The 65,996-nt window shown below is 33.9% G+C and overlaps 2 protein-coding genes across 3 annotated transcripts; both read left to right on the top strand.

Annotated features, from left to right (window-relative positions):
* Positions 1 to 13,198: 13,198 nt before the first annotated feature.
* On the top strand, positions 13,199 to 19,311 carry LOC143053599 (uncharacterized). Of its 2 annotated transcripts, none has more exons than XM_076226392.1 (3): positions 13,199 to 13,312; positions 14,124 to 15,428; positions 18,324 to 19,311. In XM_076226392.1, the coding sequence occupies exons 2-3, from the start codon at positions 14,129 to 14,131 to the stop codon at positions 18,791 to 18,793; spliced, it is 1,770 nt and encodes a 589-aa protein (XP_076082507.1). In that variant the 5' UTR covers positions 13,199 to 13,312; positions 14,124 to 14,128; the 3' UTR covers positions 18,794 to 19,311. The 2 variants fall into 2 exon arrangements, with proteins under 2 accessions (XP_076082507.1, XP_076082506.1); XM_076226391.1 differs by lacking the exon at positions 13,199 to 13,312 and adding an exon at positions 13,320 to 13,457.
* A 3,624-nt stretch (positions 19,312 to 22,935) lies between these two features.
* LOC143053665 (uncharacterized) lies at positions 22,936 to 25,414 on the top strand. Its single transcript, XM_076226454.1, has 3 exons — positions 22,936 to 23,264; positions 24,949 to 25,116; positions 25,220 to 25,414. Exons 1-3 carry the CDS (start codon positions 22,936 to 22,938, stop codon positions 25,398 to 25,400), a joined length of 678 nt encoding a protein of 225 aa, XP_076082569.1. The 3' UTR covers positions 25,401 to 25,414.
* Positions 25,415 to 65,996: the final 40,582 nt, after the last annotated feature.

Below are 65,996 nucleotides of genomic sequence, written 5' to 3'. Positions count from 1 at the left end.
TTCTCCTCTGAAACTATTGGACCAATTTAAAAAAAAAAACTTGGCCACAATCATCATTGGGTTATCTAGTTTGAAAAATGTGTCCGGTCCCCAGGCCAACCGACCAAGATGGCCGCCATGGCTAAAAATAGAACATAGGGGTAAATTGTAGATTTTGGCTTATATCTCTGAAACCAAAGCATTTAGAACAAATCTAACATGGGATCAAATTACCTATCAGGACAAGATCTATCTGCCCTAAAATTTTCAGATGAATCAGAGAACCCGTTGTTGTTTACAAAAATCTTCTTCTCTAAACCTCTAAACTACGAAGACAAATTAAACCAAACTTCAGCCACAATCATAATTGGGGTATCTAGTTTAAAATATGTGTCAGATGACCCTGCCGCGAACCAAGATGGCGGACAAGACTAAAAATAGTACAAAGGGTAAAATGCATTTTTTGCTCATATCTCTGAAAGCATTTAGAGCAACTCTGCTGTGGATTAAATATTTAATTAGGTCAAGATATATCTGCCCTGAAATTTAAGACCAATCGGAGAACCCGTTGTTGGGTTGCTGCCCCTGAATTGGTAATTTTAAGAAAATTTTGCGGCTTTTGGTTATTATCTTGAATATTGTTATAGAGATAAACTGTAAACAGGAATAATGTTCAGCAAAGTACTGTAAGAGCTACAAATATGTCAACATGACCAAAGTGGTCAATTGACCCCTTAAGCAGTTATTACCCTTTATAGTCAATTTTTAACAATTTTCATAAATTTGTAAATTTTTGTAAATTTTTACAACATATTTTCAACTGTCACTTCTGAGCCAAGTTCATTATAGATAGAGATAATTGTAAGCAGCAAGATTGTTCAGTAAAGTAAGATCTACAAACACATCACCAGCACCAAAACACCATTTTGTCATGAATCCATCTGTGTCCTTTGTTTAATATGCACATAGACCAAGGTGAGAGACACAGGCTCTTTAGAGCCTCTAGTTTGTAATATTGATTTGACGTGGCTCGGTACATTTTGTGTACTTATTCATCCCGTCATTGTGTTGGTATGCTATGGTAAATTTTTGTATTCTTGTCTTTCGTTTTTCCTAATGTGCTTTATCTATATCCTTTGTGGACATATTTGTTTGTTTTTATAGTGATTTTGTTTATAACATAATGTTGACTGCTGTATCCCGATTTTTGACATTTTAACATATTATGTCTATTTGTTTTGTTCCCACTTTGTTGTCAATATAATGGAATTTGATGCGACTTTAATACAAGCAAGAGGTTTATATATAGGTAGCTATAAAACTAGGTTCAATCCTCCCTTTTCTACATATTAAGGTGGTACCCAACACTTTCACTAAAATTAATTTGGCTCACGTTAAATTTTCATAAAATTTTGACAAAGTATTTACTCTTTGACCCTTTAACAGAAATATAAAAATTTCAAAAATTTTGAACCAACAGTTTGTAAGAAAAATTACACTGGTTATATAGAAGTTTGACAAACACCAATTTTGATCATTGAGAAGCTTAATATTCCCTTTACAACACAACGTAATTAAAACGTTAAGCTGACTTTACAGAGTTATCTCCCTGTAGTGTTAGGTACCACCTTAAGATAAAGTCGGTACCATTAAGTCAGGAATATGACAGTTGTTATCCATTCGTTTGTGATGTGTCTGAAGTTTTGATTTTTCCGTTTGATAAGGGACTTTCCGTGTTGAATTTTCCAAGGAATTCAGTATTTTTGTGATTTTACTTTTTGCATGTTTATAAAAAATATAATCAAAAAATGTTATTTTATGATACCAGTGGATACATCCTCGTACGCAAGTCATCTCTGACATGAATACTATTGACGACTATGAATATCATTGAAGGCTAGCCTTATAAATATTAACCCCGACATCTTGATTCACACTAGTAAGGAAACAATATATTTTACAAAATAATATAATACTTGAATAGTCAGCTTAACGGTGTCGTTCTTTAACGGTTAACGGAGTTCAAAGTTGAAGTCCGAGAATATGAATAATTTATAATTCTTAAATCAAGGTCATTTGCATTACGACATGGATGTCTGGAGAATTCATTGTTCTATTTTATATTATAAAAATATTCTAAGAATCAATGAGGTTTTTGATGGGGGCTACAGAAGAGAGAACAACGGGCTTAAAATATAACGAAATTAAAAGACAACAAAAGGACCAGAAGCACAAAGAATAAAGAAAAATGGGATGCGGAAATATACAGAATAGAGAATAACGGGCAAAAATATAAAGAATAGAGAAAAATGATCTAAAAATTAAGAATTCAAAAATGACGGCCCCCTTCTTTTCCAATCCATATACTCGTCAATGGGTTAAATATTAACAATTGTTTCCGAATAATTCACAGCTATGAAGTGTTCATGACAGTAACTTTGTTTAATAGCATATCCTTAATGTCGGTGGTCTTTATTGTCCGGATGTTTAAATAATCCATTTTGAACACAAATGCGAAAGAAAAAGCTCAGAGATACCAAAAAGAAAAAAAAACAAAATTCTCAAGTCGAATAGAAACCAAAAAACCATACGAAAAAATATAATCGAGATTTTGTATATAATATATTAAACATTTGTACCCTTTTCCTTTGAAAAATTATAAAAATGAAAAGTAATTTTATTGAATTGAAACTATATTAAAACAAGAATGTGTCCAAAGAACACGGATGCCCCACTCGCACTATCATTTTCCATGTTCAATGGACCGTGAAATTGGGTAAAAAATCTAATTTGGCATTAAAATTAGAAAAATCATACCATATGGAACATGACTTTTGTGTATTAAGTTTCAAGTTGATTGGACTTTAACTTCATCAAAAACTACCTTGACCAAAAACTTTAACCTAACACTCGCACTATCATTTTCCATGTTCAATGGACCGTGAAATTGGGTAAAAAATCTAATTTGGCATTAAAATTAGAAAAATCATACCATATGGAACATGACTTTTGTGTATTAAGTTTCAAGTTGATTGGACTTTAACTTCATCAAAAACTACCTTGACCAAAAACTTTAACCTAAAACTCGCACTTTCATTTTCTATGTTTATTGGACCGTGAAATCGGGGTCAAAAGTCTAATTTGGCTTTAAAGTCAGAAAGTTCATATCATAAGGAACATGCGTACTAAGTTTCAATTTGATTGGACTTCAGCTTTATCAAAAACTACCTTGACTAAAAACTTTAACCTGAAGCGGGACGAACCAACGAACGGACGCACAGACCAGAAAACATAATGCCCCTCTACTATCGTAGGTGGTGCATAAAAAAAATGTAAAATGAAAAGACGGGGTTAGCGTGCAAAAGTTTTCATGGTACTACATAGAAAAAACTAGAGGATTTCAAATATCTGACAAAAGGAGAAAAACTAGAGAAGCAAACAATCGTCCGTAACCATACAGCTAGTCATTTTTTTTTAAATTGGAAATCTTACATGTTTGCAAAATTTTGTCTGTGTTGTAAAATTTCACGTGACGCCACAATTTAAACTTAAGATTGAAAGAACAAATAACCCGGGATTCTCTTATATTCCTGGTTTTTTTAAACCTGTATTATATGCATGTATATTCATTATGGAAAGACGTGTAATTTAAAGTAAAATACAAATATTATACTCAGTCTGTTAAATATGTGCCCAGAAATTCAACTATCACGTTTATGCCGCATAATGGATGAACAATTTTGTCGTGCATTTTTTTTTAGCTGTAATCTCTGCTCAGCCTTTTTATTTTTCACTCTGTTCGGTCCTGCCTTTTTTTTTTTTTAGTTTATCCTGACTTTTGTTTTGCAAGTGTCGCATCCTGTCCACAGGCGGCGACATTTCCCCCAACGGTCAAGAATTGTTATTAATTTCTCATCACAAAATGTTCTATTGGAACATTCCGAACGGTGATGTGCTTACCGCACTGCAATCCGATCCTATAGAAGTACCATACATTGACGAACCTCAAGGAGAGGCTGTATGCTGGGATGCTAAAGGTCAAGGTTATTTCACCCTTAGTGAGGGAAAAAATCAACCTTTATATTATTATGGTAGATCCTAATTATTGCATATATATATGATAGTTATATATGAAATTTTGGGCACAGTGAACAAATGGCATCTGTATATGACTGTACTTTTCATTAAATAAACGTTTCACATGAATTAGATGTGTTTATTTGCTAGATTTATTGCAGGCAATCGTTTCCGCACTTATTGTTAAGCTCACCTGGACCGCAGGACCTGTGGGAGCATTTGACGTTCGTTGTCGTCCGTTTACCTTTACAAGGATATTTTATGAAACAATTTAGTCAAATTAAACTTAAAAGTAAAATCACAAAAATACTGATTCCAAGGAAAATTCAAAACGGAAAGTCCTTAATCAAATCGCAAAATCAAATTATAAAACACATCAAACGAATAGACAACAATTATATTTTTCGGTCTGTATGTCTGTTCGTTCATCCATCTGTCGTCTGTCTGTCAGTTCGCCCCTTATTAGAGTTATTGCTTTTTACTGACGATTTTATCATTATTTTGTTTGGCGTTTTTATGCCCATTCTAGAGTCATTATGTTTTTATTGGTCTGTGTGTCCGTTCGTTCATCCATTCGTCCGTCTGTCTGTCCCGCTTCATGTTTAAGTGTTGGTCAAGGTAGTTTTTGATTTACTTAGTACCCGTGTTCCCTATGATATGATCTTTCTAATTTTAATGCCAAATCAGAGTTTTGATCCCAATGTCACGGTATACTGAACATATAAGGTAAATTTTGCTAACATCGATTGTAGGTCATTTCTTGTATTTGACATTGTAAATTATTACATTTATACTGTTTTGTCTATTTTTAGCTCACCTGGCCCGAAGGTCCAAGTGAGCTTTTCTCGTCACTTAATTGGCATCCGTCGTCGTCGTTAACTTTAACAAAAAACTTCACCTCTGAAACTATTAGACCAATTTAAAAAAAAACTTGGCCACAATCATCATTGGGTTATCTAGTTTGAAAAATGTGTCCGGTGACCAGGCCAATCAACCAAGATGGCCGCCATGGCTAAAAATAGAACATAGGTGTAAAATAAAGATTTTGGCTTATATATCTCTGAAACCAAAGCATTTAGAGCAAATCTGATAAAATTGCCTATCAGGCCAAGATCTATCCGCCCTGAAATTTTCAGATGAATCAGAGAACCCGTTGTTGTTTACAAAAATCTTCTCCTCTATACTACTACGACAAATTAAACCAAACTTGACCACAATCACCATTGGGGTATCTAGTTTAAAATATGTGTCCGATGACCCTGCCCGCGAACCAAGATGGTGGACATGACTAAAAATAGTACAAAGGGTAAAATGCATTTCTGGTTCATATCTCTGAAAGCATTTAGAGCAACTCTGCTGTGGATTAAATATTTAATTAGGTCAAGATATATCTGCCCTGAAATTTAAGACCAATCGGAGAACCCGTTGTTGGGTTGCTGCCCCTGAATTGGTAATTTTAAGAAAATTTTGCGGCTTTTGGTTATTATCTTGAATATTGTTATAGAGATAAACTGTAAACAGGAATAATGTTCAGCAAAGTACTGTAAGAGCTACAAATATGTCAACATGACCAAAGTGGTCAATTGACCCCTTAAGCAGTTATTACCCTTTATAGTCAATTTTTAACAATTTTCATAAATTTGTAAATTTTTGTAAATTTTTACAAAATATTTTCAACTGTCACTTCTGAGCCAAGTTCATTATAGATAGAGATAATTGTAAGCAGCAAGATTGTTCAGTAAAGTAAGATCTACAAACACATCACCAGCACCAAAACACCATTTTGTCATGAATTCATCTGTGTCCTTTGTTTAATATGCACATAGACCAAGATGAGAGACACAGGCTCTTTAGAGCCTCTAGTTTGTAATATTGATTTGACGTGGCTCGGTACATTTTGTGTACTTATTCATCCCGTCATTGTGTTGGTATGCTATGGTAAATTTTTGTATTCTTGTCTTTCGTTTTTCCTAATGTGCTTTATCTATATCCTTTTTTGTGGACATATTTGTTTGTTTTTATAGTGATTTTGTTTATAACACAATGTTGACTGCTGTATCCCGATTTTTGACATTTTATAATAACATATTATGTCTGTTTGTTTTGTTCCCACTTTGTTGTCAATATAATGGAATTTGATGCGACTTTAATACAAGCAAGAGGTTTATATATAGGTAGCTATAAAACTAGGTTCAATCCTCCCTTTTCTACATATTAAGGTGGTACCCAACACTTTCACTAAAATTAATTTGGCTCGCGTTTAATTTTCATAAAATTTTGACAAAGTATTTACTCTTTGACCCTTTAACAAAAATATAAAAATTTCAAAAATTTTGAACCAACCGTTTGTCAGAAAAATTACACAGGTTATATAGAAGTTTGACAAACACCAATTTTGATCATTGAGAAGCTTAATATTCCCTTTACAACATAACGTAATTAAAACGTTAAGCTGACTTTACAGAGTTATCTCCCTGTAGTGTTAGGTACCATTAGGTCAGGAATATGACAGTTGTTATCCATTCGTTTGTGATGTGTCTGAAGTTTTGATTTTTCCGTTTGATAAGGGACTTTCCGTTTTGAATTTTCCAAGGAATTCAGTATTTTTGTGATTTTACTTTTTGCATGTTTGAAAAAATATCAAATATAAACAAAAAAAAGTTATTTTATGATACTAATCGATACCTCATCGAACGCATGTCATCTCTGACACGAATACTATAATTGACGACTCATGAATATCATTGAAGGCTAATCTTATAAATATTAACCCCGGATTCTTGATTCACACTAGTAAGAAAACAATATATTTTACCAAATAAGTCAGCTTAACGTTACGGTGTCGTTCTTTAACGGTTAACGGAGTTCAAAGTTGAAGTCCGTGAATATGAATAATTTATAATTCTTAAATCAAGGTCATTTGCATTACGACATGGATGTCTGGAGAGTTCATTGTTCTATTTTATATTATAAAAATATTCTAAGAATCAATGAGGTTTTTGATGGGGGCTACAGAATAGAGAACAACGGGCTTAAAATATAACGAAATTAAAAGACAACAAAAGGACCAGAAGCACAAAGAATAAAGAAAAATGGGATGCGGAAATAAACAGAATAGAGAATAACGGGCAAAAATATAAAGAATAGAGAAAAATGATATAAAAATTAAGAATTCAAAAATGACGGCCCCCTTCTTTTCCAATCCATATACTCGTCAATGGGTTAAATATTAACAATTGTTTCCGAATAATTCACAGCTGTGAAGTGTTCATGACAGTAACTTTGTTTAATAGCATATCCTTAATGTCGGTGGTCTTTATTGTCCGGATGTTTAAATAATCCATTTTGAACACAAATGCGAAAGAAAAAGCTCAGAGATACCAAAAAGAAAAAAACAAAATTCTCAAGTCGAATAGAAACCAAAAAACCATACGAAAAAATATAATCGAGATTTTGTATATAATATATTAAACATTTGTACCCTTTTCCTTTGAAAAATTATAAAAATGAAAAGTAATTTTATTGAATTGAAACTATATTAAAACAAGAATGTGTCCAAAGAACACGGATGCCCCACTCGCACTATCATTTTCCATGTTCAATGGACCGTGAAATTGGGTAAAAAATCTAATTTGGCATTAAAATTAGAAAAATCATACCATATGGAACATGACTTTTGTGTACTAAGTTTCAAGTTGATTGGACTTTAACTTCATCAAAAACTACCTTGACCAAAAACTTTAACCTAAAACTCGCACTTTCATTTTCTATGTTTAGTGGACCGTGAAATCGGGGTCAAAAGTCTAATTTGGCTTTAAAGTCAGAAAGTTCATATCATAAGGAACATGCGTACTAAGTTTCAATTTGATTGGACTTCAGCTTTATCAAAAACTACCTTGACCAAAAACTTTAACCTGAAGCGGGACGAACCAACGAACGGACGCACAGACCAGAAAACATAATGCCCTCTACTATCGTAGGTGGTGCATAAAAAAATGTAAAATGAAAAGACGGGGTTAGCGTGCAAAAGTTTTCATGGTACTACATAGAAAAAACTAGAGGATTTCAAATATCTGACAAAAGGAGAAAAACTAGAGAAGCAAACAATCGTCCGTAACTATACAGCTAGTCATTTTTTTTAAAATTGGAAATCTTACATGTTTGCAAAATATTGTCTGTGTTGTAAAATTTCACGTGACGCCACAATTTAAACTTAAGATTGAAAGAACAAATAACCCGGGATTCTCTTATATTCCTGGTTTTTTTTAAACCTGTATTATATGCATGTATATTCATTATGGAAAGACGTGTAATTTAAAGTAAAATACAAATATTATACTCAGTCTGTTAAATATGTGCCCAGAAATTCAACTATCACGTTTATGCCGCATAATGGATGAACAATTTTGTCGTGCATTTTTTTTAGCTGTAATCTCTGCTCTGCCTTTTTATTTTTCACTCTGTTCGGTCCTGCCTTTTTTTTTTTTAGTTTATCCTGACTTTTTTTTTTTGCAAGTGTCGCATCCTGTCTTTTTTTTTACTCTAAACTCCTGTCCTGCTTTTTTTTTCAAATTTCATCCTAGTCCCCCATAAAAATCAAATGGTAGCGATAAAGTGGGTCATTGATTTACATCATATAGTTTGTTACGGAAGCCGATAAGGGCCATTAAAAAAAAAAAATTTATGTCGTAATTACGACATAGCATGTCGTAATTTCGACATAACATGTCGTTATAACGAAATCGCTATGTCGTAATAACGACATCGCTATATATATATACATGTATATAAAAGAATATATGTATTATGATTGCCAAGAGACTAAATGACACAGAAAATTAACAAATATACGTCATCATAATGCACCGGTTCATAATGACCCCAATAATTATAAAAGCCCCCGCATAGTCAGCTATAAAAGAGGGGCGAAAGATACCAGAGGGAGAGTCCCCGAAATGCTGTGTGGCAGACAGTGTTATTAATTAATTATTAGCTCCCTTGGTAAAACTCCTAATTTCATATTTAATGTATTTCATTGTTAAATAATTAACATGAATCTTAATAAGTATATATTTGTTAATTGCATAGCTTTTGCTATTTGAATTCATTGGTTAAAGATATTTATTTATATTGTAAAGTTTAATATTTGCATCGTCGCAAAATCTTTGGTTACCTTCTTTGAATACCTTCTGTGAGAAACTTATATATTTTATAGATCTTAATAAGTTCAAATTACTACTGCCGGTGCCAGGGTTGTATAGCCAGATAAGATAAAAAAAAAAAAAAAAAAAGTATAGCCAGATAAGAATAATTTAAACTCCTGTTTGTTGGAAAATATATAAGTGAATTTAATATGGACTGACATTCAGTCCTACCAAGGCAAACAAAGCTTTCCACCTCCCTATATATAAGCGCAAACTACATGCCTCCTTGTAACAAGGGCGAATACTGATTGCTCTATTTCTACTTTCAAACGTTGGGCACGATATTCCTACAACCCCTAGGATTTAAAACAGAATCTTCGAAATTTCATCCGCAAAACAAAATAAAAATGTTAGAAACACGAACCAATATTAAAACAAATTCAATATATGTTTTAAATTATGTTTTTACAGCTCTTGATCATATACTAAGTAATATCTAGTATATTTGAGGATTAAAATAACAAAGCTATGTGGAAAAAACGGATGTCCAACGTTACATTTATGAAAAACTGTTTTAACTCTTATGTACAGTGATCCTATTTCTTATTCTCTGATCTTCCTGAAACTTGGCAGGAACAACGACATGTGTCGGTTCTTTGTGGCGTTAAAGCCGTTATTTTGCCAAATTTCATTTGACTCGGTGGCTGCATATTAAGCTGGAATAAGAAAAATGTCCAACGACATTTTTCATTAACTCAACGACTGAAAGTTAATTTTATAAGTAGATATAGCAGAAAATGAATAAAAAGAGTGAGACAATAATAATATCTACCAAAAGTACAAATATTTGCCTCATTGTTCGTGAGTTCAAATATTGCTGATTCAATAAAATCTTCTCTACACAGTCGTTTTTTAAACGGTAGCCATTTTGTCCAAGTTGATATTTTATTTTCAAAGCAGTTAACCAGTTAACGCGTATTTTTTATAATTGATCAAAACAAAAGTTAGATACACGAAGAGTAAAAAATGCCAAGATTCTTTCCTTATCAATAGACATAGGAAGATGTGGTATGAGTGCCAATGAGACAACTCTCCATCCAAATAACAATTTATAAAAGTAAACCATTATAGGTCAATGTACGGCCTTCAACACGGAGCCTTGACTCACACCGAACAACAAGCTATAAAGGGCCCCAAAATTACTAGTGTAAAACCATTCAAACGGGAAAACCAACGTACTAATCTATATAAAAAAAAAATGGTATATATTTACTTTGAATGTGTCAAGCATCTATAAACATATTAGACTTAGTTTCATATACAGCGATGCTTTTAATTTTTATTTTAAAATATTGATATACGTGTATATCGATTCTGATGAATTTATATTAGCATATAAGAGTTGACACTTATGATAATTTTTGTGCAATAGCTATATGTGTATAGATTTGCCATTTTTACATTTTTTTGTAAATGTTGCTTGCAAAGTAAAAACAATATTGCATCGACTCTGATCCAAATCAAAAGCATACCTATTTTCAAATTATAATTTTATATCATATACAAAATGTTTAGACTTTAAAAATCGATAAGATTATTTAAAAGACGGTTAAAACCAATACATTTTTCGGTATCCAAAGAAAAACGTGATAACACGCATTGACTAAACACGCATTCTCAATAAGGGTCTTATCTGACCTTGCTTTATCTTAAGTATTGAAACAGTTTATCTGACCTTGTTTAATTCAACATATTTGGGTCTTAAAGGAATAAAATGCTTCCACACATTACAAAACGGTAGCCAATTTGTCCAAACGTCTGAAAACGTCTAAAATCCGAAAGACGCTAATTTCCGACGTTACATGTGCTAAATTTTCAATTAAATGTTCATGATAATTAAAACAAATCGTGTTATGAAATTTGGAAAAAGAGGTTCATGATTGCTGCCGAAATAAAAGAATAGTGCATGTTGCTATAGACTCCGCCCGGGGATATAGGTTCGACACAGGTTAAATTTTGCAATTTTTATTAATCGTTAATAGCTTTTAACGATTTATTTAAAAGAATGATGAAATTGGGGGGGGGGGGGGGGGGGGGGGGGGGACCTCATTACATGAACTTCGTCCAACTTTTGTAAAGACAAATTGGAGACACCAAGACAGTCCTCTAAATGTAAAATGCGAATTGAAATTTATGTTGCGGAAGTACTCCGAAATAGATCATTTAAAGTCGTCACTTCAGTAAGGTGCAATCACCAATATTAAAAGACTTAATACCAGTTCACGGAATGTTTTACTTTGCGATTTGTCCTGCTATTCATGTTATAACTGTCGTGATGAAAGTTATTCCTGTACTAGCGAAGCCGGAACTTTTCGTCAATATTAACTTGTGCATGAAATGTAGGTAATTGAAAGACAAATCTCAAACAGCGACGAAAACCGTTTCATCGAATAAATAAAAACCCCGGATTATATTAGCCGTTTTCGCGGACGATTCAGTAGTAGATTACTATATTTTAAAATGTATATCAGAAGTTAAACACTATAGATGACTTGGGAAATATTTCTCAAGCCAAGGTTCAAGTAATTGAAGGGTTGTATTTCAACAACTTATGTGCCAGGGAAAATACAATTCTATTCAAATTAAACCAAGGGTAAAAATGTTCGATTTACTTGCAGAGTGTCAGATATATTTGTATTGGGGTTGAATTAAGATATAGAAATTTTACAATGACAGATGATATGCACCTTGAAAGTTAAACATCCTATGATTAAAGTTTTGTACATCTAATAATATTTTTTTTTAATGGAAAACCGTATACATGTACTTCCGTCCCATCCTTCCTTCATATATTACTTGCGACAGTACTGCATTTTTAGTTGAAATAACTTAAAGGGTAAACATTATTAAATCGATTTCCACAACTTGAGGTAATTTATGATAAAATGACATCTCAAAACGAACAGAACCAGAATCAACCAACATATAAAAAAACGAATAAAACTTGCAAAAATTAATCGAAGTCAAAAACCCTCTTCGACGCCGCATTTAAAAGTGTAACGTCGTGTTGTAGGAACATCGTGCCAAACGTTTGAAAGTAGAAATAGAGCAATCAATACTTCAATTAACCCTTATTACAAGAAGGCATGTAGTTTGCGATTATTTAAAGGGAGGTGGAAAGCTTGGCTTGCCTTGGTAGGACTGAATGCCAGTCCTCATACAATTCTACATTTTATTCTTACAACAAATAGAAGTTTATTTTGTCTTGAATGGCTTTACTGCCCTGCCACGTTTGGTAACACTTCCAAATTTAAATTGGGATCTATAAAATATATAAGTTTCTCACAGAAGGTAACCAAAGAAGGTAACCAAAGATTTTGCGACGATGCAAATATTAAACTTTACAATATAAATAAATATCTTTAACCAATGAATTCAAATAGCAAAAGCTATGCAATTAACAAATATATACTTATTAAGATTCATGTTAATTATTTAACAATGAAATACATTAAATATGAAATTTGGAGTTTTACCAAGGGAGCTAACAATTAATTAATAACATTGTCTGCCACACAGCATTTCGGGGACTCTCCCTCTGGTATCTTTCGTTCCTCTTTTATAGCTGACTATGCGGGTTTTTTTTCTAATTATTGGGGGCATTATGATGACCTATATTTATATTATTGTGTCATTTAGTCTCTTGGCAATCATAATACATATTCTTTTATATATATAAATTGTCGTTATTACGACATAGCTATGTCGTTAAAATGACATAGTGATGTCGTTATTACGACATGTTATGTCGAAATTACGACATAGCGATGTCGTTATAACGACATGTTATGTCGTAATTACGACATCGCGATGTCGTAATAACGACATGTTATGTCGAAATTACGACATGCTATGTCGTAATTACGACATAATTTTTTTTTTGAATGGCCCTTATCGGCTTCCGTAGTTTGTTTATAGAAACAGCTTTCACTTCGATAATGAATCATAGTGATCAGTTTATCTTCGTGTACGTGCACATGCATAAATTACAAATATGCATCAATGAAAATGATGATAGTTTTATTTCATATATTAGTGGACAAAAATACTAGGTAAAAATGCGAAAAAAATTGAGTAAGGTTTTGGTTATTTTCCTAGTTTTAAACCTATTTTTTATATTAGGAAATATACTAATTGGATATGATTATAGAATATGTAATGCGTGTGCAAAACAGTCGATGATTGTTGACAATAGGGGTAAGTTCCAATTTTTCCCAAAAAGGGATCGGATTCTCCAAGACTAAATAAACGAAATATATAAGACTGAGTCGGAAAATTCTAAATAATAATAATTAATATTGATCATGTAATATTGTCATGGGCCTGAAATTTTGGACTAAATACTAGTAAATGATGGGTAAAATGATTAATATTATACTAGTAATCTAAATGTGAAAATTTTGGAAAATAGCTTTACTGTCTAATGATTTTTTAATACAAGAAGCAATTCAATTGAGATGAAAAATATTTATTTGTTGAGCTCTTTAATAATGAAGATAAATATGCTTTATATCATGTTTGTACTTTGCAACACAGGGACTCGGTTAGCAGATTAAAATTGTCTTTTAATATCCATGTTATTAAAAACTTTTTCGTCTTTCCTGTCTATTTGTATTACATTTTTAACGTTATTAACTTTGGAATGATTGGTATCAACGTAGTAATATGCAGTTAACTACATGTATCCATATCCTGAAAAAAAAGATTTAGATTTTTTTCTTTTCTACGTTTTCACTTTTTCCTAACTACTTGAAAGAATCACCCTTTTTGAGTTTACCATTGAGTTCGGTATTTTTTATACTGTTTTCTCGTATGTAATTTCTCTTTTCTTTTATATCTCAGATATTTCATTTCAAATTTTAGATCAAATGAAAGCTTCCAGTCCTATACATACATCTCAAGCCAATGCATCGTTAAGTGACAAGACAAATTCAACAAGGGAAACAACTTTAACCAATGCTGTTCCCGTAAGCACATCCCACAATTATGCTTCAAGTGCCAAGACAACAAGGCAAACAACTTTAAACAATGCGGTTCCCGTAAGCACATCCCACAATTATGCTTCAAGTGCCAAGACAACAAGGCAAACAACTTTAACCAATGCTGTTCCCGTAAGCACATCCATCAATTATGCTTTAAGTGCCAAAACAACAAGGCAAACAACTTTAACCAATGCTGTTCCCGTAAGCACATCCCACAATTATGCTTTAAGTGCCAAGACAACAAGGCAAACAACTGTAACCAATGCTGTTCCCGTAAGCACATCCCACAATTATGCTTCAAGTGCAAAGACAACAAGGCAAACAACTTTAACCAATGATGTTCCCGTAAGCACATCCCACAATTATGCTTTAAGTGCCAAGACAACAAGGCAAACAACTTTAACCAATGCTGTTCCCGTAAGCACATTCCACACTAATGCTTTTTATGACAAGACATATTCAACAAGGGGAACAACTTTAACCAATGATGTGACCGGAAGCACATCCAACAATTATGCTGCAAGTGAAAAGACATATTCAACAAGGGGATCAACTTTGACCAATGATGTGGCCGGAAGCACATCCCCAACTAATACTTTAAGTGATAAGACATATTCGACAAGGGGAATAGCTTTAACCAATGATGTTCATGAAGAAAAAACAAAAATTAAAACTTCGTTTAGATGTCCGGTAGATAATTCAAATAACTGGAATTTCAATTGTACAGTACCATGCGCAGATATGCCTGATAAAACTAATATGTCGGATCGCGTGCAAGCTCATGTAAATTGCAAGACTTTAAAACCTAGTATGGAACTTATAAATGTTAAGCGAATGGACACTATTCAGGTTTTTCCAGAAGATTCAGAATGCCTCCAGACGTTTGTAATGGAGAATTGTCACGATGTCAAACCGGTCCCGAACTTAGTTCATTACATGTGGTTTTCTAAACGAGAAATGAATTTTTACCATTTTGTTAGTTTTCTTAGTGCCAGTAGATTTTTAAAACCATGTCTTATTTTGATACATGGCGACATTCTTCCATTCGGAACATATTGGGATTATCTATTGACATTAGTTTCTAATATATTGCATGTTCAAAGAAGTCCACCAGAGGAGGTATTCGGAAGAAACCTTACTTTTATTGAGCATAAATCTGATATTGCAAGAATACAGGCTTTACAGAGTAAGTACATACTCGCACATACATATTTGCCTCATAATAGAATGAGTACATGGTCGTATACACATTTTTGCCGCATAACATTTTTCTTTTTATCTTTGCTGGATAGAGTGAGTACATGCTCGCATACACCTATTTGGCGCATAACATTTTCCTTTGATCTTTGGTGGATAGAATGAGTACATGCTCGCACATATTTGCTGCATAACAGTTTCCTTTTTACTTTGGTGGATAGAGTAAGTACAGTCATGCTCGCACACACATATTTGTCGCGTACCCTTTTCCTTTGGTCTGGTGGATAGTGATCATTCTAGCATACACATATTTGCCTCATAAGCTTTTCTATTTATCTTTGGTGGATAGAGTGATTACATGCTCGCATAATCATATTTGCTGCATAACATTTTCCTTTGGTCTTTGGTGGATAGAGTGATTACATGCTCGCATACACATATTTGACGCGTAAGCTTTTACTTTGATCTTTGGTGGATAGAGTGATTACATGCTAGCATACACATATTTGCAAACCATTTTCGTTTGGACTTTGGTGGATAGAGTGAGTACATGCTCACATACACATATTTGAAAACCATTTTCCTTTGGACTTTGGTGGATAGCACTTGATCACACGTTAGCATACACCTATTTGAGTCATACCCTTTTCCTTTGAACTTTGGTGGAAAGAGTGATTAAATGCTCGCATACACATATTTGTCGCATACCCTTTACCTTTGATCTATGGTGGATAGAGTGATTACATGCTCGTATAATCATATTTGCTGCATAACATTTTCCTTTGATCTTTGGTGGATAGAGAGAGTACATGCTCGCATACACCTGTTTGCCGCTTAACATTTTCCTTTGATCTTTGGTGGATAGAGTGAGTACATGCTAGCATACACCTATTTGACTCGTATCCTTTTCCTTTGATCTTTAATGAATAGAGTGAGTACATGATCGCATACACATATTGTCTTTGGTGGATAGTGATCACATGCTAGCATACACCTATTTCATGTATTTGAATCATACTTTTTTCCTTTGGTCTTTTGTGGATAGAGTGAGTTCATGCTAGCATATTCATATTTGACTCATACCTTTTTCCTTTGGTCTTTTGTGGATAGAGTGAGTTCATGCTAGCATATTCATATTTGACTCATACCTTTTTACTTTGGTCTTTTGTGGATAGAGTGAGTTCATGCTAGCATATTCATATTTGACTCATACCTTTTTACTTTGGTCTTTTGTGGATAGAATGAGTACATGCTCGCATACACATGTTTACCGCATACCCTTTACCTTTGGGCTTCGGAGGATAGAGTGAGTATATGCTAGCTTACATCTATTTTGCATTCTTATACCCTTTTCCTTTAGTCTTTGGGGGATGGATAGAGTGAGTATATGTTCGAACACAACTATTTGTCTCATACCCTTTTCCTTTGGTCTTTAGTAGATAAAGTGAAGACAGTCATGCTTAGATTGGCTTTGCTCATTATATATTGAAGGTCGTACGGTGACCTATAATTGTTTGAAAAATGTTGGTCTCTTGTGAAGAGTTGTCTCATTGGCAATTATACAACATCTTCATTTTTAGCTCACCTGGCCCTTTTCCCATCACTTTACGTCCGTCGTCCGTCGTCGTTAACTTTTACAAAAATCTTCTCCTCTGAAACTACTGGGCCAAATTAAACCAAACTTGGCCAAAATCATCATTGGGGTATCTAGTTTAAAAATGTGTCCGGTGACCCGGCCAACCAACACCGATGGCCGCCATGGCTAAAAATAAAACATAGGTGTAAAATGCAGTTTTTGGCTTATAACTCAAAAACCGAAGCATTTAGAGCAAATCTTACGGGGTAAAATTGTTTATCAGGTCAATATCTATCTGCCCTGAAATTTTCAGATGAATCTGACAACCCGTTGTTTGGTTGCTGCCCCTGAATCGGTAATTTTAAGGAAATTTTGCTGTTTTTGGTTATTATCTTGATTATTATTATAGATAGAGATAAACTGTAAACAGCAATAATGTTCAGCAAAGTAAGATTTACAAATTAGTCAAGTGACCGAAATGGTCAGTTGACCCCTTTAGGAGTTATTGTCCTTTATAGTCAATTTTTAACCATTTTTCGTAAATCTTAGTTATCTTTTACAAAAATCTTCTCCTCTGAAACTACTGGGCCAAATTAATCCAAACTTGGCCACAATCATCTTTGGGGTATCTAGTTTACAAAATGTGTCCGGTGAACCGGCCATCAAATCAAGATGGCCGCCACGGCTAAAAATAGAACATAAGGGTAAAATGCAGTTTTTGGCTTATAACTCAAAAACAAAAGCATTTAGAGCAAATCTAACAGGTGTAAAATTGTTTATCAGGTCAAGATCTATCTGCCCTGAAATTTTCAGATGAATCATACAACCCGTTGTTTGGTTGCTGCCCCTGAATCGGTAATTTTAAGGAAATTTTGCTGTTTTTGGTTATAATCTTGAATATTGTTATAGATAGAGATAAACTGTAAACGGCAATAATGTTTAGCAAACTAAGATTTACAAATAAGTCAACCGGACCGAAATGATCAGTTATTGTCCTTTATAGTCAATTTTTAACAATTTTCATAAAATTTGTAAATTTTTATTAACATTTTCCACTGAAACTACTGGGCCAAGTTCATTATAGATAGAGATAATTGTAAGAAGCAAGACTGTTTAGTAAAGTAAGATGTACAAACACATCACCATCACAAAAACACAATTTTGCTATGAATCCATCTGCTTCCTTTGTTTAATATTCACATAGACCAAGGTGAGCGACACAGGCTCTAAACTAGTTTATATTTGTACTATTATAATAAGAATTAAATGGTATATCCCTTACACTCATTTTTTGATTCTCTGTTGCAGGGTTTGGAGGAATTTACGTTGACACAGATGAGATAATACTTCGATCTCTGGATCCGCTACGGAAGTACCCATTTACGCTGAGTCATGAAACTGACTGGAACTTAAGTAATGGTCTTATTCTTGCGGAGAAAAACGCAACTTTCTTGAACATTTGGTATTCCGAATATAAAAGTTATAATGGTAGCAAGACACATTGGGGAGTTCATTCAACGCAGGTGCCATACTGGTTATCTCAAAAGTACCCGGATTTAATTCATGTTGAAAATAAAACATTTGTCAGACCAAGTTGGGAAAATCTATATGTGATCTTTGATCACAATTTTGATTGGTCAAAAAACTATGGTTTACATTATTATATTCGTTTTTATAAACATACACATGATTTCAACGATATCAAATATTTAAATACCACGATTGGATCGACAGCCAGACACGTTTTGTATGGATCCAAAGATCTATGTGAAAAATAAATTTCTACCTTGATGTTGATCTTGAAGAAGTACTACTATGTAGTATGATATATAATTATATATTGCAGTTGTTACCTCTAAAGACCAAAAACATATATGTGTGGTTCCAGCTACCCTACATTTTAATCTTACTAATACAATGTAATAGCCTACCCTAAAGATTTTTTTGTCATTTTCCATTAAGCACTGTTAAAGTCAGAATGTTGCTCCCATAGACTCAATGTAAAGAAAAACGAATAATAAAAAATCCCTATCTACCTACCCTTACTATTTAGATGTAACTGGAACCACACATACTTCTTTAGTTGGCCTAACCTATTTTGCAATCTATATACTGAGACTACTATAAAACAATGGCATTTTTGTGAAACACTTAATCCAAAACAATCACTGAGTTGGGAAGCTCTAAGGGAAAAGACGGCAACTTTCTATGTTTGGCGTTGCTTTTTTATAGTCTTCATATATTGAACATAAATGTAATAAAACAGTGAAGACTGGCAATAAATTTGATTAAAGTCTCTGGTTTTTATGTCTAATATCTCAATATTTCCAGAGAGAAAAATGCAAATACAGTTAAGCTAGCCACTGTAAATATTCTTAATTTTGATATGGTAGACAAGGTCAGACTTCTATAGTATCAGAGATCTTTTGGGTAAATTGATGTAAACTCACAAATAACTAACTTAATAAAATGTAACTAAAATGTAAAGAGTGCACATGCTGAAATGTATCGCCTGCTTTACTTGACTAAATTAAATTTTCCACCAAACATCAAATAAAGTTGGCAAAGATACATTTGTACTGTAAGCCAAAGGGCCAGAGAAACATACCTGATTGCAAAAAATGGAACATTGGCTAAATTATTATGAACCATGGAAATTAGGTCGAGGTCTGATAAATTTTACCAGACAGACATGTAGACCATAGTTCCATTTAATTACAGTATATTTTTTCTTTATTTTTTTTTCTATCCCTTTCAAATAAATTTCTTAGTTTTTTTTGGAGGTGGAAATGAAAGAAGAGAGCTAAAATAAACTTTTGGATGCTTTATTATCGACTCGACTAGGAGTCGAGATTAAAAATTGAACGATGGACAGTCAGTGTGTGAATTTTTCTTGCTACCTGATTGGAAGATATTACGAGACGTGATTAATCAAAGTTTATTGATTGGTTAGGGCAATCCAAACCTAGTAAATGTCCTTCAATCCCGTAGAGTATCGGATTTGTCCTCTCTATTTTAGCAATTAGATTTTGCCTGGTCATTAATCATGCATATTCATGATATTGGTACACAGAGGTAACTTTTATCTATAAATAGTCGAATCTTCTGGAGTTTCGTAAACAACAACGTTCAACGATATATACTACTTCATAACGTGTGACCTAACGTGTGTGGTAAAATTTGTTGATTGATGCACATGGATATTTTAGTAAATGAATTAATCTACAAAGCGAGAGCACTTTCCATTTTCATCAGCTAAGAGTCGACTAGCCCTTTTTGAAAGGCTAATGCTTGTTTTAACTGATTTTGATATGGAAAGAGTGATTATGCCAGGTGCAATAAGCTAATATTTTCGGAACATCTCTTGATTTGCATATAGGGGTATGGATGTGTATTGGCCAAATTTGTATGATGTAAACATGCAATTTTTCCGAAAAATGGATATATTTTTAGACTTGTACTGTACATTACACACACAAAAAATAAGACAAAAAAATAGGGAGAGTTTTAATTAATGCGGCAAACGTTTTAAAAACTGATAGAGTAATTAATTGTTGTCTCGGGCCTGTACACCTCACAATCATTCCTTACAACAAATATAGAGCAATGGCTTACAGTAAATGGTAAATGGACAAAACAATAAAAACTTGCCAGAAAGACATGTCTATTTAACAATTATTATACTTCCATGATATCTACAAAATATAGTGGCTCTATCGCTTTAAGTATCATACATGTACAATGTACAAATAGCAAAAAACAGGAAAATTAAAAACTTGTCCAATGAATCCTAAAACCAAATGCTCCGCAGGGCGCAGCTTTATACGACAGCATAGGTCGAACCCTGGACAGTTGGGGCAAGTATGGACACAACATTCAAGCTGGATACAACTCTGAATTTGAATTGTGATTAAATAGTTCGCACAGCATACTATGTTTCAGACACAGAATGAATGTGGTCTAATGAACTCGAAAATTTGTTTTTGCTATTGAGGAATTCACTATGCTGTTGAATATTTATCCACTCAAACAGAAAATATTTGAAGAAATTCTTTTCAATTTCTGAAATCTGAAATGAGAAAAATTGTACCCCCCCCCCCCACACACACACAAAATTTGTATGGATTATACATGGAAAAGCATCATTATGTGATTAGAAGCTAAACTAAATGATAGAACTGTGAAATAACAAAATACGAGAAGATAGCTTTTATTAAATGCTTTGAGAATATCAAAAGAAAAGATAGGGTCACCGTTCTTTTTCTCCAGCTAAAATACAAAATAGCAAAATTCCAAGTAGATTCCTTCAGAAAATGCACTATATCAGAGCTACCTCCCCTTAGAATGCCAATTTTAAAAATATTAAATATAAAGCAGAAATAATCAACACTTGTAAAATTGTTAATATTTCTAAGTTATAATCTTATAAATTTGTTCTTTTAAATGCATTCCTGCATTAAATTTTACGAACTTGATTGAAAATCCGGACCTTAGATTCTCTGTTTTTACAATCCAACATGGCGAAAGACACCCATACAACCTTAATTCTTAGACTTTTTGCCCCTTAACCCTAAAAATAAATTCCAACCTTCTACTTATGATATTTAACATTTTCAGAGAAATCTAAATACTTATACACAACTTATTGTCCTGAAACTAAAACTGAAACAACTTTTACCAGTTTACTATCGTTTTGTCTTAGACTAGTTTTATGCAATAAAATGTCAATACTATAAATCTTATTTTCTTTGTCCAAAGTGGTTCTCCAATTCGAACGCTAAATAACTTTAGCACACGATTTATATATAAAACGATTTTGCCAAACGTCATACGAAATTTTCTCAATTCGAATAAAGCTGTATGTCTTGGTTTAATATGTTCATTGTCATTTAAGAAATAATTGATGCACGCTATACTTTATTGCCGTTTTAACATGGGTATATAGGCATTATATTCGTGATTATTTTTGCTTGAGCGTTAGTGAGAGCTAAAATAACACGAATATAAAGCCTACTCATGTTAAAACTACAATAACGTATAGCTTGCATCACTTATTTTGAATATGATTAGGACAATTAAGGTAATTTCTGTGTCCGATGTCTATAGGTGTAGCGCGTTTGTGTAAGCTGTTCCATGAACCTCCCGTTTTTGTTTGTAAACAAGCAAACGACTGGCAATGTGGTTTTTCAGATGGAGGAGTTTTTAACAGCCAGCATGAACAGTTGTCGTATCTACATGTAGGTCAAATATGTTAATTTCGAATTGCAACACATATTAAATTACAGTCATAATAAATGAATAAGTAGCAACATGTGCATCATTTAAGAGTTTGGAAGTGTTTTAAGTTAATGAAATATATTAATATGCATGACATTTTGATAAAATTCGTTTTTCTGCAGTAGTCAATAGTATACGCATGTGCAAACACATTTTATTGGATATAGAGCATGGGTTTATTCACAAAGCGAAAGAAGCACGTCATTTTAGAATCTTATACTTAAACCTATTCCATGCTTATCTATATTATTCTACAGACACCTTAGAAAGCTTATAATTATATCATGAGGTCAATAATGAGTAACAGACTTTCTCGGTCAATAAATTATTGAAAGTTCCGTTTATAGTATAGTGAATGGAAAACATGGAGCACCTTACCAGATAATCTTCTGCTCGTTATAGGTGTATGTCATTGTACGCAAGGTAATTGAAAAAGTAAACAATAATATATTTATCATCTACTTAATATTCTTTTTAATTTTTTCGAGAAAACAGTTTAAAATGCTAAAAAGTGCAAAGTTGAATGAATCTAAAAATGGACACAACATTCTAGAAAAAATATCATAATTTGTATCGAAAAAGGATAAAATAGTATAAGCCGTTCTTATAAAACATTTATTTTCAATAATGTTTAAAGATCAATATGTACGATCTATACTTGTTTCTAGGTTTTGGTGTTTTCAGAAATGGTACTGCCGTAGCTGTTGTAAATTCGAATCAAATTGATCAAACATCTGGAATGTGTGCCAGCCGTTCTCATCCGGGATATTTATACACCCACAACGATCATGGGGATGGTAGCCATATCTACGTTCTGGACTCGAAGACCGGACACAGAATATCAACCATTACAATTAGAGGGGCCCATAATGCAGACTGGGAGGACATTGCATGTGGACCTTGTCCCGGAGGAGAAAATTGTATCTATATTGGTAATTTACACCAGTTTTCTATTGCTAAAAAACAAACTATGTAAGTTAGAAGATGCTCTAAAGAGGGGGAAGGGGGCATACCTTTTTATGTTAACCTGTTTTGCCCTTTTCTAAGGTGCTGTTAACTGTTATCTGAGATCAATTTAAACTGTCAACTGTTTTCATCACAAGTTGTGTTAACTGTTATCAGCATTTTTGCATTTGTTGTTAACTGTTTTTGCCAAAATCGAGGTGTTGTTAACATGTTAACGGACCCTCTATTGGGCCCCCTCTATAGAGCAAGTGCTTGTCGCTCACCTGGAGCATTGTGTATGTTTAACAATGACCACTCTTAAACTGTATTTAACTTGTGTAAGGAGTCGACTGACAATTTAGACTCATGTTGATCTATTTGGTCTTTTCTTTCTTCATCTGCAATAGATTCGATAACATACAAACACCAATAAACATCATCATAAAACAACAATTACTCATGTAAAGAGTCAACCTGGGACTATTCTATGGAACGCCGGAACTGTCTTCTATTTTACTGTAAATATCTTATGTCCCATAGTCGATAGACAATATAGGGTGTTTGGTCACAGGTATAATTATTATTAAGATAAACAGAAAACAAAATTCTGAGACAAGTGCCTGACTGTGTGTTTCATCTATTTCTTGCTATCATAGTTTTTTTTATAGTTTGTAGCTATCTTCTATCTATATAAGTGATTTTTTTCTATATCAAATCGCAAAAATGGGTAGAATTGTCATTTAAGAGGAATATTTAACTCAATAGTTGTGACGATGTTAAGGGGAGGAGTCATGGATGTTGCAATTAACTAGGAAATTAAATAAAATATACCTGCCAATAAAAACTACGGGTATTAATTAAGGCATTAATAAAACATACACATATATAGTTTAGACCATTGGTTTTCCCGTTTGAATGATATATACTAGTACTTTTGGGGCCCTTTATAGCTTGCTGTTCCATGTGAGCCTAGGCTCCGTCTTGTAGACCGTACCTTGACATATAATGGTTAAGATAAGATAAGATAAGATAAGAAAATTGATTTTAAGTAGGGTTGCATGAAATACTACAAACATAAGCTCTGTAGAGCTTTTTGCCAACATCATGGTTTACTTTTATAAATTGTGACTTGGATGGAGAGTTGCCTCATTGGGACTTAAAAGGAAAAAGTGTGACAGTATAATTGTTATTTTCAATATTTTTCAAAGTTTTAAACCCTTAATTTTGACAAAAATCAGCGAAGCAGAACTCAACTTAAACTTGACCTGTAACTCTTCATGGTTAACTGACATACCACAAAAATCAGCCCAATTTCTATAGGCGTTTAGGAAAAAGTCTGTATAACTGTGATTTTCACAATTTATCAAAGTCAAAAGCCTGTAAGTGCGACACAATTTAGCGGGGAAGAATGTAACTTAAACTGACTCATCATGGTTAACACACATATCAAAATTCAGCCCAATATCTGAAGGCGTTAAGAAAAAATACTCGGCATAATGGTTTGTTGCGGAATAAAGGAATGACAGAATGACAGAATGACGGAATGACAGACAAGAGTAAAACTATATGGCACCGACAACTTTGTTGTGGGGTCATAAAAATGAACTATAAAGCATATGCAAAGCAAAGCTAGATATCATATCTTTTAGAAAAATATTTTTTCTTACATCAACATTTTTAATCATTTAACTTTTTCTACTAAATTTTTCAGATGGAACGAGTCAAACTGTGAAACTCTCTTGGTAGATCCTAAAGGGGAAGTATACCTTATATCAAGAGCCTCGGGAATGGAAGTGAACCCAAAAATTGCACATGAGCCATTAACTGGATGGAATAGCCATGCAAATGTAGTTCTAAAAGACCTTGTTAACCTCAATATGTACCACTAACTGGCATGGATCCGACTGGTGGGGATATATCACCCAATGGCAAAGAAGCATTAATAATTACCCATAATGCCATGTACCATTTTGAGATACCAGACGGCATGCATTGGTTGTCTTAGCTCTTTCTGCATCCAATCCAATAACTGTTCCATATATCCAGGAAACAAAAGGTGAAGCTGTTTCTTGGGATAACCATGGCAACGGTTACTTCACTCTAGGTGAAGGTCATGATCAAACATTATATTACTACGGACGCAACACTGACATTGTTGGTTAAACATTTTCAATGTCTTTTTTAATAAGCTTGACAATGTATTTCAAACTGCTTTATTTTCGTATTTTATGTAGCTAGTACAACTATTGTTTAATAGATTTCATTCTACTCTTCTTTATATTAGCTGCCACTCGTTATGTTGGGTTACGCTACAAAAAGAATATCACTATTGCATTACCAAGAATCGATAATCATAACACATTTTGTTTCAAATGAAATGAATGTTTACTTGTATAGTTTCCTATTGCTAGCTTTTGTCCTGCTTCCGGTAGATCATTTATAGTATTGACAAATTTTATAGATTGACCTTTTGCACCTTATCATTATTATATCAATGGTGACACATGCCTTAACACATTAAACGGTTTTAACACAATATGAAGGTTTGTGATACCACCACCTAAAATATGTTTTAGCTACATGTATTAGAAAAACACAGGTTGTGTAAAGGCAGACAGTGAATTTTAACAATGTTGATATTTGGGAAATCATATAAGGACTGAAACTCAGTTATAGTTAGTTATAATTAGAAAAGAACGGCTTCATTCTTCGCTCAATTATTGCAGACCTATTGGATTTATAATCCAGTCGTATTGCCCCACATGCGCCTTTTGACTATTAACGTCAATGCAGTGGTGCTCGAGGCTAAAATATTTGAAATTTAAAACCAAATACTAACATTAAAGAGCTGATAAAAGAAAAAAGAACATACGGTATAGCCAAATTCGGACAAGGGTTCAGAGCTTAAGATGAGAGAGATATTTTTCTTAATTTTAAAGATTTCCAGTTTTATAGCAGAAAATTGGCGTAATGACAAACAAAAATAATCCGTATTTTCATGCCAGAATCGAATTACTAGCTACTGGGCTGGGGGCTAACAGTCCAACAACAGAGCTACCAACCCAGTGGTAATAATAGAATCTTAGTTTCCCATTGTTATATTGTACGTTTAGCTACAAAAGATTATTATTGAACACATTTTAATGGCATCTTCGAATATTATCACGATGTTTTATAGTAAGACAATCATTTAGCATATCGTTATTGTAGTGATTTTCCTGGTACTGATATTTTTTACATGTTCATTTATGTCCGTACGTATAATTTGCTGTTCCACTAATCCATATTAAAAGGAAGAGGGTTACTAAAATGTAGAAAAATCAGTTTACCAACACATTCTTAAGTTCGCTTGTCTGTCAGGAGAATGTAGGACAGAAAGTCACAGGACAAAAAGTCACAGACAAAAAGTCTTCATAATGCCAAGAAATCTTTCTTTTGCATGATTAAAATTAAATAAATCTTCATTTTTCAAGTAAAATGACACATTTCCTAAACCTTAATATGTATATATGTATTGAAAAGTAAATATTTCAAGATATTTCTCTTATATATTCAAACAATTGTCAACATATTATTTGTGACTTTTTGTCCTGCGACTTTCTGTCCTACCAAATTTGTGACTTTATGTCCTGTGACTTTTTGTCCTGTGACTTTCTGTCCGTTTACCTGTCAGGATACTCGTAAGCGGTTTTATTTTGTCCTTTGCGGATCACCTGAGATCACTCCCGGTTTTTGGTGAGCTTCATGTTGCTCAATTTTTATTTTCTATATTGTGTTTTGTGTATTGTTGTTTGTCATTTGGTCTCTTTTTTTATTGACATGGGTTGTTCGATAATTTCGACTTATGAGTTTGAATGTCCCTTTGGTATCTTTCGCCTCTCTTTTATATATTTTGAGATTTTTGGGGGATATGGTTCTAATGGCAGATCGTTGATGGTCCAGGTTAATCTCCTGTAAGCTTCTAGACACGGGACGAATAAGAACTTGACACACTATATACATTTCGGCAGTTTGACGACACATTAGCTGCATGAACATGCAAGAGAAACTATTTTAACTCTGATTCAATGCGTTCAAAAGAGTGAAATGATATTGAATATATCATATTACCTTTAGCAAATAAATTGCAGCTGTGAGATCACTATGACATCATAAAACATGACATAAATGGTTAATTATATATTTTTTGTGTAATGTAAAATATGGACACCTACAGGCAGTCTTACTCAAAAAGACAATAAATCAAAAGACTAAGTATGACTGTTGTAATTCACAAATTCAACCGAACATAAAGCTTTTTTTTCTGTACAGAGATCAATGACACAGAAAACAAATAGTTTGTGGAATGAAAGTTTGCACCATTCAGTCGTTTATTACAGCAATATGAACAAATTTACAATTGTGAAAAGACACTCAGAATGGCAAAATAAAGAGTCTGAACAATATTCAAAATAAAATTACAAACTATTACAATAAATTCACTACTTTATGAATTAGGATAAAAAAAAGCACTGTAAATTAAGCTCTGTAGATGTACATCATTCTATAATTTTTTTACAATTCAATAAAGCTGGTTGTGTTGTGTGATAGACAGTAGAAATGAAACATGTTTTATTTACAAAAAGACAAACAGTCCTCATTTTTATATTAAACAACTGTTTCATGTTAGGGAGAAGGATAGGCCCTGTTAAAACGTTCAAACCTGTTGCATTTGTATGCACCTGACCTAAGTCAGGAGCCTGTTGTTCAGTGACTGTAGTTTTTTGGTGTGGTTCATAAGTGTTTCTCATGTCTCGTTTTTTATATAATTAGACCGTTGGTTTTCCTGTTTGAATTGTTTTACACTCGTCTCTTTGTGACCCTTTATAGCTTGTTGTTCGGTGTGAGCCAAGGCTCCGTGTTGAAGGCCGTAGTTTGATCTATAATTGTTTACTTTTTATACATTGTGACTTGGATGGATAGTTATCTCATTAGCACTCATACCACATCTTCTTATTTATATTCCACATTAGCTGTTTGTTGACGTTAAGGCTTGTTGAAAGGAAACCGATTTATTAAAGGTCCTGCTCATAATACACGGAATAGAAGTTCCTTCATTATATAAGTTCCAAATGGAAACAATATTCTGAAATATTATTTCCACTGGAATAACTATGACAGTAAATGTTCCTAACGGAATAAATGGTATAGTATATTTGTTCCAACAGGAACAGGTATAATGACATTGTTTATAACAAAGTTTCCATTGGAACTTCTGTTAGGTGGAACAAATATATGTTGACAGATCCACTCTTGCAAACTAATACGCATAACGGGACTCATTTGGCCTCGAAATGAAAATAAATGTAATTTTAAATAAAAACTTATGAAATTATTAGTCAGAGTTCGTATATATCATATATAAACATACATCAAGAAAAGATATTGATTTTTAAGGACTACTAGTATATATATATATATATATATATATATATACTAACTAATTGCTACCAAAGTCCCGATGCGTTAAAACAGCTACTAAAGTAAGCATGATTCAGCATTTTCAAAGAATTTAAGAAATCGGTTATTATCGAAAATCTTGATGTTATATTAATATTGTTTGGACGTACAATATGTTTTTTATAACAATTTAAGATAAATATGTTACTTTAAACTCAATAAAAAATCGGGAAATGTGTAAACTCGGCCTCCAAAATGTATACGTGCCTACTTTAAATTTTGTGCCTTCTTATACAATTTAAAAAAAAAAATATTGTTAAATTACTACTTAAGTCGCAATCACCGGAACATCTCTTGATTTTGTATTTAAACAAGTATAAGGTCGTTAAAGTCAGCGTATATATTAAGGATAAGAATAACATTTCTTTTCGGAAGTCTTTGTTAATAAACAAACAAAACGGCAGTTCTGTTGGCAAGGAAGTTATATTAAAATTTTGTAGAAAAAAATGAAATGTAATTAAAAACTTTCAAGAAATTACGAGTAGTTTGTCTGAAATTGAATTAATACATAAGGAATATCAAAATAATATGTTAAATTCGAATTGATACGTGCTGCAAAAAAAAGTGCACTGGTATATAAAAGAAAAACTTGATCCAACTTTTTGTTTTGTCTTATTAGCATAGAAATATAGTTTTAAGAAATGAATGCTTCTTTATGTATATTTTTTTGACGGGAAAAGAGAAGGGGGATTTTATATTGTTGATCGTGTGAATATTTTTCGAACGAACCGCTTCGTACAAGTTATGCTCCAGTCAACACTTTTACAACTCAATCAAATTATTAAAATAAGCATTAATTTCTTAATCATACAATCTTGTTCTACATATGATACGCGTTTTAAAAACCTAGACGGCTATATTATAAAAATATTTGCATTGTAACAAACGTTATACATAATGTACATTTATATATTATAACTGACTAAGCGGTTCATATGGGCTTTGCTCATTGTTAAATGCTGCTCGGGGTGACCTTTAGTTGTTTATTTCTAGGTCATCTGGTCTCTTGTGGAGAATTGTCTCATTTCTACATAATGTAGATGTAATTTAAACCCGTCCCCTTACATCTATAGTCTTCTATTTTCTAAAGCATGCATATATTCTGGGTTTCTTTTATACAATTGAATGTTATTAATTGACAGGTAGTGTTGAAGAGTTTTAAATTCTTCCCCACATGTGATCATATCAATGTTTTCGTACTTTATATATGCATGCTTGCGTGCGTGCACTCTTAAGTTATATGTTTGAAGCAAGCGCATAGGTCATCATATATATATATACATCTTCAAATTTCGAAGTGTCGGCATTTCACTAAAATAAACGCAATTGAGATAATTTTGGTGCATCTGAAAGATAACGTAAAAGCCTTTTAGAATAATACCATAATTTAATGAACAAATAAGTTTTTCATAGAAAAATACATCGTTAAAGTTTATGTATGCAGGGAAATGCACACTTAAACCCCGTGCCTACTTTGGTGAAATGCTGACTTGTACGGAATTTATAAATAGTGCTCTTCTGTGTATTGGTTGTTCTAAAAATAGAATAATCTAAAAATACGCAACTCTACTTTCTATTTACAAAGAATATAAGTATAAAGATTGGTCAATTTTTTCTTTTTTAAAAGGTGAAATCAGTAAATATAGAATCTGTACTTTGGCAACTTCCCTGAATGATTTGACGGTGTCAATTTGTCAAATAGAAAGAAACTAAAGGATTTAAACTTTCACTTATTAGAAATTCTGCACAAATTACCAATTTTGGAATTATATGGTCAAAATAAGCATTACAGACCTTTTTTTCAATTTTGATGACTAAGTGGCATTCTGACTTTCTATCTGACAGGATTTCATGTGGACATATTACTGTTTCTATGTGTTAATCCAGTTGTTTGACTCATATGTGAACCAATTTTAATATCAAGACGCAAATATTGACCATACTTACCCTGGATCTTTTCACCCTAAGGACAAAACTGAGCATATTTTTGGTCTATACAATGTGTCATTTTCATCGTAAAGGCCTTGGCTAACTTTAACATGTGTTTTTCAATATAAATAGGTGCTTCATTAAGCGGATAACACGATAAACCGTCATAAAAGCCTGTAAAACCAAAATAAAGGCAACTACCCATAAGAGTGAAAATCTTCCCCCAGCACCGCCTAGGCATTCCATTGGGCTATATTCTAGCTCAAACTAATGCTTAGGGTGTCTACTTCATGCCTGCATCTTTATATATACTAAAATATGTGGCCGTAGGCCAACAAAATCTTTAATCGACCCTTACCCCCAAATTCGATAGCCTGACGCCATTATTGATCATACTTACCCTGGACCTTTTCATCCTAGGGACGAAACTGAGCATATTATTGGAATATACAAGGTGTCATTTTCATCGTAAAGGCCTTGACTAACTTTAACATGTGTTTTTCAATAAAAATAGGTGCTTCATTAAGCGGAAAACTCGATAAACCATCAAAAAAAGCCTAGAAAACCAAAAGAAAGGCAACTACACATAAGAATTCAAATCTTCCCCCAGCACCGCCCAGGCATGCCATTAGGGTATTTTCTAGCTCAAACTAATGCTTAGGGTGTCTACTACATGCCTGAATCTTTATTTATACGAAAATGTGTGGACGTAGGCCAACAAAATGTTTATTCGACCCTTACCCCCAATTTGGATAGCCTGGCGCAATTATTGACCATACCAATCCCGGATCTTTTCACCCTAGGGAACAAACTGAACATATTATTGGTCTATACAAGGTGTTATTTTCATCGTAAAGGCCTTGGCTAACTTTAACATGTGTTTTTCAATAAAAATAGGTGCTTCATTAAGCGGAAAACACGATAAACCATCAAAAAAGCCTAGAAAACCGAGAGAAAGGCAACTACACATAAGAATTCAAATCTTCCCCCAGCACCCCCCAGGCATGCCATTGGGGTATATTCTAGCTCAAACTAATATTTAGGGTGTCTACTACATGCCTGAGTCTTTATTTTTACTTAAATATGTGGACGTAGGCCAACAAAATGTTTATTTGACCCTTACCCCCAATTTGGATAGCCTGACGCCATTATTGACCATACCAACCCCGGATCTTTTCACCCTTTGGGACCAAACTGATCATATTATTTGTCTGTACAAGATGTCATTTTCATCGTAAAGGCCTTCGACAACTCTAAGATGTGTTTCCAACATAAATAGGTGCTTCATTTAGCGGAAAACACATTAAACCATCATAAAAGCCTGGAAAACCAACATAAAGGCAACTTCCCATAGAGTGAAAACTTTCCCCTAGCACCGCCCAGGCATGCCATTTGGGATTTTTTGGCGTAAAACTAAGGTTAAGGGTGTCCACTACATGCCTGAATCTGTATTTATACGAAAATATGTGAACGTAAGCCAACAAAATGTTTATTCGACCCTTACCCCCAATTTGAATAGCCTGACACCAATATTGACCATACGAAACCTGGATTTTTTCACCCTAGGGACCAAACTGAGAATATAATTGGTCTATACAAGGTGTCATTTTCATCGTAAAGGCCTTGGCTGATTTCAACATGTGTTTTTCAATATAAATAGGTGCTTCATTTAGCGGAAAACACGATAAACCATAAAAAAAAGCCTAGAAAACCAAAAGAAAGGCAACTACACATAAGAATTCAAATCTTCCCCCAGCACCGCCCAGGCATGCCATTGGGGTATTTTCTAGCTCAAACTAATGCTTAGGGTGTCTACTACATGCCTGAATCTTTATTTATACTAAAATGTGTGGACGTAGGCCAACAAAATGTTTATTCGACCCTTACCCCCAATTTGGATAGCCTGGCGCAATTATTGACCATACCAACCCCGGATCTTTTCACCCTAGGGAACAAACTGAACATATTATTGGTCTATACAAGGTGTTATTTTCATCTTAAAGGCCTTGGCTAACTTTAACATGTGTTTTTCAATAAAAATAGGTGCTTCATTAAGCGGAAAACACGATAAACCATCAAAAAGCCTAGAAAACCGAAAGAAAGGCAACTACACATAAGAATTCAAATCTTCCCCCAGCACCGCCCAGGCATGCCATTGGGGTATATTCTAGCTCAAACTAATATTTAGGGTGTCTACTACATGCCTGAGTCTTTATTTTTACTAAAATATGTGGACGTAGGCCAACAAAATGTTTATTCGACCCTTACCCCCAATTTGGATAGCCTGACGCCATTATTGACCATACCAACCCCGGATCTTTTCACCCTAGGGACCAAACTGATCATATTATTGGTCTGTACAAGATGTCATTTTCATCGTAAAGGCCTTCGCCAACTCTAAGATGTGTTTCCAACATAAATAGGTGCTTCATTTAGCGGAACACACATTAAACCATCATAAAAGCCTGGAAAACCAACATTAAGGCAACTACCCATAGAGTGAAAACTTTCCCCTAGCACCGCCCAGGCATGCCATTTGGGATTATTTCAGCGTAAAACTAAGGTTTAGGGTGTCTACTACATGCCTGAGTCTTTATTTTTACTAAAATATGTGGACGTAGGCCAACAAAATGTTTATTCGACCCTTACCCCCAATTTGGATAGCCTGACGCCATTATTGACCATACCAACCCCGGATCTTTTCACCCTAGGGACCAAACTGATCATATTATTGGTCTGTACAAGATGTCATTTTCATCGTAAAGGCCTTCGCCAACTCTAAGATGTGTTTCCAACATAAATAGGTGCTTCATTTAGCGGAACACACATTAAACCATCATAAAAGCCTTGAAAACCAACATTAAGGCAACTACCCATAGAGTGAAAACTTTCCCCTAGCACCGCCCAGGCATGCCATTTGGGATTATTTCAGCGTAAAACTAAGGTTTAGGGTGTCTACTACATGCCTGAATCTGTATTTATACGAAAATATGTGAACGTAAGCCAACAAAATGTTTATTCGACCCTTACCCCCAATTTGAATAGCCTGACACCAATATTGACCATACGAAACCTGGATTTTTTCACCCTAGGGACCAAACTGAGAATATAATTGGTCTATACAAGGTGTCATTTTCATCGTAAAGGCCTTGGCTGATTTTAACATGTGTTTTTCAATATAAATAGGTGCTTCATTTAGCGGAAAACACGATAAACCATCTTAAAAGCCTGGAAAACCAACATAAAGGCAACTACCCATAAGAGTGAAAATCTTCCCCCAGCACCGCCCAGGCATGCCATTTGGGTATATTCTTGCTCAAACTACTGCTCAGGGTGTCTACTTCATGCCTGAATCTTTATATATACTAAGATATGTGGCCGTAGGCTAACAAAATGTTAAATCGACCCTTACCCCCAATTTGGACAGCCTGATGCCATTATTGACAATATTGACCCTGGATCTTTTCACCCTAGGAACCAAACTGAGCATATCATTGGTATATACAAGGTGTCATTTTCATTGTAAAGGTCCTGGGTAACTTTGACATGTGTTTTTTTTTATTTAAATAGGTGCTTCATTAAGCCAAAAAGACGATAAACCATTGTAAAAGCCTAGAAAACCAAGAGAAAGGCAACTACCCATAAGAGTGAAAATCTCCCCCAAGCACCGCCCAGGCATGTCATTTGGGTATATTATAGCTCAAACTAATGCTAAGGGTGTCTACTACATGCTCGAATCTTTACTTATAACAAAATATGTAAACGTAAGCCTAAAAATTATTTAATCGACCCCTACCCCAAATTTGGATAGCCAGACGCCAATATTGACTATATCAATCCCGGATCGTTTCACCCTAGGGACCAAACTGAGGATATTATTGGTCTATACAAGGTGTTGTTTTCATTGCGAAGGCCTTGGCTAACTTTAACATGTGTATTTCAATATAAATAGGTGCTTCATTAAGCGGAAATCACGATAAAGCATCATAAAAGTCTAGAAAACCAACACAAAGGCAACTATCCATAAGAGTGAAAATCTTCCCCAGCGCCGCCCAGGCATGCCATAGGGTTATATTCTAGCTCAAACTAATGCTTAGGGTGTCTACTTCATGCCTGAATCTGTATTTATACTAAAATATCGGAACATAGGCCAAACAAATATTTAATCGACCCCTTACCCCCAATTTGGATAGCCAGACGCCAATATTGACCATATCAACCCCGGAACTTTTCACCCTAGGGACCAAACTGATCATATTATTGGTTTATACAAGGTGTCATTTTCATCATAAAGGCCTTGGCTAACTTTAAGATGTGTTTCCCAACATAAATAGGTGCTTCATTAAGCAAAAAACACGATAAATCATCATAAAAGCCAAGAAAACCAACATAAGGCAACTACCCATCAGAGTAAAAATCTCTCCCCCCAGGCACCACACAGGCATGCCATTGGGGTATATTATAGCTCAAACTAATGCTTAGGGTGTCTACTACATGCCTGAATCTTTATTTATACTGAAATGTGTGGACGTAGGCCAACAAAATGTTTATTCGACCCTTACCCCCAATTTGGATAGCCTGGCGCAATTATTGACCATACCAACCCCGGATCTTTTCACGCTAGGGACCAAACTGAACATATTATTGGTCTATACAAGGTGTTATTTTCATCGTAAAGGCCTTGGCTAACTTTAACATGTGTTTTTCAATATAAATAGGTGCTTCATTAAGCGGATAACACGATAAACCGTCATAAAAGCCTGTAAAACCAAAATAAAGGCAACTACCCATAAGAGTGAAAATCTTCCCCCAGCACCGCCTAGGCATTCCATTGGGCTATATTCTAGCTCAAACTAATGCTTAGGGTGTCTACTTCATGCCTGCATCTTTATATATACTAAAATATGTGGCCGTAGGCCAACAAAATCTTTAATCGACCCTTACCCCCAAATTCGATAGCCTGACGCCATTATTGATCATACTTACCCTGGATCTTTTCACCCTAGGGACGAAACTGAGCATATTATTGGAATATACAAGGTGTCATTTTCATCGTAAAGGCCTTGACTAACTTTAACATGTGTTTTTCAATAAAAATAGGTGCTTCATTAAGCGGAAAACACGATAAACCATCAAAAAAGCCAAGAAAACCAACATAAAGGCAACTACCCATCAGAGTAAAAATCTCTCCCCCCAGGCACCACACAGGCATGCCATTGGGGTATATTATAGCTCAAACGAATGCTAAGAGTGTCTACTACATGCCTGAACCTTTACTTATAATAAAATATCACTACAAACTGCTCAGAGTCTGAATTGACCAGTTTTTGTGCTCGACCAGTAAAATCGAGCACACATTTTACTTGACTAGTCTCGACATCGTCTCTACTGTACTTAACTGTACTTAAGTGTACTCGACTAGGTCTCGACTTTACTTAATTAGTCTGATTCAGTACTTGATGATCTTTGTGTAGTCTGAAATGGTCTTGACCAAGGCTCAACCTGTCTCGACCTATCTCGACAAGTCTTGACCTTCAAATTTAGTTTTGACTGGTGTAAATCAGCCCATCTAACTAAATTAAATATTGATCTTACAAAATTCAAGCTTATAAGGTAGTTTGATTTATTGCTGTCAAATAAAAGAATTTAATTTTACAATAGGTAAAAATTAAAATTATTATATAAATTCAGATAGGCATCTTTAATTTTTTTTATAACTTTTTCAAATCAACTTGGATTTTCATCAAACTATGCAGCTATTTCAGATATATATCAAGCTTACTGAATCCCATGTAATTTAGTTTTTTGTTGTATTGCTATAAAATTTAAAAATTTAATTAATCCAGGTAAAAAAAATAGAACACTTTAATTTTTTTCACAACTTTTTCAATTCAACTTGGATGTTCATCAAACTCTACAACTATCTTTGCCATATATTGATCTTACTGATTCATAGGTTTTTATTTAGTTTTGTGTACTTCTGTCAAATTTAAGAATTTAATTGATCTAGGTCAAAAAGCTACGGTATTAGAAATATATCTTTCCTGATATATTAAATGATATTAAATTTTTGTTTTAACAACAAAAAAAAAGTGTCTTTTTTAAGACTTCATAATTTTTTTCAAATCAGCTTAAACCAAATAAACACCTTTTTTTTGTTAAAACAAAAATTTAATATCATGAACTTTCATAACAATCTTTGATAACCTTTTAAAAAAAGAAATGTGTTTCAAAGTTACAGTAAAACTTTATTTAAATCAAATCTTAAAATATTATTTTGGTCAAATTTAATGACATGGCACTATACATGGTTTAATTACATCAGTACATGTGAGTTTTACAGGTAAAAAGAAAGCCCTTCTTTTCTTAAACTCGTGTATTACTTATCTAGTAAATTAAAAAAGCCTTGCGATTTAGATTTAACAGGATGTTGCAACTTTGATTAATGTTATTTAGAATTTAAAACACTGGTAGATGTGATCTTTTTAATAAGTTTGCCCCAAGCAAAAGGTATTGCTTTTTAAATCACCACAAATCAGAAAAACTATTTTAATAATTTCTTTAATGTTTCATCACTATTTGATATATTTATATAATATATATTAAAAGGAATAAATTATTAAATAATTATATATACTTTTTCCCAAATAATGAGGAAAGATGTATTTCTAATATCGCAGGTTTTTTACCTAGATTAATTAAATTTGACAGAAATACACAAAACTGAATAACAACCTATGATTCAGTAAGATCAATATATTGCAAAGATAGTTGTAGAGTTTGATGAAAATCCAAGTTGATTTGAAAAAGTTATTAAAAAAATTAAAGTGTACTATCTCTATTTTGACCGAATTGCAAATCCTAGCTTTTTTTTTACCAAGATAACTTTAATTCTTAAATTTTACAGCAATACAACCAATAACTAATTGATACAGGATTCAGTAAGCTTAATATATATGTAAGATAGCTGCATAGTTTGATGAACATCCAAGTTGATTTGAAAAAGTTATTAAAAAAATTAAAGTGTATTATCTCTATTTTGTCCGAACTGCAAATTCTATTTTTTTTTACCTAGATTAATATAATTCTTGATTTTGACAGCAAGACAAAAACAAAATGACCAGGGATTTAGTAAGCTTAATATATATCTAAGATAGCTACATAATTTGATGAAAATCCAAGTTGATTTGAAAAAGTTATTAAAAAAATTAAAGTGTACTATCTCTATTTTGACCGAATTGCAAATCCTAGCTTTTTTTTTACCAAGATAACTTTAATTCTTGAATTTGACAGCAATACAACAAAAAATAAAATGACCTGGGAATCAGTAAGCTTAATATATATCTAAATTAGCTACATGGTTTGATGAAAATCCAAGTTGATTTGAAAAAGTTATTAAAAAAATTAAAGTGTATTATCTCTATTTTGTCCGAACTGCAAATTCTATTTTTTTTTTACCTAGATTAATTTAATTCTTGATTTTGACAGCAATACAAAAAAAAAATGACCAGGGATTTAGTAAGCTTAATATATATCTAAGATAGTTACATAATTTGATGAAAATCCAAGTTGATTTGAAAAAGTTATTAAAAAAATTAAAGTGTACTATCTCTATTTTGACCGAATTGCAAATCCTAGCTTTTTTTTACCAAGATAACTTTAATTGTTAAATTTTACAGCAATACAACAAATAACTAATTGATACAGGATTCAGTAAGCTTAATATATATGTAAGACAGCTGTATAGTTTGATGAACATCCAAGTTGATTTGAAAAAGTTATTAAAAAAATTAAAGTGTACGATCTCTATTTCATCCGAACTGCAAATTCTAGCTATTTTTACCTAGATTAATTTAATTCTTGAATTTGACAGCAATACAACAAAAAATAAAATGACCTGGGATTCAGTAAGCTTAATATATATGTAAGATAGCTGCATAGTTTGATGAACATCAAAGTTGATTTGAAAAAGTTATTAAAAAAATTAAAGTGTATTATCTCTATTTTGTCCGAACTGCAAATTCTATTTTTTTTTACCTAGATTAATATAATTCTTGATTTTGACAGCAAGACAAAAACAAAATGACCAGGGATTTAGTAAGCTTAATATATATCTAAGATAGCTACATAATTTGATGAAAATCCAAGTTGATTTGAAAAAGTTATTAAAAAAATTAAAGTGTACTATCTCTATTTTGACCGAATTGCAAATCCTAGCTTTTTTTTTACCAAGATAACTTTAATTCTTGAATTTGACAGCAATACAACAAAAAATAAAATGACCTGGGAATCAGTAAGCTTAATATATATCTAAATTAGCTACATGGTTTGATAAAAATCCAAGTTGATTTGAAAAAGGTATTAAAAAAATTAAAGTGTATTATCTCTATTTTGTCCGAACTGCAAATTCTATTTTTTTTACCTAGATTAATATAATTCTTGATTTTGACAGCAAGACAAAAACAAAATGACCAGGGATTTAGTAAGCTTAATATATATCTAAGATAGCTACATAATTTGATGAAAATCCAAGTTGATTTGAAAAAGTTATTAAAAAAATTAAAGTGTATTATCTCTATTTTGTCCGAACTGCAAATTCTATTTTTTTTTACCTAGATTAATATAATTCTTGATTTTGACAGCAAGACAAAAACAAAATGACCAGGGATTTAGTAAGCTTAATATATATCTAAGATAGCTACATAGTTTGATAAAAATCCAAGTTGATTTGAAAAAGTTATTAAAAAAATTAAAGTGTATTATCTCTATTTTGTCCGAACTGCAAATTCTATTTTTTTTTACCTAGATTAATATAATTTTTGATTTTGACAGCAAGACAAAAACAAAATGACCAGGGATTTAGTAAGCTTAATATATATCTAAGATAGCTACATAATTTGATGAAAATCCAAGTTGATTTGAAAAAGTTATTAAAAAAATTAAAGTGTACTATCTCTATTTTGACCGAATTGCAAATCCTAGCTTTTTTTTTACCAAGATAACTTTAATTCTTGAATTTGACAGCAATACAACAAATAACTAATTGATACAGGATTCAGTAAGCTTAATATATATGTAAGACAGCTGTATAGTTTGATGAACATCCAAGTTAATTTGAAAAAGTTATTAAAAAAATTAAAGTGTACGATCTCTATTTCATCCGAACTGCAAATTCTAGCTATTTTTACCTAGATTAATTTAACAGCAATACAACAAAAAATAAAATGACCAGGGATTTAGTAAGCTTAATATATATCTAAGATAGCTACATAGTTTGATGAAAATCCAAGTTGATTTGAAAAAAGTTATTAAAAAAATTAAAGTGTACTATCTCTATTTTGTCCGAATTGCAAATCCTAGCTTTTTTTTACCAAGATTACTTTAATTCTTAAATTTTACAGCAATACAACAAAAAAGTAAATGACATGGGATTCAGTAAGCTTAATATATCTCTGAAATAGCTGCATAGTTTGATGAAAATCCAAGATGATTTGAAAAAGCTAAAAAAAAAAATAAAGATGCCTATCTGAATTTATATAATAATTTTTATTTTTACCTATTGTAAAATTAAATTCTTTCATTTGACAGCAATAAATCAAACTACCTAATAAGCTTGAATTTTGTAAGATCAATATTAAATTTAGTTAGATGGGCTGATTTTCACCAGTCAAAACTAAATTTGAAGGTCAAGACTAGTCGAGACAGGTCGAGACTAGTCAAGACAGGTCGAGACAGGTCGAGCCTTGGTCAAGACCATTTCAGACTACACAAAGATCATCAAGTACTGAATCAGACTAATTAAGTAAAGTCGAGACCTAGTCGAGTACACTTAAGTACAGTTAAGTACAGTCGAGACAATGTCAAGACTAGTCAAGTAAAATGTGTTCTCGATTTTACTGGTCGAGTACAAAAACTGGTCAATTCAGACTCTGAGCAGTTTGTAGTGTATGTCAATGTAAGCCAACAAAAATATTTAATCGAACCCTACCAACCAATTTTAATATTAAGACGCCAATATTGACCATACTTACCGCGGATCGTTTCACCCTAGGGACCAAACTGAGCATATTATTGGTCTATACAAGGTGTTGTTTTCATTGCAAAGGCCTTGGCTAACCTTAACATGTGTTTTTCAATATAAATCGGTGCTTCATTAAGCGGAAATCACGATAAAGCATCATAAAAGCCTAGAAAACCAAAATAAAGGCAACTACCCATAAGAGTGAAAATCTTCCCCCAGCACCGCCCAGGCATTCCATTGGAGTATATTCTAGCTCAAACTAATGCTTAGGGTGTCTACTACATGCCAGAATCTGTATTTATACTAAGATATGTGGACAGAGGCCAACAAAATGTTTAATCGACCCTTACCCCCAATTTGGACAGCCTGACGCCATTATTGGCAATATTTACCCTGGATCTTTTCACCCTAGGGACCAAACTGAGCATATTTTTGATCTATTCAAGGTGTCATTTTCATTTTAAAAGCCTTTGCTAACTTTAACATGTGTTTTTCAATATAAGTAGGTGCTTCATTAAGCGGAAAACACGATAAACCATCATAAAAGCTTAGAAAACCAACATAAAGGCAACTACCCATAAGAGTGAAAATCTTCCACAAGCACCGCCCAGGCATGCTGTTGGGTATATATTATAGCTCAAACTAATGCTAAGGGAGTCTTCTACATGCCAGAATCTTTATTTACACTAAAATATGTGGACGGAGGCCAACAAAATGTTTAATCGACCCTTGCCCTTATTTGGAAGGCCAGACGCCATTATTGACCATACTAACCCGGATCTTTTAACCCTAGGGACCAAACTGATCATATTATTGGTTTATACAAGGTGTCATTTTCATCAAAAAGTTCTTGGCTAACTTTAAGATGTGTTTTCCAACATAAATAGGTGCTTCATTAAGCGAAAAACACGATAAATCATCATAAAAGCCAAGAAAAGCAACATAAAGGCAACTACCCATCAGAGTAAAAATCTCCCCCAGCACCGCACAGGCATGCCATTGGGGTATATTATAGCTCAAACGAATGCTAAGAGTGTTTACTAAATTCCTGAACCTTTACTTATGAGAAAATATGTCAATGTAAGCCAACAAAAATATTTAATCGAACCCTACCAACCAATTTTAATATTAAGACGCCAATATTGACCATGCTTACCGCGGATTGTTTCACCCTAGGGACCAAATTGAGCATATTATTGGTCGTTTCAAAGTGTCATTTCCATTGTAAAGGCCTTGTCTAACTTTCACATGTGTTTTCCAACATAAACAGGTGTTTCATTAAGCGGAAATGACGATAAAGCATCATAAAAGTCTAGAAAACCAACATAAAGGCAACTATCCATCAGAGTGAAAATCTCCCCCCAGCGCCGCCCAGGCATGCCATAGGGTTATATTCTAGCTCAAACTAATGCTTAGGGTGTCTACTACATGCCTGAATCTGTATTTATACTAAAATATCGGAACATAGGCCAACAAAATATTTAATCGACCCCTACCCCCAATTTTAATATCCAGACGCCAGTATTGACCATACCAACCCCATATCTTTTCGCCCTAGGGACCAAATTGAACATATTATTGGTCTATTCTAGGTGTCATTTTCATCGTCAAGGCCTTGGCTAACTTTAAGATGTGTTTCCAACAGAAATAGGTTCTTCCTTCACCAGAATACACATGAAACCATCATAAAAGCCTGGAAAAACCAACAAAAAGGCAACTACACCTAGAGTGTAAACCTTCCCTTAGCACCGCCCAGGCATGCCATTTGGGAATATTTTAGCTCAAACTAATGCTTAGGGTGTCTACTACATGCCCGAATCTGTATTTATACTAAAATATGTGGACATAGGCCAAAAAAATATTTAATCGGCCCCTACCCCCAATTTTAATATCCAGACGCCAATATTGACCATACCAACCAAGGATTTTTTCACCCTAGGGACTAAACTGAGCATATTATTGGTCTATACAAGGTGTCATTTTTATCGTTAAAGCCTTTGCTAATTATAACATGTGTTTCCAACATAAATAGGTGCTTCGTTTAGCCAAAAACATATTAAACCATCATAAAAGCCTAAAAAACAACATAAAGGCAACTACCCACAAGAGTTAAAATCTCCCCCCAGCACCGCTTAGGCAAGGCATAGGGGTATAGTATAGCTCAGACTAAAGCTTAGGGTGTCTACTACATACTCGAATCTTTATCTATACTCAAATATGTGACCGTAAGCCAAAAAAATATTTAATCGACCCTTACGCCAAATTTTGATAGCCAGACGCCAATATTGACCGTACCAACCCCGGAACTTTTCACCCTAGGGACCAAACTGAGCATATTATTGGTCTATTCAAGGTGTCATTTTCATTGTAAAGGCCTTGGCTAGCTTCATCATGTTTTTTTCAATATAAATAGGTGCTTCATTAAGCGGAAAACCCGATAAACCATCATAAAATCCTAGAAAACCAACAAAGCGGCAACCACCCATAAGAGTTAAAATTTTCCTCCAGCACCGCCCAGGTGTGCCATTGGGGTATATTCTAGTTCAAACTAATGTTCAGGGTGTCTACTACATGCCTGAATCTTTCTTTATACTAAAAATTGTGGACATAGGCCAACAAAATGTTTAATCGACCCTTACCCCCAATTTTAAAATCCAGACGCAAATATTGACCATACCAACCCCGGAACTTTTCACCCTAGGGACCAAAGTGAGCATATTATTGGTCTATACAAGGTGTCATTTCCATCGTAAAGACCTTGGCTAAATTTAACATGTGTTTTTCAATATTAATACGTGCTTCATTCGGCGGAAAACACGATAAACCATCATAAAAGCCTAGAAGACCAACGTAAAGGCAACTACCCATAAGAGTGAAAATCTTCCCCCAGCACCACCCAGGCATGCCATTGGGGTATATTATAGCTCAAACTAATGCTAAGGGTGTCTACTACATGCCTAAATCTCTATTTATACTTAAATATGTGGACGTAGGCCAACAAAATATTTATTCGACCTTTACCCCCAATTTGGATAGCTTGACGCCAATATTGATCATACCAACCCAGGAATTTTTCACCCTAGGGACCAAACTGAGCATATTATTGGTCTATACAAGGTGTCATTTTCATCGTAAAGGCCTTGACTATCTATAACATGTGTTTCCAAAATAAATAGGTGCTTCATTTAGCCGAAAACACATTAAACCATCATAAAAGCTTAGAAAACCAACATAAAGGCAACTACCGACAAGAGTTAAAATCTCCCTCCAGCACCGCTTAGGTAAGGCATAGGGGAATAGTATAGTTCAGACTAAAGCTTAGGGTGTCTACTACATGGTTGAATCTTTACCTATACTCAAATATGTGACCGTAAGCCAAAAAAATATTTAATCGACCCTTACCCCCCATTTTGATAGCCAGACGCCAATATTGACCGTACCAACCCCGGATCTTTTCACCCTAGGGACCAAACAGAACATATTATTGGTCTATTCAAGGTGTCACTTTCATCGCAAAGGCCTTGGCTAACTTTCACATGTTTTTTTTTCAATATAAATAGGTGCTTCATTAAGCGGAAAACACGGTAAACCATCATAAAGGTCTAGAAAACCAACATAAAGGCAACTACCCATAAGAGTGAAAATCTTCCCCCAGCGCAGCCCAGGCATGCCATTGGAGTATATTCTAGCTCAAACTAATGCTTAGGGTGTCTACTACATGCCTGAATCTGTATTTATACTAAAATATGGGAACATAGGCCAACCAAATGTTTAATCGACCCGTATCCCCAATTTTAAAATCCAGACTCCAGTATTGACCATACCAACCCCGGATCTTTTCACCCTAGGGACCAAACTGACTATATTATTGGTCTTTACAAGGTGTCATTTCCATCGTAAAGGCCTTGGCTAACTTTAACATGTGTTTTTCAATATAAATACGTGCTTTATTAAGCGGAAAACACGATAAACCATCATAAAAGCCTAGAAGACCAACATAAAGGCAACTACCCATAAAGTTAGCCAAGGCCTTTACGATGAAAATGACACCTTGTATAGACCAATAATATGCTCAGTTTGGTCCCTAGGGCGAAAAGATGTTGGATTATCATCGTCTTACACAGATACTATATTGTAAGTAGAAAGTAGAATTGCATATTTTTAGATTATTCTATTTTTAGAACAACCGATACATTTCTTAATTACGTATAAGTCAGCATACCACCAAAGTAGGCACGGGGTTTAAGTATGCATTTCCCTGCATACATAAACTTTAATGATATATTTTTCTATGAAAAAAACTGATTTGTTCATTGAATTATGGTATTATCCTTAAAGGCTTTTACATTATCTTTCAGATGCACCAAAAATTAGCTCAATTGCGTTAATTTTTGTGAAATGCCGACACTTTGAAATTTTAAGACCTATATATGATGACCTATGCTTGCTTCAAACATCTAGATTAAGAGTGCACGGTCTTTAATCATTTATATTATATCTCAATTAAACTTTTTTTTTAAATCTGGCATCAAGAGGGTTAACATTATAGTAAAGTTCCATCATAATTGGTCCATACAATTCCGAGAAATAGTCTGGACAAAAACGTGTTCAATAATAAAAATTAAAAAAAGAATCGTACAATAACAATTTTTTCCGTCAGGGTGACATAAAAAAATAAAAAGAAACGTTGAATAACAATACGTCACCTGTTGGGGTGCAATAATAAAGGTTATTATATCTTTATTTAATTTCAATTTTTAAAACAATTAAATCGGCAAAGGGTTTGCAAATATGTCCCAATTTATGTGGATTTACATGGGAAGTATATTGTTACAGCCATTATTATGTATATCATAAGTATAGATTGTTTGTATACAAAGTGAAAGAAACACGTCTTATTAGAATTAGTAATATATTTTTGTACATATCGATTTTAGTAAAATGGTAGAACAGTTTTGGAATGAGAACTCACTTTTGTCCTATGAGTGTACAAAATTAAAAATCATTTTACAGCGTAATAAGCGAGAAAAAGGGACAAGCTTTTTGAGAAAAGCTATTACTTGTACCGAAATTTTGCAGTTTTTAGCTATTATCTTAGATATTATTATATCTAATACTATAAACTATGATTTTAACCTTATTTTACATGATTTCCAAAGCATCAGTCAATACAGGTGAGAGACACAGGCTCTTTAGAGCTTCTAGCTGTTTATGTTGTACAAAACTAAGCTTATACTGTTATTGACCAACCGACAGACACTATAACTATTAATTGAAAATAAATATAATAACTTAAATGATATAGATAAATTAAAACATATCCTCAATCCTGAAACAAAACAGGACACTTGCAAATTAGGCTCCTTCTTAAAAAAGTCACTAAGACCGAGGACAGGGAGTCCTTGATATAATTTGAATCTCTTATATATATATATATTGATTTAAAGAAAGACAAGGAGTATAGTTCAAAGTGTCTACATTGTTTATTTTCATTGTTTTATATATGTAAATTGTATATTATGTATCATGTTTTAAGCCATTGGTCCATATGGGTGTAAAGTGCTTTTCAATAAAGAATTAAAAAAATAACAAAAGTATGCTCTCCAAAAAAAGAGAAAATAACCCCCACCCCAAAAAAATAAAATAAACAGCTATAGGGTATCTTTTGATTGTAAGAAGTTTGGTAAAAATTCAGGATAGATTTTGAATCAAATAAATGTTTTAAAAACTTTTAACTGAAGACTGTATGTAATGCTAACTGGAAGAAAAACTAAGTCAATTTATAAGTAAAATACAGCAAACCAGGAACAAAAATGTTCTGCTAGGTAATAGCTACGGATCATAAACAAGCTTTTGGCCAAGTCCGGTATAATTACAAGATAGTTTTAGAAAATTATTAAAAGTTTAAAGACTTCAAACGCAGAGTGAATGTTATGTTTCCTAGGAGAAAAACTAAGTCGATTTATAAGGAAAAAAATACGGAAAAAATGAAAAAATTTTACAAAATTTTATTCTTGATATTTTTATGATCCTAAACAGGTGAGTGAATGAAATGCTTCGTGGCAGAAAAATATATGTTCACTTTAGTTAAATATGAAAAAAAAACAGGATATTTTTTTTTCAAATTTACTCCTAGATACTATCTTATGGTCATTAACAAGTTTCTGTCCCAGTTTGGCAGAAATTCAGGACAGTTTAAGAAAGTCATTATAATTTAAAAAAACCTTAACCACATGGTCAGTAGTTGTGGATGACAACGTCAGAATGTAGGATCCCTATGTCTCTTTTTTAGCTCACCTAAAGGGCCAAGTGAGCTTTTCCCATCACTTGGCGTCCGTCGTCCGTCGTTGTCGTCGTCCGTCGTCGTTAACTTTTACAAAAATCTTCTCCTCTGAAACTACTGGGCCGAATTAAACCAAACTTGACCACAATCATCATTGGGGTATCTAGTTTAAAATATGATAAAACACCCTAGTCTGGCATTTGTGACATCCTAGTCATACACAATCAACTTGATAATCCATAAAGACATCATATCTTTGTAATAACTGTTCTATTGTATCTATCACACCTTCATTTATAATGTCTTCATCTAACACCCCAGTCATGCCCTCATAGCACCCTAGTAAGGCATTTGGGACATCCCAGTCATATACAATCAACCATTTAATACATACAGACATCATATCTTTGTAATAATTGTTCTATTGTATCTATCACACCTTCATTTATGATGTCTTCATCTAACACCCCAGTCATCCCTTACAACACCCTAATCAGGCATTTGGGACATCCCAGTCGTACACAATCAACCATATAAAACATTCAGACAATCATATCTTTGTAATAATTGTTCTATTGTATCTATCACACCTTCATTTATAATGTCTTCATCTAACACCCCAGTCATACCCTTGTAACACCCTAATCAGGCATTTGGGACATCCAAGTCATAGACAATCAACTATATAATACATACAGACATCATATCGTTGTAATAATTGTTCTATTATATCTATCACACATTTTTTTTATAATGTCCTATCTAACACCCCACTCATGCCCTTTTTACACCCTAGTCAGGCATTTGTGACTTCTAGTCGTACACAATCAACTATATAATACATACAGACATCATATCTTTGTAATAATTGTTCTATTGTATCTATCACACCTTCATTTATAATGTCTTCATCTAACACCCCAGTCATGCCCTTGTTACACCCTAATCAGGCATTTGGGACATCCCAGTCATACACAATTAACTATATAATACATAGAGACATCATATCTTTGTAATAATTGTTCTATTGTATCTATCACACCTTCATTTATAATGTCTTCATCTAACACCCCAGTCATGCCCTTGTAACACCCTAATCAGGCATTTGGGATATCCCAGTCATACACAATCAACTATATAATACATACAGACATCATATCTTTGTAAAATTGTTCTATTGTATCGATCACACCTTCATTGATAATGTCTTCAACTAACACCCCAGTCATGCCCTCATAGCACCCTAGTCAGGCATTTGGGACATCCCAGTCATACACAATCAACTATATAATACATACAGACATCATATCTTTGTAATAATTGTTCTATTGTATCTATCACACAGTTTTTTTATAATGTCCTATCTAACACCCCACTCATGCCCTTTTAACACCCTAGTCAGGCATTTGTGACTCCTAGTCGTACACATTCAACTATATAATACATACAGACATCATATCTTTGTATTGATTGTTCTGTTGTATCGATCACACCTTCATTTATAATGTCTTCATCTAACACCCCAGTCATGCCCTCATAGCACCCTAGTCAGGCATTTAGGACATCCCAGTCATACACAATCAACTATATAATACATATAGACATCATATCTTTGTAATAATTGTTCTATTGTGTCTATCAAACATTTTTTTTATAATGTCCTATCTAACACCCCACTCATGCCCTTTTAACACCCTAGTCAGGCATTTGTGAATCCTAGTCGTACACAATCAACTATATAATACTTACAGACATCGTATCTTTGTAATAATTGTTCTATTGTATCTATCACACCTTCATTTATAATGTCTTCATCTAACACCCCAGTCATGCCCTTGTTACACCCTAATCAGGCATTTGGGACATCCCAGTCATACACAATCAACTATATAAGACATACAGACATCATATCTTTGTAATAATTGTTCTATTGTATCTATCACACCTTCATTTATAATGTCTTCATCTAACACCCCAGTCATGCCCTTGTAACACCCTAATCAGGCATTTGGGATATCCCAGTCATACACAATCAACTATATAATACATACAGACATCATATCTTTGTAAAATTGTTCTATTGTATCGATCACACCTTCATTGATAATGTCTTCAACTAACACCCCAGTCATGCCCTCATAGCACCCTAGTCAGGCATTTGGGACATCCCAGTCATACACAATCAACTATATAATACATACAGACATCATATCTTTGTAATAATTGTTCTATTGTATCTATCACACAGTTTTTTTATAATGTCCTATCTAACACCCCACTCATGCCCTTTTAACACCCTAGTCAGGCATTTGTGACTCATAGTCGTACACATTCAACTATATAATACATACAGACATCATATCTTTGTATTAATTGTTCTATTGTATCGATCACACCTTCATTTATAATGTCTTCATCTAACACCCCAGTCATGCCCTCATAGCACCCTAGTCAGGCATTTGGGACATCCCAGTCATACACAATCAACTATATAATACATACAGACATCATATCTTTGTAATAATTGTTCTATTGTATCTATCACACCTTCATTTATGATGTCTTCATCTAACAACCCAGTCATCCCTTACAACACCCTAATCAGGCATTTGGGACATCCCAGTCGTACACAATCAACCATATAAAACATTCAGACAATCATATCTTTGTAATAATTGTTCTATTGTATCTATCACACCTTCTTTTATAATGTCTTCATCTAACACCCCAGTCATACCCTTGTAACACCCTAATCAGGCATTTGGGACATCCAAGTCATAGACAATCAACTATATAATACATACAGACATCATATCGTTGTAATAATTGTTCTATTGTATCTATCACACATTTTTTTGATAATGTCCTATCTAACACCCCACTCATGCCCTTTTTACACCCTAGTCAGGCATTTGTGACTTCTAGTCGTACACAATCAACTATATAATACATACAGACATCATATCTTTGTAATAATTGTTCTATTGTATCGATCTCACCTTCATTTATAATGTCTTCATCTAACACCCCAGTCATGCCCTCATAGCACCCTAGTCAGGCATTTAGGACATCCCAGTCATACAGAATCAACTATATAATACATATAGACATCATATCTTTGTAATAATTGTTCTATTGTATCTATCAAACATTTTTTTATAATGTCCTATCTAACACCCCACTCATGCCCTTTTAACACCCTAGTCAGTCATTTGTGACTCCTAGTCGTACACATTCAACTATATAATACATACAGACATCATATCTTTGTATTAATTGTTCTATTGTATCGATCACACCATCATTTATAATGTCTTCATCTAACACCCCAGTCATGCCCTCATAGCACCCTAGTCAGGCATTTAGGACATCCCAGTCATACACAATCAACTATATAATACATATAGACATCATATCTTTGTAAGAATTGTTCTATTGTGTCTATCAAACATTTTTTTTATAATGTCCTATCTAACACCCCACTCATGCCCTTTTAACACCCTAGTCAGGCATTTGTGAATCCTAGTCGTACACAATCAACTATATAATACATACAGACATCGTATCTTTGTAATAATTGTTCTATTGTATCTATCACACCTTCATTTATAATGTCTTCATCTAACACCCCAGTCATGCCCTTGTTACACCCTAATCAGGCATTTGGGACATCCCAGTCATACACAATCAACTATATAAGACATACAGACATCATATCTTTGTAATAATTGTTCTATTGTATCTATCACACCTTCATTTATAATGTCTTCATCTAACACCCCAGTCATGCCCTTGTAACACCCTAATCAGGCATTTGGGATATCCCAGTCATACACAATCAACTATATAATACATACAGACATCATATCTTTGTAAAATTGTTCTATTGTATCGATCACACCTTCATTGATAATGTCTTCAACTAACACCCCAGTCATGCCCTCATAGCACCCTAGTCAGGCATTTGGGACATCCCAGTCATACACAGTCAACTATATAATACATACAGACATCATATCTTTGTAATAATTGTTCTATTGTATCTATCACACAGTTTTTTTATAATGTCCTATCTAACACCCCACTCATGCCCTTTTAACACCCTAGTCAGGCATTTGTGACTCCTAGTCGTACACATTCAACTATATAATACATACAGACATCATATCTTTGTATTAATTGTTCTATTGTATCGATCACACCTTCATTTATAATGTCTTCATCTAACACCCAAGTCATGCCCTCATAGCACCCTAGTCAGGCATTTGGGACATCCCAGTCATACACAATCAACTATATAATACATACAGACATCATATCTTTGTAATAATTGTTCTATTGCATCTATCACACCTTCATTTATGATGTCTTCATCTAACACCCCAGTCATCCCTTACAACACCCTAATCAGGCATTTGGGACATCCCAGTCGTACACAATCAACCATATAAAACATTCAGACAATCATATCTTTGTAATAATTGTTCTATTGTATCTATCACACCTTCATTTATAATGTCTTCATCTAACACCCCAGTCATACCCTTGTAACACCCTAATCAGGCATTTGGGACATCCAAGTCATAGACAATCAACTATATAATACATACAGACATCATATCGTTGTAATAATTGTTCTATTGTATCTATCACACATTTTTTTTATAATGTCCTATCTAACACCCCACTCATGCCCTTTTTACACCCTAGTCAGGCATTTGTGACTTCTAGTCGTACACAATCAACTATATAATACATACAGACATCATATCTTTGTAATAATTGTTCTATTGTATCGATCACACCTTCATTTATAATGTCTTCATCTAACACCCCAGTCATGCCCTCATAGCACCCTAGTCAGGCATTTAGGACATCCCAGTCATACAGAATCAACTATATAATACATATAGACATCATATCTTTGTAACAATTGTTCTATTGTATCTATCAAACATTTTTTTATAATGTCCTATCTAACACCCCACTCATGCCCTTTTAACAACCTAGTCAGGCATTTGTGAATCCTAGTCGTACACAATCAACTATATAATACATACAGACATCATATCTTTGTAATAATTGTTCTATTGTATCTATCACACCTTCATTTATAATGTCTTCATCTAACACCCCAGTCATGCCCTTGTTACACCCTAATCAGGCATTTGGGACATCCCAGTCATACACAATCAACTATATAATACATACAGACATCATATCTTTGTAATAATTGTTCTATTGTATCTATCACACCTTCATTTATAATGTCTTCATCTAACACCCCAGTCATGCCCTTGTAACACCCTAATCAGGCATTTGGGATATCCCAGTCATACACAATCAACTATATAATACATACAGACATCATATCTTTGTAAAATTGTTCTATTGTATCGATCACACCTTCATTGATAATGTCTTCAACTAACACCCCAGTCATGCCCTCATAGCACCCTAGTCAGGCATTTGGGACATCCCAGTCATACACAATCAACTATATAATACATACAGACATCATATCTTTGTAATAATTGTTCTATTGTATCTATCACACAGTTTTTTTATAATGTCCTATCTAACACCCCACTCATGCCCTTTTAACACCCTAGTCAGGCATTTGTGACTCCTAGTCGTACACATTCAACTATATAATACATACAGACATCATATCTTTGTATTAATTGTTCTATTGTATCGATCACACCTTCATTTATAATGTCTTCATCTAACACCCCAGTCATGCCCTCATAGCACTCTAGTCAGGCATTTAGGACATCCCAGTCATACACAATCAACTATATAATACATATAGACATCATATCTTTGTAATAATTGTTCTATTGTATCTATCAAACATTTTTTTTATAATGTCCTATCTAACACCCCACTCATGCCCTTTTAACACCCTAGTCAGGCATTTGTGAATCCTAGTCGTACACAATCAACTATATAATACATACAGACATCATATCTTTGTAATAATTGTTCTATTGTATCTATCACACCTTCATTTATAATGTCTTCATCTAACACCCCAGTCATGCCCTTGTTACACCCTAATCAGGCATTTGGGACATCCCAGTCATACACAATCAACTATATAATACATACAGACATCATATCTTTGTAATAATTGTTCTATTGTATCTATCACACAGTTTTTTTTTATAATGTCCTATCTAACACCCCACTCATGCCCTTTTAACACCCTAGTCAGGCATTTGTGACTCCTAGTCGTACACATTCAACTATATAATACATACAGACATCATATCTTTGTATTAATTGTTCTATGGTATCGAGCACGCCTTCATTTATAATGTCTTCATCTAACACCCCAGTCATGCCCTCATAGCACCCTAGTCAGGCATTTGGGACATCCCAGTCATACACAATCAACTATATAATACATACAGACATCATATCTTTGTAATAATTGTTCTATTGTATCTATCACACCTCCTTTTATAATGTATTCATATAACACCCCAGTCATGCCCTTGTAACACCCTAGTCAGGAATTTGTGACATCCTAGTCGTACACAATCAACTATATAATACATTCAGACATCATATCTTTGTAATAATTGTTCTATTGTATCTATCACACCTTCATTTATAATGTCTTCATCTAACACCCCAGTCATGCCCTTGTAACACCCTAATCAGGCATTTGGGACATCCCAGTCATACACAATCAACTATATAATACATACAGACATCATATCTTTGTAATAATTGTTCTATTGTATCTATCACACCTTCATTTATAATGTCTTCATCTAACACCCTAGGCATGCCCTTGTAACACCCTAATCAGGCATTTGGGACATCTCAGTCATACACAACCAACTATATAATACATACAGACATCCTATCCTTGTATAATTGTTCTATTGTATCTATCTCACATTTTTTTGATAATGTCCTATCTAACACCCCACTCATGCCCTTTTAACACCCTAGTCAGGCATTTGTGACTCTTAGTCGTATACAATCAACTATATAATACATACAGACATCATATCTTTGTAATAATTGTTCTATTGTATCTATCACACCTTCATTTATAATGTCTTCATCTAACACCCCAGTCATGCCCTCATAGCACCCTAGTCAGGCATTTGGGACATCCCAGTCATACACAATCAACTATATAATACATACAGACATCATATCTTTGTAATAATAATTCTATTGTATCTATCCGACATTCTTTTATAATGTCTTCATATAACACCCCAGTCATGCCTTTGTAACACCCTAGTCAGGCATTTGTGACATCCTAGTCGTACACAATCAACTATATAATACATTCAGACATCATACCTTTGTAATAATTGTTCTATTGTATCTATCACACCTTCATTTATAATGCCTTAATTTAACAACCCAGTCATGCCCTTGTAACACCCTAATCAGGCATTTGGGACATCCCAGTCATACACAATCAACTATATAATACATTCAGACATCATATCTTAGTAATAATTGTTCTATTGTATCTATCACACCTTCATTTATAATGTCTTCATCTAACACCCTAGTCATGCCCTTGTAACACCCTAATCAGGCTTTTGGGACATCTCAGTCATACACAACCAACTATATAATACATACAGACATCCTATCCTTGTAATAGTTGTTCTATTGTATCTATCACACATTTTTTTATAATGTCCTATCTAACATCCCACTCATGCCCTTTTAACACCCTAGTCCGGCATTTGTGACTCTTAGTCGTATACAATCAACTATATAATACATACAGACATCATATCTTTGTAATCATTGTTCTATTGTATCGATCACACCTCCATTTATAATGTCTTCATCTAACACCCCAGTCATGCCCTCATAGCACCCTAGTCAGGCATTTGGGACATCCCAGTCATACACAATCAACTATATAATACATACAGACATCATATCTTTGTAATATTTGTTCTATTGTATCAATCCCACATTCTTTTATAATGTCTTCATATAACACCCCAGTCATGCCCTTGTAACACCCTAGTCAGGAATTTGTGACATCCTAGTCGTACACAATCAACTATATAATACATTAAGATATCATACCTTTGTAATAATTGTTCTATCGTATCTATCACACCTTCATTTATAATGTCTTCATCTAACACCCCAGTCATGCCCTTGTAACTCCTTAATCAGGCATTTGGGACATCCCAGTCATACACAATCAACTATATAATACATACAGACATCATATCTTTGTAATAATTGTTCTATTGTATCTATCGCACATTCATTTATAATGTCTTCATCTAGCACCCCAGTCATGCCCTTGTAACACCCTAATCAGGCATTTGGGACATCCCAGTCAAACACAATCAACTATATAATACATACAGACATCATATCTTTGTAATAATTGTTCTATTGTATCTATGACACCTTCATTTATAATGTCTTCATCTAACACCCCAGTCATGCCCTCATAGCACCCTAATGAGGCATTTGGGACATCCCAGTCATACACAATCAACTATATAATACATACAGACATCCTATCCTTGTAATAGTTGTTCTATTGTATCTATCACACATTTTTTTATAATGTCCTATCTAACACCCCACTCATGCCCTTTTAACACCCTAATCAGGCATTTGTGACTCTTAGTCGTATACAATCAACTATATAATACATACAGACATCATATCTTTGTATTAATTGTTCTATGGTAACGATCACACCTTCATTTATAATGTCTTCATCTAACACCCCAGTCATGCCCTCATAGCACCCTAGTCAGGCATTTGGGACATCCCAGTCATACACAATCAACTATATAATACATACAGACATCATATCTTTGTATTAATTGTTCTATTGTATCTATCACACCTTCATTTATAATGTCTTCATCTAACACCCCAGTCATGCCCTTGTAACACCCTAATCAGGCATTTGGGACATCCCAGTCATACACAATCAACTATATAATACATACAGACATCATATCTTTGTAATAATTGTTCTATTGTATCTATCACACCTTCATTTAAAATGTCTTCATCTAACACCCTAGGCATGCCCTTGTAACACCCTAATCAGGCATTTGGGATATCCCAGTCATACACAATCAACTATATAATACATACAGACATCATATCTTTGTAAAATTGTTCCATTGTATCGATCACACCTTCATTGATAATGTCTTCAACTAACACCCCAGTCATGCCCTCATAGCACACTAGTCAGGCATTTGGGACATGCCAGTCATACACAATCAACTATATAATACATACAGACATCATATCTTTGAAATAATTGTTCTATTGTATCTATCACACCTTCATTTATAATGTCTTCATCTAACACCCCAGTCATGCCCTTGTAACACCCTAATCAGGCATTTGGGATATCCCAGTCATACACAATCAACTATATAATACATACAGACATCATATCTTTGTAAAATTGTTATATTGTATCTATCACACCTTCATTTATAATGTCTTCATCTAACACCCCAGTCATGCCCTTGTTACACCCTAATTAGGCATTTGGGACATCCCAGTCATACACAATCAACTATATAATACATACAGACATCATATCTTTGTAATAATTGTTCTATTGTATCTATCACACCTTCATTTATAATGTCTTCATCTAACACCCCAGTCATGCCCTTGTAACACCCTAATCAGGCATTTGGGATATCCCAGTCATACACAATCAACTATATAATACATACAGACATCATATCTTTGTAAAATTGTTCTATTGTATCGATCACACCTTCATTGATAATGTCTTCAACTAACACCCCAGTCATGCCCTCATAGCACCCTAGTCAGGCATTTGGGACATCCCAGTCATACACAATCAACTATATAATACATACAGACATCATATCTTTGTAATAATTGTTCTATTGTATCTATCACACAGTTTTTTTATAATGTCCTATCTAACACCCCACTCATGCCCTTTTAACACCCTAGTCAGGCATTTGTGACTCCTAGTCGTACACATTCAACTATATAATACATACAGACATCATATCTTTGTATTAATTGTTCTATTGTATCGATCACACCTTCATTTATAATGTCTTCATCTAACACCCCAGTCATGCCCTCATAGCACTCTAGTCAGGCATTTAGGACATCCCAGTCATACACAATCAACTATATAATACATATAGACATCATATCTTTGTAATAATTGTTCTATTGTATCTATCAAACATTTTTTTTATAATGTCCTATCTAACACCCCACTCATGCCCTTTTAACACCCTAGTCAGGCATTTGTGAATCCTAGTCGTACACAATCAACTATATAATACATACAGACATCATATCTTTGTAATAATTGTTCTATTGTATCTATCACACCTTCATTTATAATGTCTTCATCTAACACCCCAGTCATGCCCTTGTTACACCCTAATCAGGCATTTGGGACATCCCAGTCATACACAATCAACTATATAATACATACAGACATCATATCTTTGTAATAATTGTTCTATTGTATCTATCACACCTTCATTGATAATGTCTTCATCTAACACCCCAGTCATGCCCTTGTAACACCCTAATCAGGCATTTGGGATATCCCAGTCATACACAATCAACTATATAATACATACAGACATCATATCTTTGTAAAATTGTTCTATTGTATCGATCACACCTTCATTAATAATGTCTTCAACTAACACCCCAGTCATGCCCTCATAGTACCCTAGTCAGGCATTTGGGACATCCCAGTCATACACAATCAACTATATAATACATACAGACATCATATCTTTGTAATAATTGTTCTATTGTATCTATCACACAGTTTTTTTTATAATGTCCTATCTAACACCCCACTCATGCCCTTTTAACACCCTAGTCAGGCATTTGTGACTCCTAGTCGTACACATTCAACTATATAATACATACAGACATCATATCTTTGTATTAATTGTTCTATGGTATCGAGCACGCCTTCATTTATAATGTCTTCATCTAACACCCCAGTCATGCCCTCATAGCACCCTAGTCAGGCATTTGGGACATCCCAGTCATACACAATCAACTATATAATACATACAGACATCATATCTTTGTAATAATTGTTCTATTGTATCTATCACACCTCCTTTTATAATGTATTCATATAACACCCCAGTCATGCCCTTGTAACACCCTAGTCAGGAATTTGTGACATCCTAGTCGTACACAATCAACTATATAATACATTCAGACATCATATCTTTGTAATAATTGTTCTATTGTATCTATCACACCTTCATTTATAATGTCTTCATCTAACACCCCAGTCATGCCCTTGTAACACCCTAATCAGGCATTTGGGACATCCCAGTCATACACAATCAACTATATAATACATACAGACATCATATCTTTGTAATAATTGTTCTATTGTATCTATCACACCTTCATTTATAATGTCTTCATCTAACACCCTAGGCATGCCCTTGTAACACCCTAATCAGGCATTTGGGACATCTCAGTCATACACAACCAACTATATAATACATACAGACATCCTATCCTTGTATAATTGTTCTATTGTATCTATCTCACATTTTTTTGATAATGTCCTATCTAACACCCCACTCATGCCCTTTTAACACCCTAGTCAGGCATTTGTGACTCTTAGTCGTATACAATCAACTATATAATACATACAGACATCATATCTTTGTAATAATTGTTCTATTGTATCTATCACACCTTCATTTATAATGTCTTCATCTAACACCCCAGTCATGCCCTCATAGCACCCTAGTCAGGCATTTGGGACATCCCAGTCATACACAATCAACTATATAATACATACAGACATCATATCTTTGTAATAATAATTCTATTGTATCTATCCGACATTCTTTTATAATGTCTTCATATAACACCCCAGTCATGCCTTTGTAACACCCTAGTCAGGCATTTGTGACATCCTAGTCGTACACAATCAACTATATAATACATTCAGACATCATACCTTTGTAATAATTGTTCTATTGTATCTATCACACCTTCATTTATAATGCCTTAATTTAACAACCCAGTCATGCCCTTGTAACACCCTAATCAGGCATTTGGGACATCCCAGTCATACACAATCAACTATATAATACATTCAGACATCATATCTTAGTAATAATTGTTCTATTGTATCTATCACACCTTCATTTATAATGTCTTCATCTAACACCCTAGTCATGCCCTTGTAACACCCTAATCAGGCTTTTGGGACATCTCAGTCATACACAACCAACTATATAATACATACAGACATCCTATCCTTGTAATAGTTGTTCTATTGTATCTATCACACATTTTTTTATAATGTCCTATCTAACATCCCACTCATGCCCTTTTAACACCCTAGTCCGGCATTTGTGACTCTTAGTCGTATACAATCAACTATATAATACATACAGACATCATATCTTTGTAATCATTGTTCTATTGTATCGATCACACCTCCATTTATAATGTCTTCATCTAACACCCCAGTCATGCCCTCATAGCACCCTAGTCAGGCATTTGGGACATCCCAGTCATACACAATCAACTATATAATACATACAGACATCATATCTTTGTAATATTTGTTCTATTGTATCAATCCCACATTCTTTTATAATGTCTTCATATAACACCCCAGTCATGCCCTTGTAACACCCTAGTCAGGAATTTGTGACATCCTAGTCGTACACAATCAACTATATAATACATTAAGATATCATACCTTTGTAATAATTGTTCTATCGTATCTATCACACCTTCATTTATAATGTCTTCATCTAACACCCCAGTCATGCCCTTGTAACTCCTTAATCAGGCATTTGGGACATCCCAGTCATACACAATCAACTATATAATACATACAGACATCATATCTTTGTAATAATTGTTCTATTGTATCTATCGCACATTCATTTATAATGTCTTCATCTAGCACCCCAGTCATGCCCTTGTAACACCCTAATCAGGCATTTGGGACATCCCAGTCAAACACAATCAACTATATAATACATACAGACATCATATCTTTGTAATAATTGTTCTATTGTATCTATGACACCTTCATTTATAATGTCTTCATCTAACACCCCAGTCATGCCCTCATAGCACCCTAATGAGGCATTTGGGACATCCCAGTCATACACAATCAACTATATAATACATACAGACATCCTATCCTTGTAATAGTTGTTCTATTGTATCTATCACACATTTTTTTATAATGTCCTATCTAACACCCCACTCATGCCCTTTTAACACCCTAATCAGGCATTTGTGACTCTTAGTCGTATACAATCAACTATATAATACATACAGACATCATATCTTTGTATTAATTGTTCTATGGTAACGATCACACCTTCATTTATAATGTCTTCATCTAACACCCCAGTCATGCCCTCATAGCACCCTAGTCAGGCATTTGGGACATCCCAGTCATACACAATCAACTATATAATACATACAGACATCATATCTTTGTATTAATTGTTCTATTGTATCTATCACACCTTCATTTATAATGTCTTCATCTAACACCCCAGTCATGCCCTTGTAACACCCTAATCAGGCATTTGGGACATCCCAGTCATACACAATCAACTATATAATACATACAGACATCATATCTTTGTAATAATTGTTCTATTGTATCTATCACACCTTCATTTAAAATGTCTTCATCTAACACCCTAGGCATGCCCTTGTAACACCCTAATCAGGCATTTGGGATATCCCAGTCATACACAATCAACTATATAATACATACAGACATCATATCTTTGTAAAATTGTTCCATTGTATCGATCACACCTTCATTGATAATGTCTTCAACTAACACCCCAGTCATGCCCTCATAGCACACTAGTCAGGCATTTGGGACATGCCAGTCATATACAATCAACTATATAATACATACAGACATCATATCTTTGAAATAATTGTTCTATTGTATCTATCACACCTTCATTTATAATGTCTTCATCTAACACCCCAGTCATGCCCTTGTAACACCCTAATCAGGCATTTGGGATATCCCAGTCATACACAATCAACTATATAATACATACAGACATCATATCTTTGTAAAATTGTTATATTGTATCTATCACACCTTCATTTATAATGTCTTCATCTAACACCCCAGTCATGCCCTTGTTACACCCTAATTAGGCATTTGGGACATCCCAGTCATACACAATCAACTATATAATACATACAGACATCATATCTTTGTAATAATTGTTCTATTGTATCTATCACACCTTCATTTATAATGTCTTCATCTAACACCCCAGTCATGCCCTTGTAACACCCTAATCAGGCATTTGGGATATCCCAGTCATACACAATCAACTATATAATACATACAGACATCATATCTTTGTAAAATTGTTCTATTGTATCGATCACACCTTCATTGATAATGTCTTCAACTAACACCCCAGTCATGCCCTCATAGCACCCTAGTCAGCCATTTGGGACATGCCAGTCATACACAATCAACTATATAATACATACAGACATCATATCTTTGTAATAATTGTTCTATTGTATCTATCACAGTTTTTTTATAATGTCCTATCTAACGCCCCACTCATGCCCTTTTAACACCCTAGTCAGGCATTTGTGACTCCTAGTCGTACACATTCAACTATATAATACATACAGACATTATATCTTTGTATTAATTGTTCTATTGTATCGATCACACCTTCATTTCTAATGTCTTCATCTAACACCCCAGTCATGCCCTTGTAACACCCTAATCAGGCATTTGGGATATCCCAGTCATACACAATCAACTATATAATACATACAGACATCATATCTTTGTAAAATTGTTCTATTGTATCGATCACACCTTCATTGATAATGTCTTCAACTAACACCCCAGTCATGCCCTCATAGCACCCTAGTCAGGCATTTGGGACATGCCAGTCATACACAATCAACTATATAATACATACAGACATCATATCTTTGTAATAATTGTTCTATTGTATCAATCCCACATTCTTTTATAATGTCTTCATATAACACCCCAGTCATGCCTTTGTAACACCCTAATCAGGCATTTGTGACATCCTAGTCGTACACAATCAACTATATAATACATTCAGACATCATACCTTTGTAATAATTGTTCTATTGTATCTATCACACCTTCATTTATAATGTCTTAATTTAACAACCCAGTCATGCCCTTGTAACACCCTAATCAGGCATTTGGGATATCCCAGTCATACACAATCAACTATATAATACATTCAGACATCATATCTTTGTAATAATTGTTCTATTGTATCAATCCCACATTCTTTTATAAAGTCTTCATATAACACCCCAGTCATGCCTTTGTAACACCCTAGTCAGGCATTTGTGACATCCTAGTGGTACACAATCAACTATATAATACATTCAGACATCATACCTTTGTAATAATTGTTCTATTGTATCTATCACACCTTCATTTATAATGTCTTCATCTAACACCCCAGTCATGCTCTCATAGCACCCTAGTCAGGCATTTGGGACATCCCAGTCATACACAATCAACTATATAATACATACAGACATCATATCTTTGTAATAATTGTTCTATTGTATCAATTCCACATTCTTTTATAATGTCTTCATATAACACCCCAGTCATGCCTTTGTAACACCCTAGTCAGGCATTTGTGACATCCTAGTCGTACACAATCAACTATATAATACATTCAGACATCATACCTTTGTAATAATTGTTCTATTGTATCTATCACACCTTCATTTATAATGTCTTCATCTAACACCCCAGTCATGCCCTTGTAACACCCTAATCAGGCATTTGGGACATCTCAGTCATACACAACCAACTATATAATACATACAGACATCCTATCCTTGTAATAGTTGTTCTATTGTATCTATCACACATTTTTTTATAATGTCCTATCTAACACCCCACTCATGCCCTTTTAACACCCTAGTCAGGCATTTGTGACTCTTAGTCGTATACAATCAACTATATAATACATACAGACATCATATTTTTGTAATAATTGTTCTATTGTATCTATCACACCTCCATTTATAATGTCTTCATCTAACACCCCAGTCATGCCCTCATAGCACCCTAGTCAGGCATTTGGGACATCCCAGTCATACACAATCAACTATATAATACATACAGACATCATATCTTTGTAATAATTGTTCTATTGTATCAATCCCAAATTCTTTTATAATGTCTTCATATAACACCCCAGTCATGCCCTTGTAACACCCTAGTCAGGAATTTGTGACATCCTAGTCGTACACAATCAACTATATAATACATTCAGACATCATACCTTTGCAATAATTGTTCTATCGTATCTATCACACCTTCATTTATAATGTCTTCATCTAACACCCCAGTCATGCCCTCATAGCACCCTAGTCAGGCATTTGGGACATCCCAGTCATACACAATCAACTATATAATACATACAGACATCATATCTTTGTAATAATTGTTCTATTGTATCTATCACACCTTCATTTATAATGTCTTCATCTAACACCCCAGTCATGCCCTTGTAACTCCTTAATCAGGCATTTGGGACATCCAAGTCATACACAATCAACTATATAATACATACAGACATCATATCTTTGTAATAATTGTTCTATTGTATCTATCACACATTCATTTATAATGTCTTCATCTAGCACCCCAGTCATGCCCTTGTAACACCCTAATCAGGCATTTGGGACATCCCAGTCAAACACAATCAACTATATAATACATACAGACATCATATCTTTGTAATAATTGTTCTATTGTATCTATCACACCTTCATTTATAATGTCTTCATCTAACACCCCAGTCATGCCCTCATAGCACCTTAATGAGGCATTTGGGACATCCCAGTCATACACAATCAACTATATAATACATACAGACATCCTATCCTTGTAATAGTTGTTCTATTGTATCTATCACACATTTTTTTATAATGTCCCATCATACACCCCACTCATGCCCTTTTAACACCCTAATCAGGCATTTGTGACTCTTAGTCGTATACAATCAACTATATAATACATACAGACATCATATCTTTGTAATCATTGTTCTATTGTATCGATCACACCTCCATTTATAATATCTTCATCTAACACCCCAGTCATGCTCTCATAACACCCTAGTCAGGCATTTGGGACATCCCAGTCATACACAATCAACTATATAATAGATACAGACATCATATCTTTGTAATAATTGTTCTATTGTATCAATCCCACATTCTTTTATAATGTCTTCATATAACACCCCAGTCATGCCCTTGTAACACCCTAGTCAGGAATTTGTGACATCCTAGTCGTACACAATCAACTATATAATACATTCAGACATCATACCTTTGTAATAATTGTTCTATCGTATCTATCACACCTTCATTTATAATGTCTTCATCTAACACCCCAGTCATGCCCTTGTAACTCCTTAATCAGGCATTTCGGACATCCCAGTCATACACAATCAACTATATAATACATACAGACATCATATCTTTGTAATAATTGTTCTATTGTATCTATCACACATTCATTTATAATGTCGTCATCTAGCACCCCAGTCATGCCCTTGTAACACCCTAATCAGGCATTTGGAACATCTCAGTCATACACAACCAACTATATAATACATAGAGACATCATATCTTTGTAATAATTGTTCTATTGTATCCATCACACCTTCATTTATAATGTCTTCATGTAACACCCCAGTCATGCCCTTGTAACACCCTAATCAGGCATTTGGGACATCCCAGTCATACAGAAGCAACTATATAATACATTCAGACATCATATCTTTGTAATCATTGTTCTATTGTATCGATCACACCTTCATTGATAATGTCTTCAACTAACACCCCAGTCATGCCCTCATAGCACCCTAATCAGGCATTTGGGACATCCCAGTCATACACAATCAACTATATAATACATACAGACATCATATATTTGTAATAATTGTTCTATTGTATCTATCACACATTTTTTTTATACTGTCCTATCTAACACCCCACTCATGCCCTTTTAACACCCTAGTCAGGCATTTGTGACTCCTAGTCGTACACAATCGACTATATAATACATACAGACATCATATCTTTGTAATAATTGTTCTATTGTATCGATCACACCTTCATTAATAATGTCTTCATCTAACACCCCAGTCATGCCCTCATAGCACCCTAGTCAGGCATTTGGGACATCCCAGTCATACACAATCAACTATATAATACATACAGACATCATATCTTTGTAATTATTGTTCTATTGTATCCATCACACCTTCATTTATAATGTCTTCTTCTAACACCCCAGTCATGCCCTTGTAACACCCTAATCAGGCATTTGGGACATCCCAGTCATACAGAAGCAAATATATAATACATTCAGACATCATATCTTTGTAATCATTGTTCTATTGTATCTATCACACTTTCATTGATAATGTCTTCATCTAACACCCCAGTCATGCCCTCATAGCACCTTAATGAGGCATTTGGGACATCCCAGTCATACACAATCAACTATATAATACATACAGACATCCTATCCTTGTAATAGTTGTTCTATTGTATCTATCACACATTTTTTTATAATGTCCCATCTAACACCCCACTCATGCCTTTTTAACACCCTAATCAGGCATTTGTGACTCTTAGTCGTATACAATCAACTATATAATACATACAGACATCATATCTTTGTAATCATTGTTCTATTGTATCGATCACACCTTCATTTATAATATCTTCATCTAACACCCCAGTCATGCCCTCATAACACCCTAGTCAGGCATTTGGGACATCCCAGTCATACACAATCAACTATATAATACATACAGACATCATATCTTTGTAATAATTGTTCTATTGTATCAATCCCACATTCTTTTATAATGTCTTCATATAACACCCCAGTCATGCCCTTGTAACACCCTAGTCAGGAATT

Source organism: Mytilus galloprovincialis, chromosome 12 (assembly GCF_965363235.1).
Source record: "Mytilus galloprovincialis chromosome 12, xbMytGall1.hap1.1, whole genome shotgun sequence".
NCBI classification, from domain to species: Eukaryota; Metazoa; Mollusca; class Bivalvia; order Mytilida; family Mytilidae; genus Mytilus; species Mytilus galloprovincialis.
Note: the sequence above shows the minus strand (reverse complement) of the source record. Positions and strands in the feature narration are given on the sequence as shown.

What these genes read in the sequence shown, in the direction of transcription:
- LOC143053599 (XM_076226391.1), top strand. An exon ending in AAGAATACAGGCTTTACAGA is followed by an intron (nt 15,429 to 18,323) that starts GTAAGTACATAC and finishes TCTCTGTTGCAG; the next exon opens with GGTTTGGAGGAATTTACGTT.
- LOC143053665 (XM_076226454.1), top strand. Translation starts at nt 22,936, where the DNA reads ATGTACGATCTATACTTGTTTCTAGGTTTTGGTGTTTTCAGAAATGGT. An exon ending in ATTGCTAAAAAACAAACTAT is followed by an intron (nt 23,265 to 24,948) that starts GTAAGTTAGAAG and finishes TAAATTTTTCAG; the next exon opens with ATGGAACGAGTCAAACTGTG. An exon ending in GACCTTGTTAACCTCAATAT is followed by an intron (nt 25,117 to 25,219) that starts GTACCACTAACT and finishes TTGAGATACCAG; the next exon opens with ACGGCATGCATTGGTTGTCT.